We start from the raw sequence: 72,089 nt of genomic DNA, 5'->3' as shown, positions 1-72,089 counted from the left end.
CCCTAAAAAAAAAATCACCCAAAGTCTAATCTAATCTAAACATAGCCAAGCCTAGGCTTGAAGGGGTAAACTTATCTCCTTGGAGCACGAAAACAAAGCCAACTGCCTGACAAGTAAAGCCTGACTGAACAGGTTTGGAGAAGCTTGTATTGCATTACTAAGGAGACCCAGTGTTTAGTGTAGGCCCTGCGTTTCTGAAATGCTTGCATGAGCAGAGGCAGTGCGGTGTGGGAGTCACTCACCAGGGGGTTTGCACATGCGGATCTGACTCTGGCACTGCACCAGCGGATGAAGAGTCGGCGCAGGGCTGCTAGGGCTGCTGGCGGGCACAGAGGTAGCTTTGGCAGAGAGGCCAATGCCAGCAACCTGGGGCGAAGGAGGCGGCGAGGGGGACGGGGAGGTGGGTGAACCACACTGGGTCTGGTAGCGGAGCTGGGTGAGGGAGGGGGGCATGCCCTGGTAGTGGCGTGTGGCGCTCAAGAGGTCGTTGAGGATCTGCAGGATGGTACCGATATCTCGTCTGGGACGCCCAGTGCTGTCCTGGCAGTTAGGGTGCAAAGTGCCTGAGAGAGGGAGCGAGAAAGACGGAGAAAGTGTTACAAGAGAGGTCTACTGAGTTTTAATATAAAAAAGAAGAAAATACAAAACGTTTAAGGTTTAAGGTCACATGCCCACAACAGACCCTGAGGCCAGACAGTGGAGAATGTGTTGAATGTTCTGGGTATTTTTTGTGAAGCATGCAAGTTCTTATAAAAAGAGGCTTTCAGCTGGATCTCACGGTGTGCAGGGTTATTGCTTAGAGCAGCAATACATGTTAACGGCAGCTCAGTGTCCCCCTCACCTGAAAAGGTCCCTGAGAAGACTCCGGGAGCGTGGTTGACGAAGCTCTCGATGATGGCGCCAGGTTTGCGGGAGCGTGTTGAGGGACCGCTGCCACTGTTGGGGCTGTTGGGGCTGTTGGGGCTGTTGGGGCTGTTGGGGCTGTTGGGGCTGCAGTTAGCCTGGAGGAAAAATATTAAAATAGCATTTAGTGAGGCTTCAGGTAATGGAAAAGTGGTGTGACAAGAACACAACTGTACACGATCGCATCACATCCCATACTGTGTTAACGTGCATCAAATGACATGCATTCAGCAACAGCTGTGAACGTGACGTATACCCCTTATATATACACAGTATAGCTCTGTCCTGAGGTAGCTCTGTGACCTTTACTTCAGAGTGATGTAAATACTTTTTGCACTATGTAAGTAACCTATGCAGTGAAGGCAAAGGGTTATTAGAAACCCCAAAAAAGCAGGAAACCTGAGCTTCTGCGATGCCATAGCCCCAGAGCAGCCGGGATATCTTGTGACCTCAAACCTGAGAACTTAGCAACCCTGTTACTTCACCATAGTTTAACTTGGATAACTCTAATGACTTCTGAAAGTGAAATTGAAACCCAGGCAAAGGTCTCTTGTGTTTGTGTGCGACTCTGTGTGTGTTACGCATGTGAAAGCCTAATGAGGAATAGCCATTTCCGTTTTCTCACTGCTAAACTGGTCTTTTTAGTTTTTTCTTGCTGTGAACCATCTCTCTCACATCTGGTTGTTATTGGCTTTCCATAGGCTGGAGCGCGGGGAGGTAGAGAAAGTACAAATGCCAAGTTTGGTTGGCGCAGACAAGTGTGTGCAGCTGTTCTTAGAGTTATCCAAATACAAATGATCGGGTGTAAAGGTTAATGATGAATGGCTGACAACACCGAGGTTAATGATCAGTCCTCACTTGAAAAACCAACTTCAATATTCATTAAATCTGCCTCTCTTCAAATCTTGTTTACCCCCCCCCCCCCTTTACCCCCCATACGTCTCATTGAGCAGGATGAGGTTATATGGATGCTGTGCCCGTTTTAGCTTACGCGTGTGTTGGCCTGTTTGTATGTATTTGGGAAGCAGACTGCACTCAAGTGATGACTAAGTGCACTGTGGTTTGGACACACACACACTCGCACGCACACACGCGCAAACCTTCTCCAGACCTGAGTAAACCACTGGTTCTCCCTCATGCTTCTGGGATATCCCACTAATCTAATCAATTTAATGGAGTATGATTTAGCTGTGTGCAATGCACTCGGGTCAAACGGTCAAACAGTCATAACTGACGGTCATCCCCTCCCCTCTATTGTTCATTCATGAGAGGGCTAAGTGCCTATGATGACATCAGTTATGTAAAAGTTAAGCTATTTTACCACTTTACTTGTTGTCACACCCTCTATTACCATCAGATAACATTCCAGACATGTTGCATGCATGTCTCCTCACTAAGCGGAGGTTAATGACAAAGATGAAAAAAAGCATAGGCAAAATGCATTGCCAACAATATGTTTGAGACTTACTTCAGGGCAGAGGACCGGGGCTACAGGGCTGGCCTGGCCGATGTCGTGGCTGGGTTGGCTTGAGGAAGGCTGGTGGTAGTGGTGGTTGTGATGGTGGTGATGGGCTGGAGAGCGGAAAGGCCCTCCAGGGATGTGGGACGGGCGAGGGGAGTGGGGTGGAGGAGTAGGGGGGCTACAGTGAGCGGAGGAGGGCGACTGGTGGTACATGGGAGGGAGCGGCTGGTGGTGCGTGGTTGGCAGGGGGAAGGAAGGGGAGCCTGGGGGAGAGGGGGAGGAAGGGACCAGGTGAGGCTGGGACAAGTGGGGGCTGGGGTGACTGTGTGGATGATGGGGGTGGTGGTGGGAGTGCGGGTGAGGGTGAGGGTGAGGGTGGGGGACACGGGGCTGCCCCGTGGGCTGTCCCAATGGGGTCTCTGCGTTGCCCCGGGTGATGAGGTGCCTGTGCTGGAGCTGGGGACCGCCGGACTGCTGCGCCGCCAACTGCAGCTGGACGAACATCATGTGATCACCGACACGCAGCGCCAGGGTGAGGGGGGAGCGGCCGGACAGGAAGTCACTGACCTGCAGGTAGACAAAAGAGAATTTGAGTAATTAAGTTTGTATACTTTTACAGAAAGGCCACCAACACAGCTTCGCCAAATTACAAAATAAGCAATACAGACATGATTTACTGGTGCAGACAGAGGTATTTGCAAACTTAAGTCTGCATTCAGATTATGTACTGAAGGCCAAAGCCTTTCAAAAAGAGAAAAAAGCTCCCACACGCATATTGACTTCCTCCTTTGTAAATGAACAGTCTGCACCATGGTTGGCAGTTAAAAAAGAATCCACACAACAGTGCTTTGAGACAGACACACCACATTAGCACATCACGCAATCAATCACTATTCTGTAACACTGGCCTATTTACATCTGCTGGGGGAGCAGTGGATGAGGAGACCTATTGGAAAACACACACAAACAGAGCCCACTCTTGCTCGCCACCCACTGCCCCAAAGTCCGTTCTTAGTCAGCAGGGTCATTCAGCTCAGAGACAGAGGCCACCCTTCTGTCTGGCCCCGGGCCTGAAAAAATCAGCCCCACGTCCAGGAAATACACCCCGCCTGCCTCTCAAACACAGAATGGCCGATTGTCCACGGCGGATCTGGAAGGGCTGCCCATTTTTGGAGCTCTGGCAACGACTAACAGGAGCCAAGTGTGGAGGCCTTCACTGTCCCACTCGTGGCCCGGATGGACACACACACACACACACACACACACACACACACACACACACACACACACACACAGGATAGCGAAGTTGTCACGACGGCTGGAGGATTCACACTGAACAACAAAAGTTCTCTTGTCCCCCTCTTGCATGCCTGCGGCTCTGTTGCGGTGTATTGCCACTCACTGCTGAAGTCTCAGCATGTGTGTAGGTGCGCGCACGTGTGTTTATTTTCTAGTGAGAGTCATTTGGGGGTCAGAAAGCTTCTTTGGTTCTCAGACTCAGCAGTAATGACATCTCAGGTTGTACCCAAATAGAAGCAAACAGAAACAACTAGCACTGGCAAATACAAAGTGACGCCTCTGTCCAAAAAAAGGTTTCAACGACCCCTACTGCCTGTGTGTTTTGAGTCCCCAGAGTGGCACGGAGGGGGGGGGGTGGAGGGACAGAAGCAGCTCCGAAAAGCTACAAAAGGGAAGGAGAGACCACAAAGAGGACTGGAGATGGAGAGAAAGAATAATGACAAAGCAGAGAAAACAAGAAAAAAGAGACATATGTACAAAGACAGCAAAAGAGAGCAGAGAGCAGAGGCCTCCCCCCCCACCCCCCCACCCCAAGACCCTACGGCCTTTGGAGTGTGCTTGTGAGTTGGCCTGTATTTAACCCTGTGAATCACCAGGCTCTGCCCTCCATCACTTCTCTCCCTTTCCTTTTCTTCAGCTTTTTTTATTCATTTCTTTCTCTATCGACCGCTGCCTCTCTGTTGCCAGGGTGACCTTTGCACATTGGTATTGACATGGCGTGGAAAAAGAGGACGGAGGCAGAGGAGAGGCAGGTGAAAGGATAAGGGGGTTGGGATGATCTGATGGCTGCATTTCAACATGTCAATAATCAACCGCTAAAGCAGCAGAAATCAGCAGAAATGATGCTGCAGGATAAACAGAAACTCAGCCTTTTCAGAGAGTAAACTCAGCCAATAATGGCTTGTTGATAGTATAGTCCACACCCATGGTTACCCTGTCTTGGTAAGACAATAAACTCAGCAGGGCGGGGTGTGAAGTGAGGAGGAGAACAGGGCAGGGTGCTACCTGAGATGGCGGAAACTCCGTGTACAAAAGGTCACCTGCTAGAGTGGTTGTTTGTGTGTGTGTGTGTGTGTGTGTGTGTGTGTGTGTGTGTGTGTGTGTGTGTGTGTCTGTTTGAGACCTTGGGGGGAGGCGGAACCCCAAAAGTGGGTGGGGGGAGAAAGAAAGACAAAAGGAGGGGGAGGAGGACTGTGCTGACTGTGTCTGTGACTGACAGCTGTCAAAAGAATGAGTCGACAGTTTGCCAACCCACAACACACACACACAAACGAACATGCATAGTCAAAAGGCCCCGAGGGAGACCATCAACCCAGTGTTTAGTTAAAGGTGGGGGAGGAAGATGGGGGGAACAACACCCCCTGGGAAGCGAGTACTGTTCAGTAGAGACAGGTTAGTACCTGGCAGCAGAATCTGCCTCAAGGGACTGCTTGTGATCGGATTTCACTTCCCTGCTCACATTTGATTTTATCGGTGAAGAAACTGCAACTGCTGCTAAACAGAAGTATTTGTGCTCAGTCACACTGAGCTAGAAACGAAGACTGTGTTGGCTATCAGGCTACTTCTACACTTTGACAGAGTTATTTGAAGAGGCAAAACCCACCGGCAACTGTGGAACAATTGTCTTGCTAAATAATGTCAAGAAAACATTTGTGTTCACACCGTCGTACATATGTCAAAACTGAAGGAGAACGCATTTCTTTTCCCCCTGTGCAGAAATCATCCACGATGCCATTCAATGTCAAGTCTGAACAGGGCCTTTGCTTCACCACTCGGTTTCCGTGCGTGTGTGTGCGTGAGAGAAAAAGGCTGAAAGTGAGTGACAGCAGGAGAAACAGAGAGGAGGCTTGATTACCCTTAAAATGACTAGTGTGGATTATTCAAAACCACTGAGATGAAATCCATGTACTCCTACTGAGCCCCCGACACCACATGGCAGGCTACAAATTAGCCTGCGAGAGAAGCAAGCTTTCTTACGGCCGTCTGTGGTGGTTTGTTATGAGAGACAGGGAGAGTGGAGTGGAGGGGGCCCCACTTTTGTTGTGTTAAGGCAGGCAGAGAGAAACCAGCCATTCATTGTTCCCTTTCCGATGCAGCAGCAGTGGTATGCAAAGAGAAGAGGAGCTCATGCCTGAAGAACAAGGTGTGCGTGTGTGTTTGCTGAAAACAACACGCATAGGGTGATCATACTCAACAGAAATGTGATGGGTGGTGCCGTGACAGAGTCTACTCACTGACACACAGGTGTTGATAATAGAGCTGTTCAACTTAATTGCTCCTCTTTAACGAATGAGCCCAGAGCCAGCCCGCTATCAACCATTTTGTTTTAGTAGCCGGGGTGGTCCAGGAGGTGGCATTTTATTTTAGCAGGAGACATTGGTTGCTATGCAGTGATGGGGGAGAATATGATAAGGGGCAGGCAGGGGGAGGAGGGGTGGCGAAAAGATGGAGGAAAAGGGTGGTGGTGGTGGGGTGGGGGTTGGCATGACACGAGGAAGGGAGAAAGGATGGTGAGAGGGGGGGGAGATGGGGATGCGGGCGATGGGGGTAGGGTGTCAGAGTTGTGGTGGGTGATGAAATATTCAGTGAGAGTGTGCCTCTGGCTCCTTCCCTCTTTCTTTCTTTCGACATCTCTGGCTGACAGTTTTATTTATTGGGGTCCCTGTGGTTCAAGGAACTCATTTGCAGTCGTTCTTCCTTTTGCACACCAAGCGAACGAAGGGAGGGAGATAAGGAGTGAGGGAGGAAGAGAGAGGCTGAGAGGCTGAGGGAGGGTGAGAGGGAGAGGGAGGGAAAGATAGAGAGTGCTGGCAGCACTGAGCTGACATTCATGAACAACTGAGCAGCTTTGTGCCAAAGAAAAGAGGATAGAGGATTGGAGGGCGGGACAGGAGGGTGGAGAGTAGGGAAGCCTTGAGAGGATGAAGCCTTTCTGGTTCCAACGCAGCAGCTCACCTGTCAAAACCGCCAAGGTGAAGCGTACGGGTCCAAAAATTAGCTCGCTACCCCGCCCATCAACCAAGATGTTTTGATCGCACCAAGACACTATTGGTAGTCTCTGTGCAGACGCATATCGGCTTAAGATGCAATAACAGCCTCTCAAAAGAGAGAAGAAAAAAAATCAATCACTTGCATCATGCCCCAAAATCCTAAAAGCAGCCGAGGGGCTCTTCAAAAGGCCTTATTAGAAAGATAGCCGTCTGTAATACTGCCTGATACAACACAGAGGGTACTGGAAGGAGCAAGAGAGGACCAGCTGGCCATCACTAAATTTGATCAGCTGATTGCAAAAAAAAAAGAAAAAAAAAAGAGAGAGAGATCAGAATGGCAAAGATCAGGATGATCAGGTTCCAAGCTCCTCACACTCAACCTGTGCCAACAACTGATCAGCCACACTGAGCCGATTCACATATCACATACAAGCCTCTCAACACACAGCCCTCGTGCATTAGCTCCAATTCAAGGCAAGCGACTGCAAAGAAATCCTCATTTTGACCAGTTTGCCTTCGATGCTGTCTTTCTTTCAGGACACTTCCCTTTTCTTCAGTATGTTTTTGTATGACCTCCCCGTTTCCCCAGCATCATATGCCTAATTGACTTGGTGGTGGCTATCAGACGCGACATTCCTGGCCTTCATCCTCCCCCACAGTAGCCCCACTAGTCACGATGCCTGCTACTTGAATCACAAAAGCTCACTGTCGCCGGGGAATGGAAAGAAACGATGGTCACGACTCAAATATGGAGATATTGAGACTCCCCTGGCCACTGAACGAGGGAACGCACAAAGACAAGGACATCAAAAATGGATGTTGCCATACACATATGCGAGCAGATGCATATGCACAATAGGACAATGAAATCCCCTGCAAAATCCATCAATCCCGTGATTGCCCCACACAACACACCTTGATTCCCTCCACCCCCCTCCCACTGAGCGTTTAAGCACCACAAAGGGGATTACACAGGTGCAAAAATACTGCGTGATCAGCTTATTAATGCAATTTTCAAGGCCAGGATTTACATGAGCAGGGACAGAATAGGCCTTCAGATCAGCATTGTCTTGTATTCTATACACCATTTGATTTACACATCCAGCAACAAATTATTTTCTGTAGCTTTCATTTAGGTAACAACAAAAAACAAATTACACTTCTGAAGAGCAAAGACTCCCTCTGTTATACTGCACGCATATAAAAAGCCCGTATTTCAATGGCAGCGGGAAGGACAGCGAAAGCTGCATGCTATAAAAAGGGGAGGGTCCACTCGAGTCATTTTTCAATCCCTTGCACTCCTAAATTCTCAATACAATTACTCTCCAATGATTTCCAGTAGTGTTAATCCTGCTGATAAACTAGCATCTAGATAAGACGGTCTACAGGGTGCAGGACTGGGAAAAGAAACATATTGACCATCTGCATTGAGCTGTTTTACACACACAAACAGGCGTGTGCGGGCACAAAGACATGCACAGGTAGGTACACAGTTGAACACACACACACACACACACACACACTTCGTCAAAGTCTGTCGTTAGCCAAATGTCGTCTTGATTTCCTTCCTTGCATTAGATCCGTGTCTGTATTTTTTCATCCGTTAGTTACCCAATCATATAAGCTCATCCATTACTTCCGATCTACAGAACTTGCACATATACATCGACTTGAAATGTTACAGAATAACTCGTGCTAAGCTCTCCCATTCTTTTCTCCTCCACCGTGGCCTCAGGGAGGCAGAGTGGAGGAAATGAGGTGAGGGTGACCCAAGGGGTGACTCCCCACAGATTGTTAGAGCCTACTAGTTTGCATCCGCCCGCTTCTAGACACAATGACAAAACTGTGCCATATCGTTGCCTGTCGTTGCTCGAGGAAGAGGAGGAGGGGAGTGGAGGAGGACAGGAGGTGCTTGTCGGCGGGAGCAAGAAAAGTAGAGCAGATATGGAACAGCGTATTCCGTGGGGACATATGGAATGGCAACACACAGCCTCCTCCCAAAGCAATCTGTGTTAGTGTTCAAGGCAAAATTTGTCAATCTGCAGCCTGCTGAGCCTCGTTCCAGCTGGAGATTGATTTTGAAAACCAGTATGCAGCACTGTAGCTGCACTCCGTTGGCTATAGTTGGGTATAGCTGACGTCTATGGATGTATGGAGGATGAAAGGGGGATCGAGGGGGAGAGCCAAAGTTAAAGAGTGACCCTCAATCATTGTTGTGTGTTTGAGTGTTTGTCAGCTGGGCAGGTTTGGTGCTCATGCTTTAAGACAGGAACAAAGAGGTGGCTGCATGGGGGAAGGGCAAATGGGGGGATGGTAAGGGTGATGCCTGCCTGCCTGGTTGGCTTTTATTCTAACATCAATGAGCAAATAGTCCCTGTGTGCTGAGAGGGACACATAACCCTTCCCTTTATGTCAAATACCAAGATCAATAGATGGAGAGCTGATGCCACTGTCTACATATCCCCAGAAATCGTGAATATTGCTTTCATTTCCCTTTCACTGCTTGTCCTGCAAGTATACATTCATTTTTACTACTAGGATCAGACATTTTCGCATTCTCTGATCTCAATCCTCAATCCTCTTAAATATATCCTTTCAATTCTGGTGTGTGTGTGTCTGTGTGTGTGTGTGTGTGTGTGTGTGTGTGTGTGTGTGCACACCAGCACATGACTGCATAAGTAAGCTGAACACACAACCTCTATTTAACAGACAGAATGAGAAGAGAGTAGTGCAGGCAACTGTATTTTGATGGGCTGTCAGGAGGCAGTGGCTTAATACAGCTTAGATGTCATGCAAAAAGTATAGTGAGATGCCAGAGGAGGAATTAAGGCAGCCCAGGATTGTCCTTGCCAAAGAAGTCAGCCATCACGGTCAAAACCAAGGCAGCTAGCCGGACTTGCAAACCCCAGCACATTTAAATTATAGGGCCCTGGGAGAGCTGTTAAGCAGAAACAAGAGAGGGTGAAGGAGGAAAAGGGGGGAGACGGAGTGAAGGAGGAAAAAAAAAAAAAATCCCACTTTGATAATTGCCGGGGCTCCATTTCCATAAAACATTTTCTATCTCACTCGCTCCACAAAAGTCTGAAACAGCCCTGGAAGCTGTCATGTTCTGCTTGGTTGGTTAGCTGGCCGCTAGCTGTGAACTCCCCCAGAATCCGGATAAAGGAGAAGACATAAGGTGATCCGCTGAGCCCCATCTTCCATGAATACACACACTTCTTGGTAAAACACCCGATCTGGAAATGAGACCTCACATGACCAAAATGCAGATGGGTGGAGGGGTGAGGGGTTATAAGGAGGTCCAGCGGTTACTGCAGCTAACAACCACCCCACATCTCCTCGGGGCTATTTTTGGATGTATGAGCATATCAGCTATCATGTCAGACACTTTTAAGAGCTAAGTGCATTGATTGATTTTTGATAGCCCCATAGTTAGGGGTGGGGGTGGGGGAGGGAGAGGAAATGAGGGAAAGCTTCTGTGTTCCTGTTTTCTAATCTTACTCAGATCCTTAATCTATATCATTCCATTCCGCTTCATGAATTATAAAGAGGAATCAATTTCTCTGGATAAAAACACACTAAAGCACCCCGCGACCTGCCTTACGGTGCCCTTTATTCTCTCTATCCCCCACTGCAGGATTAAAATTAATATCACATAAATAAGAATGCAACAGTAATGTACCGTAAGCAAACAATTCTTAAGAAAAAAAAAGCGAGCATGTGACTCATAATGAAACAAAGAGTAATTGGGACACAGGAAGAAAGGCAAATTGAGAAATCTGCTCTTCTGGGTCGGCTGTTGAATTATCATCTCTGCCTCTGGTGAAAATGACGGTCGCTCATGGCTGCCCAGCAAAGGCGTAACGCATGATGGGCATGGCTTGCTTCCAGCCCACTAACACTCTGACACACACACACACATACACATCCAGTAACAGACGCGCACACGTTCACTTACACACACCTACACACATGCAGTCGTCTGCTGTCGGTGCTACGAGACGCATGCTGAGTTCACACACACACACACACACACACACACACACACACACACACACACACACACACACACACACACACACACACACACACACACACACACACAAACGAGGCCAGGATTCCCACCAGAAAATTATCAGCAGGGAACGAAGCCACACTGAACCACACTCCGACTGCTCCGATCTGCCCACATCCTCTGATAACATTTTTGGACTTAACGTACATTATTATTCTTTGGACAAATGCATCATTCATTTCACCATCTTGTACTGTTTTGACATCAGTCAGCAGCGCATCACCGATGCGCTTACGTACATCTCAGTGTTACCCAACGCTACAAAAGGAAGTAGGTCTGAGTCAGTCAGTCAGCTGCAGAGTGCTTCATACGTCACACTGTTGCCTGTGTGCATTCAGCCTTATCGCCTCTCTGCGGCCGGCGCTGAGAACTTTTTGTCTTTTTTTTCTCGCTTTACTCTCACTATTGATCATTCAGGTGAGTCATGACTCAAATGCATACTGTATTTCAGCAGGCCTACAGAGCCGTTTCACTGTAAATAAGGGGAGTAGGCCCCACTCGCTCTATGTGTGCACGCTATGCTTCCAGGAACCCTGTGCTAATACTCAGTGAAAAAGCTGTCATCTAATGAGCCAGCACTATGTGTATGCGTGAGTGAGAGTACACTTCACCTCCATGCAGCTACAGCACACTTCCTGGAAACTTGCCTGTGTGTGCATGTGTGCGAGTGTGTGTGTGTGTTAAGAGCATGAAATACAGGAGGAGTAGAGACATTTCACAGATAAAGCTATAAACAGAAAGGTGGAAGGGAGTGTTATGTGCTGGTCCTCTCAACAGCTCACAAATAAGCTTTTCTTGTGTGGTGTTCGCCCTGGCTTCCTGCAGCGGCGTGCACGCACATACACACGCATATGCTATCACAGATGTTACTAGGATACAAGGGGTGTTGCTTCTTATTATATCCTAGTAGCTCACACTGGTTGTCTAGCTTGGCTTGGCTGAGATTAGACAAGCAAAGAGGCTTGTGCAGCCTGCTCATCTCATCTCTTTCTCTCCGTCTCCGTCATATCTTGGTGTTGCTCTGCACTTAACCAAAGCTACAACCTCCAAATATCCAATATTTGTCACATTATTGCAGTGTCAACAAAAAAACAACAACAGTCTCTTACCTGAGTTTCAGTTAGACTCTCCAAGGCTTGCATTACTGACTGTTCGGGTCTTGATGCTTGAGACTGCAAAGAGAGGAAGAGTGTTAAAAATAATAATAATAATGGGCTAAAAAGGAGCTTTAATGATGTAAAGTACATGAAAGAAATGCCCATGTGCTGCATTTGTTATTGATATTGGGACTGCAAACTAAATAAATAACAGCCAAGTGAGCCTTACCATTAATCCTGCTTCAACTGTTGGTACAAGTGTTAACTTGCTCCCATCAGAGATGCCTAGATCCTGGAGTTTGCCTGAACTTAGTCGCCTGCAGGGTTACAGAGAACAAGATAATTAGACTGTGCTGACAATATCTTCTCTCTTCAGACACACAAACAGCCTTCAGCCAAAGGGGGGGGCAGACAGAATCCAAAACTAGTTTGAAAAAGAGCCGTGGGTGAAACGCTCCATGAAAGAGAAGTATTGATTGGGCTGTCATATTTCAATTTCGAGTATAGTGGAGCTTGACAACCGCTCGCAGTGGATTTCTGGCACTACTGCCACTTGACTAAGTGGAGGTAAGTATTTCCTTTTGCCATTTTGAGTTGCACAAATGAGGAGCTGAAACTCTGAAACCAAAACCGCAATCCTTTTAATAGTTACGAGAAAAGATAAACAGCGTGACACGCGGCTATTAATGACATTGCAAATCTAGAAGAAGACATCCCACCTAAAGATCTATTGTTTTGTATTATTCTTAAATCTATTGTTGAACTGTACTAAGATGGCTACCTCTGTGATTCTGAAGAAAGTTGATACATAATACATTTCCAGGGCTTTACTATTTAATGTTTGGTGCAGAGAAGGAGCGTCTGCTCCACGATGAGGAAATGCTCTTTTCTTGCAGGTCACGACGCACTACAACCACTCTAACTCTGTGCCTCCTTTAGTTCAGTGAAGGATGTTTAGGACAGCCTGCTGTACAGGCATGACCCAAATCTCACCTCATGCAGCTGAACAAAGGCCCTCGGAACTGACTTGCTTTAGGTCTACAGTTGGAGGAGCAGGAGGGGATTAAAAAGGGGGTTTCAGGTTTTAAAGGATGATGTGATTTATTGGGTGATTACAATGGGTGGGAGGGGACGGGGCCTAAAAAACAATGCTGACTGTTTGCATGTACTAAAGCCTCCCTTCTCTTCTTTTTTTTTTTTTTGCATAACACAACCTGCACTATGTTTAGCTCATTTAACCTGATTCCTTTTCGGAACCTAGGAGCTAGTTTTAAATAATAAAAGGTTTTAACTCCCTAGCAGTGCTGCCCCTGATGTGCTATTCTCTGAGTGCTGGCCAGCCCATACCTCTCACCAAGAAAATCCACTGAAACCATTAAGGATTTATTGTGCTTCCAAAAGCTACTGGTTATTACCATGTAATGCTCACATTTACATCCACACACACAGTTATACCCCCCAGCACCTTCCGTTATACAGATGGCCTGTGCAGCAGTCTGTGTGACTTCCATTAATGTTTAACATGTCTAATTCCCCCAGCATTAGTAATTCAGTCAGGCTTTAGTATTTATAACGAAGGAGACATGAATCAATGCAAGTCTGCAGATCGCCTCGTCAATACTGTTCCAGTGACCGGTGCGTCCCCTATGCGTAAATCCAATACCGTGCGTCCTTACGGCCACTGGTTTCCTTGAATGTATTGATGACCGAAGCAGCCAAGCGAAGCTCCCAAAAGCTCGACCACGCATAAATCCCAAGTATAGATTAAAACGTATTACAGCAGGCCCGGAGGGTGAACGCACCTAAACTCGGTTTTAATTCACTTTTTTTTTTTTTTAACTGCGGATTAGCCTAGACATTACGGCTCATGATGCCAGCGTTTAGTACAGATACGACCAAAAGGGTAAATGACTGTTTATACAATTATTTACCACACGTAGAAAAGGCTACAACACTTCTGCTAAACAAATTCCAATAATGGTTCCATCAGGTTTACTCACGTTTCTTTGTGCAGCAGAGCGAGTCTCTCTCTTGGTACTTTGAGTCTCTGCGACAGCCTCCTCTTCAGTCCGTCCACGGTCTCCTCCTGGGGCAGGGAGAGCTCGAAGCGTGTGCCGGTGGTGGAGTGGATGTACAGATTCATGGAGGGCTCAGTCGGGACGGCCTCGCAGGACGAAGCCCCGCGACTGGTGCAGCTCCGGGCGCTGGGGTGCTGGTCCATCCGATAACCTGTGGTCAGAGAAGTGGGGAGACAAGACGAGCAGAGCCGGGGATGAAGCGGGCGAGGAGGATGGTGAAGCAGGTCCGCCGCTTCGGCTACCGCTGCTTGTTCTGCTTGCAGATTAAAGGCAGCATTCAAAGAGCTTTATCTCCCTCTCTCTCTCTTTCTTTCTTTCTTTCTTTTACTCGCTCTCAGAGAGTCAGAATAAAACCCGCCAGTCCGTCTTCTCTCCAGTCGATATCATGAGAATATTCCCAGAGGAAAGTCCACTACATATGGCTCGCTTTTCTCTTTGTTTGATCTTTTTCTTTGTTGCCCTTTCCGACGTGCAGCAAAAGTCTTCCTATATGCTACATAGATGGGTAAATGCCAGGCAGAAACGCAAGTAGGCTGTGTTGTCAGCGAAACATGCCATGGACGCTCATTTACGCAGGCGGTTACCTTTAAAACAAAAACTGGAGGGGGTTAATAAAAAAAAAGAAAAAAAAAAGAATACAAATTCCACTCTTTGTTTTGTAAGCTTTAGATGAGAAAGCACACGCGGTCCGTAAGCTGCAAAGCCTCGTACGGTTAGCAGTGAGAGGCTCTGCGCGGCGCACTCAAACCCACGGCACCTCCAGTGAAATATCGACAATGAACACTGCCACAAAGTATCGCACTTCCACCATGGATAAAACAAAATACGCCCACAGCCAGCCCAGCCAATCACAGGAGAGCTCATTCTGACATCAGCCAATAGCAAGAAGAAATCCACACCCACGTGGAGGGCAGGCGAGTTTAGGCCATTCATTATAAATTCCAACATATAAAAAAATAAAATATGTGCCCATATCACAGTAGCATACAGCAGCTGTGCCTAAACTGAGGTCTGTGGAGCTTTAGAGGCCACTGGAGAGTTTGAGTTTGTTTATGCATTTTTTTATTTATTTTTGTTGCTATCACTAACTTAATGAGGCCTACTTATTTTTACGTAGTGTATCGATAAAAACTAACTACCCAGCTAGGCTATTTCTTCCATTTTAGCCAAGATTGGAATATCTCCACTCAAACGTTTTAATTTGTGCCAGGTCACAGCTTTTAAAATGCTATTCATTTGAGGGTCCTTTGCGTAGGGAACTATGCATTCATCCTTTAACATCTACACAACAGCAACAAAACAACAAAAAAGTAGGCTAATCAACAGTAGTGTAGGTGTGTGGAAAGACTTGATATATAGACCAGTGGTTACACCTTACACTGGTAGATCTAAGTTATCAGATGGGCTGTAACATGAATAGTGCTGACGCTATACTCTTTCCCCTTGACCTCAGCAACATGCAGAAACTAATAAAGTGATCGCTACTATGCAAATTAAACATGGACAGGGTATTCTCTTCAGGAAGAAGGATGCCGGTTATCTCGCAGTACACATGCCAGTAACAGATAAAGCCAGCGTGTAAAAGCAAATAGGCTACAGAACATGACTTGATATTTTCCTACGCAGTAGCCATAGTGGCGCTGCACAAGTCAACGTTTTCCAATTAATGCCTGGTCAGATAGCAAAACTAAGCAGAGCAACTCACGCACAATAGAGTGAGTTCACCTCTACAGATTATTCCAACACAAGTAGGGGCTTTAACATAATAAAGAAGATACTCGGTCGCCTCCCAGTGGCCAAGGAAGGAACTTTGACAATTAAAACTTCCAAGGGATTCATAAGTTTACTTGTGTCTCTAACAATGGTTGATAGTTCGGACTTTACAGCAGGCATTTACTTGTCAGAAATATGAATTCGCTTGATTTAGCTTCAGGCTCAATCATGCAATATGCTTATTATACTCTTAGCATGGTTGTCACTAGGCTACTACAGCATTTAATTCGTTGTTATTATGCTTCTAAACAGACAATAAAGCAACGACTTACTGTCAGACACTTAATTATAATTTAGAGTAACGGTGACATGCTCCTGTCGTCGATACCGGCCTTATTAACTTAATCATGTCCACAGTATTTAAACGGAAGGTGGCTCATCCAATCACTCGACAGCATGCTTTTATCGATCCGTGATTGACTGCTCGATCGTCTCCAATCAATCTCTTAACCCACCAACACAATTGCAGCCTACGCCACAAAAAAAAACTTGTCTAAAGACGGCAACATCACAGATAGCATGCCCCAAATGTTCAAATGACAGACCTGGACTTGATATTAAACTACTTACCAATTATTGTGGCGAAAACTTTCAAGCTTCGCTCAAAAGTGTGTTGTGTTCCAGTCTGTTCCCCCAGCTTTGGCATGTAAAATAAACCCAAACAGTGATAAATCTCCAAACAACTGAAATATCCACAAGGTTTTTCTCAGCGAATTCTTCGGCAGGCTCGTGTGTGTCCAGCGCGCGACGTTATGTTATAGGCTACGCACCAGACCGCGATCCTCCTGACCAATAAGGAGGAGCTGCAGCTGTGTCCTAAAAGATGCCTCGGCGTGTTGCTAGTACACCGGCGTCTTTCTTGGTAATGAGAGCACAGCCGGGAAGGTGAGAACCTCTTAACAGACTCTTCTCGGATATGGGTGGAGAGTAGTTCTTGTTATGTCAGCATGTGATTTAAGGTGGCCTCGCTTCGCTGTAACCGCCTCTAATGTCCGACGTGTTCCGTCGGTGGGAAAGAATGTGCCTACGCAAAAGCCGCAACAGATAAAAATATCCAACAGTGTCAGTGCCGCGGATCTCTCCCAGAACAGCAGCTATAAGGCTTTTAATGGTGCAAGATTACTTAAAAAGTAACACAACACCACCAGTCTGTCGTCTACTACCTTAATAATCAGTTCATGAATTAAATGCTTAAGCGACACGAGGGGTGTTGCCGGTCTATGACGACATAGAGAGAAATGTCACCGGGCAACAGAGCAGGTAAACAAGGCTCCATGGATACGACGGCACGTACGCCGATAAACAAAAAACGTTTCTGGCACGATTTGTTTCTGTGTTTCGGGAAATACACAAGTTGTTGGGGAATTGAATGGACATTTTGTCAATAAGATAAGTAAGGTCACTATTATTTTGCGTGCAAAGCCAGCCTTGCAACTTATATTTTCACACACAACTGCCTTTTTTTCATACAACATGAAGAAATAGGCCTACTTTATTACAAATCAAAGTATACATTCTAATTTTTTTACTAAGTAGGCTACTGTCATTTAAATGCTGGCTACTTAAAAGTAAATTAACGTTATGAACTCCCCCGTAGCCTATCATTGTTTATTCAGTACCGATACTCCTAACATGTAGCTAAGCAGCAATGAAATGTTGCAGCTGGTCGAGGAGCTAATTCTAACCCATTTTCTACACCTTCCCAGAGTTTATGCATCATATTGATTTTAATGAAGTTCATCATATTGTGTCATTGTAATCCACAAAGTATCAAGTAGGCTACCAACTGAATAGCTGTCAAATAAATGTAGCTTGGCGTTAAAAGTAGGCTGCAAAAGTTCCCTCCATAGTGGAGTAGAAGTGCAAAGTATAGTATCCTGAATAATTTATACTTAAGCACAGTACTTGAGTGAATGCACTTTCCACATACTGTAGGTTATAGGACAAGCTATTGTAAAATGCTTGTGCAGCGATTACATCCATGCAACTCAGCTATGTGATAATCTTCACAATACGGTTCACCCCAAGGACAAGAGAGATGTTGTGCAATGTGTTAAAGAGAGAAAAAAAAAACACCTGACTTTGCCTCAGAACATGCTAACATGCAGAAGGCAAAGAACTGTTCTTGCTTCCAGCCTCAGCACCAGGCTGCACAGACTGTCTGTCTGATTACAGAGACACACTCTCCTCCCCATTGTGCAGGGGACGCTGTGCCCCACCAGCATATTATCACACCGCATGAGAACTGAATCATCCCTGTGTTTGTGTGTGTGTGTGTGTGTGTGTGTGTGTGTGTGTGTGTGTGTGTGTGTGTGTGTGTGTGTGTGTGTAAATGCGTGTGAGATAGAGAAAGCAGAGTGTGTTCAAAAGAAACATCTCCCAGAGACTCCACGGGCAGACAAAGGTCCCTGTCTTTGCCCAGCACCAGCAGCTTTATCTATCTCCATCTCTTTCTTTCCCTCTGTGAGATGCTGACTCAGTGGAACAAAGTGAAAGGAGTGGGTTAAACGCCCTCCTGTACTTGAAACACGACCCCTTTGAGTCAAACTTTTGAATTAGCTTTTGAATTAGCTCGCTTCGTAGCTTGTTTTGGCGCTTGCCGTTGTGCTGGCAGGGTTCTAATTGCACATTACGGCCGGGCTAATGTGCATTGGCACACATTTGTCAATCTGACCGCTTGGCTTGAGAGTCAAGTTCTTCTTTCAGCCGTGGGACGGCTTGGCTGCGCTCGTCAGCAGGTCTGGCTGTCAACACAGCTCAGGTCATGCAAAACACTCTGACTTTGTTTGCCTGAACTTGACCTTGCAGTTGAGCTGACAATCCGATTTGTGTTACGACAAAGGTGCAACTCTCGCCACGTGTAATATTGATCATGAGACTTCCTTGTAAATTGGCAGCTTCTCGTTCTCCAGATAATGATTTTAGGTATTTTGGGTGGAGACCTTCTTTCAGTATGTCATTTGTTTTAATCCACCGTAGCCAGTACAGTATGTCCCCTCATTCTATCTGTGCTAATGTGACGAATCATGATGTGATTAAGGGAAAGGATGGCGTTAATGCACCGATTTGTCATCAGGAAGCCTAAAAGCCAAATGTTTCTCACTGTGCGCCGCATGGTGCAGTAAGATGCACATGGGTAAGCCTGTGATGGAGGGTGCAAGAGCAACCCCCATGTGCAGCTACATGATAATGCATCACACATACTTCTGGGAAGAGTTTATTGACAAGGGAGGAAGGCTGTGTGGGCGGGTCGTAAACATTTCACATTGGATATCAGATCTGGTGGGACAGAGCAGCCTGCGTGTGATTGTGTGCGTCCCCGAAGTTTGCGTGTGTGTACCGTGTGTTTCCATGTGCGAGCAACAGCGTGCAAGTTGTGTGCGAGAGACTGAGTGTGTGGGACATGTGTGGGCGTGTGTGTGTGTGTGGGTGAGCAGCATTCCTATCCATCAAAGTCACCAGTGGGCCGCCCTCTGCCTCGGGAGAAAAATGAACCATGCCCGACACACTCAGCCTGCTGCTGTTGTTCTCCTGCCACCATTTCCTCCCTGATTCACCCTGAGTGGCTGTGAGTGGGACAGACACACCTCATCGAGCCATCGCCAAGCTACGTTCACAACACCACTACAGGATGCTGACACATAGGCCTGCATACCTGGCATGCTGATACAAACAGTGTTAATTCATACTATTTTATCTGATCAGAAAAGGAGTGTCTCTCTTTATGAGAGACGCGAGAATTGGACACATACTCAAACACACAGGCACAAGTTTAGTCAACGCACCGCCTGTCTGATGTAAAATACATCATCATTTCATGTCTTATTTTGGACTAATCCGCTCCTTTCCCGGCCTTCATTCCTGGTTTTGACTAAATAAGGGCCCGATCTTTATGGGTCTCTAATTTGATTAACATGTTATCTTTGAGATGGTATTGACTAAAGCCTAAGTGCCTGTTACTGTTAGGGGATAAAGTTTCTGAATTATGTGGATGTTCCGACATTTGAATGGCCTGTACGGGCAGACTGGTGAATGAGATTGAACTGTGATTGTAGAGTCCATTTCAAACTAAGAGACATTAAACTAGAATTTAGGGAACATGTTACTGGTAGTGAGCGATAAGGGGATAAAAGGTTAGGTGGAAAGAGATATGACAGATTTGTGAGTGTGTGTGTGAGTATGTGTGTGTTAGGGAGGACATAGTAGTCAATATAACACAAGCTAAGAAAGTTCAAAGTAAGAATTTCAAGACTTTTCTTCAGACGATTATGTAGTAAAATTCTAGACTTGTACAATGGAATTTACATCTGGAGATGTTCAATATTAAAGAAATAAAAAAAAAGCATTAGTTACATTAGTTCTGTAAATAACTATGAATAAACACAGACAAAATATATAAGTATGAAATTGTGATCATAATCCAGTCGTCCAATCAGCAAATCAACAGGCCAGGGACAGTTATGTGATTGGCTGTTGCTTTGGCCTGAATGACGCAGAACCTCTTATATCAGGGGTCTTCAAAGTTTTTAAAGCCAAGGAACCCTTAAGTTAAAGAGAGATGGAGCAGGGACCCCCCCCCCTACTACGTACATTTAGCGTTGACCTCCATAGCATGAAGAAACCTGGTCACGGTAGTGGCAAATGTAGAGTGGGATCAGTATTACATTTTGGGATGGACTTCAAAAGGACCCAAGATTCAGCGTAGGGTGAGAAAAAAGCAAAGTGGTCAGGATTTGAGGGGGAGTGGGAAAGGGCTTCCGTGTGGACAGGGCCTCTGATCCCACACCTGCAGACTTAGCCCTGTTTGAAGTTTTGCTCGCTCACCCTCCCGGCTCACAGCACAGACGATTGATGACACATCTCGAGCTCCGCGGCTTTACACACCAAAGCCGACACCGTGCCAGAGAGAGTGTCGGAGCCCCGGCCTGAGAGAGAAAGAGAGAGAAAATGTGTAAAACGTGCAATGACAGGAGACAAGAAAAGAAAGTGTCACATGAGACTATGATTTAGTCACAGTCACAGCTTACAGTAACTTCTGAATGTCCAAGTCAGGGACATTTCAACCAGAACACCCCCACCCCCCCTATCCAGTATTGCGAGTCACAACATTCCCCTGACTTTTATCCTAAAAAAGTTTTTTTATGGAAACTTTTCGGGAAGCGAATCTTACAATTTCCATATGTAGTGGTCAATGACTGATAGATGAATCACAACATCAGCTAGGGTACGTTCTGTGAAGTTTATACATTTTCAGCTGCTGCCGAGTGAGCGATGACGAAACGCAACAACCTCTGTAGATTAAACCGCGCCCAGAGGCACACTGGATACTGTCCAAACATTTCACTCATCAAGTTCACTGTATTCATTCTCTGGCTGAGTTTGTGTGTGTGTGTGTGTGTGTGTGTGTGTGTGTGTTGTGTGTGCATAGTGACAATTAGTCATTTAGTTAGTCACTCCATCCCTAGTCAACACATTCCAAAGTAGCAAGTACAGTTGATGAGATGTACTGTACTTTGTGTACCAAGTGTGTAATCAGAATACCATTTGTCATATCTTGGCTTGTGAATGTTATGATATTAGTAGTGTGTTGATCGTTGACTTTATCATCAGTCATAGACAATGACTAAGTTATGTTATATTTGTCAGTCTTTTTACTCATGTCCATTCTCATAAAAAAAAAAAAAAAAAAAAAAAAAACTTTAACCTGCACTTTTGTTTCTTTGTAGCTTAGCTTATTTAAAGCTAATGTACTTGCACTTACTACTTGTTGTCTAGAGTTTGGACCTTCTCAGTTGAATGCACTTAATTGTAAGTCGCTTTGGATAAAAGCGTCAGCTAAATGACATGTAATGTAATGTAATGTAATGTGAAGTTATTGCCAGGAGACGGCTAGCTTAGCTTAGCATAAAGAGTGGAAGCAAAGGGAAACAGCTAGCCTGGCTCTGTCCAAAGTTCAAAAATATGCCTACCAATACCTCTAAAGCTCACTAATGAATACATTATAGCTTTTTTTTTTTTACATATACATACAAAAAAGTGTAAAAACAACAAGTTGGGATTTTATGGACTATTTCTTGGCTGGGTGCAGTTGTGTTAAGAAGCCTAAAGCCTACTACACACCTAGCCGACAATCGGCCATCGGACAGTCTGGCGAGGTCAGTGCTCCGTGCCGTCGTCCGTCCGAGGGGCCGTCGGCCTTCATTTTGGCCGATTTGACATGTATAATCGGCGGGGCGGGCACTGCCGGCAATCGGACTCAAATGACCCATCTTATTGGTAGAGTGCTAAACCGGAAACGGGGAGCGGAATGAGCGTAACTAGAGTCTCTCAAAATCTGACGAAAATCTTTTAAACTGACCTTTGTTGATCTGAAATGAAGACAGATTCATCAACTGCACGGCCTGTTTTTTCGCTTAAAATGTTACGTCTACGTCTCGTCGCTTCGGTGTGTTACGCACAGTGTGTTGGCACTTTTTTGACCAACTCGAGGAGACTGATCAGTCCAACTGCCTTTTCTGCCAAGGGTCGGCCGTCTGGTCGGTGTGTCTGGGCCTTAAAGCCGCCTAGACGTGATCCACAGTAAAATCGCTTTGCGCTGGCTGGCGGGAAGTGCTACCCTTGCCGCGGCGCAACGCTCGGAATTGTCGCCGAGGGCTGCATTCAAAGTTCTATTTATTTCAACTATAAACCTTGTTGCTGCTGACCACTCAAGGCATAACCAAAGGCAGAAGCAATGCCTCTGTGCCTGCAATATGCCCTGCTCCCAACTCGCGGTTTTACCTCTGATCATGCGTAGGCGGCTTGATGTGCTGGCAGTTGTTTTTTTTGGTATGTTTTGGACAGAGCCAGGTTAGCTGTTTCTCCCTGTTTCCAGTCTGTACGCTATGCTAATCTAACTGCTGTAGCTGTTACTTCATATTTAACGGCATGAGAATGATATTAATCCTCTCATCTAACCCTTGGCAAGAAAGCAAATAAGTGTATTCCCCCGAATGTCAAACTGTTATTTTAATGCAATATTTATAATCACAACCCTTGGCTTGTAGTAGCATAGCAATGTGAATCAGCGCTGTGAACTGAGCCTCCACATGGATCCTGTGAGAATACGATGTACTGTTATGGCTTAGCCTATCACGTTTGTAACAGGATACTTCACACTCCACTCCATATTCAGTTCATGTGCGGCGAACCATTTGTCTTGTTCACAGTCTCCCGTGTGTCGTGACGCTGCGCGACTCATAGTGGTGGTGCGCTGTACTCCCAAACCCCAGATCCAGGCCTGTCAAGCACTTACTGCACAGCCTAATCCAAATGGTGTAAATTCAACACCCCCTCAAAGTGGACCTGATAATTGCTGCCTTTTACTGAGCCGGTCTGCTCACACTAAAATGCCCACAATAGGACTCAGCCTGGAACTGGGCTGAATGTGCTAAATAAGCTAATGAAATCCGCCCACAGGACACAAGCCGGGCACGATAAGAACCTTTATAGCTGTGAAACTCAGCCAAGCTGGGAGAGTGTAAGCCCTATCTGTTTGTTTATTTGTCTGTTTGACAGCCCACGGCGTAGCGCCAGAGGGACTGGTGGTCCGACAAAGGTTAGGTGTCAGCGTGGAGTGTATAAAATAGAACAGAACGAGGGAGTGAGAGAGAGAGAGGCTGGAGAAAATAGGAGTGAGAGAGTGGAGGAGAGAGAGAGACTCAGGGCAGGAAGTGTGGGTGGCTGGGTAGGTGGATTTGGCAATGCAGAATGGACTTCTTGCGTATTACTTCTGGTAAAACAACGATATGGCTTTTTGCAATGGCTCTACCCATTCAACGAGTAGTATCAGTTGTGTATTAATAAAAAAAAAAAAGGCTCTTTGAGGTCAGCGTGTGTAGAGGGGAAACCAAATCAATGTAGCAACATGTTGTAGGAGATAATAGCAGTGAGTGTGTGTGTGTGTGTGTGTGTGTGTGTGTGCAGTACACAGTGATGAATACCAGATGCAGGCATTTCCTTTGTTGGTGCAAGCAAGTTCAGAACTTGCCAAGTCGCCCTGCTCTCCTCCCACACGGTTGAAAACTTCCACACACACCCACTCCAGAATCCCTGCCCACTAATCCTCCTCCATCCTAGGTTTAGGGGTAGCCGAAGCTGCTGCAGGCCAATTCAATATTGGCTGGTGCTCCTCTGTTTTAAATCTCTCCTGTTGTCCTCCTGTTCTCCACCCTTAGTCTTTGCACACACACACACACACACACTCTTGCTTAATTAGATTTTTTCTATCTCTCAATCTGCACCCCAGCCCCCCACACATCCATTTCTTTTCTTAAGAGATCCTTTATCCTCTATTTTTGCTTTCTTTTACTTTCTCCTTTCTCCTGCAGCAGTGTATGTGCTCCCTACTGCAGGTCTTTGCTCTGAAGTTGATATGCAGTAACCTAATCACTAATAGCGGAGGTCATTACGGGTCACACGTACGTGCAGAGAGTTGATCTCATCTGTGACGTCGGCCCAGAGGAGTGCGCAGCGGCCTCCCCCCCCCATCACTTTCTCAAAATAGCCCTACATCCCCACTGATGACGTCCTCCATTCCTGGCTCCCTCTGGCTCTGCCGCTCCCTTCCCTCTTTTTCTATCTCACTCTCCCCCCCCCCCTTTTCCTTTTTGCCATCTCACTGTTTGTTTTTCATAACAGCAGTAATTCCATAAAAGAGAGAGTCCATTGTACTTAATGCTGACTGCTCTCTAGCAGTAGGCTAGCAATAGGCTATCACTAACCGTAGGCCTGAAATTGAAAACATGTTCCATAACAGTTAAAGGACACCACCATTCAGGGTTTTTCTTCTGAATAACGATAACAATAACATGCAAATGTTTGCGGCCTTCCCTGGCTTGCCATTTGCGCAGCACAAAATATTACCATTGAAATGCCACTGCCATTTTGGAGAAGAGGTGCATTTGAATACCAAAAACAGAATAACACCAAATACATGTAGTAAAAATATTGACTGTGTATGGGCCGACTCACTGATATTGTGAAGCAAAATGAGTCACACACAGATCCTGTGTATCTATATAATTAACGATTTGAGGCGAAGCTTGAGTTTTAACCCTGTCCACAAGCAAAGCACCGTTTGTTCTGCCACGGCAGCTCCACGAATCACAAGCTGTCATTTTCATAAATGCATAAAACCAGTAAGTGATTCTAAAAGCTGTGGCAACCCATGGCTGTTTCATTCAGACATCTAAATTCATGTTTCAGCATTGTAAACAATGCCTTTTAACCACATGACTCTCATGATTAGATATTTTTGATGCTAATGCAAGCCAGTACAAAACACACGGTAAACAAGCAGTGAAATCTTTGGTATTCTAACACACATATTGCGAACACTCATATATTTTAACTTTGCCGCTTCCTATACTGTTCTTAAATTTGCAGCGTGGCTTATAAATGACATACGATGTCGGCCGGTAGGCCCACCACTTTGGCTCAGATGACAATATATCCATAACTATTGAGTGGATTGCCATGAAATGCTGTACAGACATTCATAGTCCCCCAGAGGATAAATCCATCCATACCCTTCCTGTCTATCATTATCAAGCTGGTCTTAACCTTCCTCAACATGCCTGAAGCTCTGAAGTATAACCCAGATGATAACTGACTTCAGTTTGCTGCTCACTCCACCAGGCTTTGGCCTTAGTCATATCTATTCTTTCTGTTTAATGTTACTTGATACAGCTAGTCGGCCAACTATGAGGTCACGCTTAATTAGTCAGTCGTGTCTATTTGCACTGTACCAGCTGATGTGTCAGGTGTTGACTGCTTGATAAAGATGTGTTTATCGAGAACTCGCTCGGATGCTCATTATTATAAAAAAATGTCATCAGCAGATCAGGTTCATTTATTCTTTGACCTTTGTTGATGGGAAATGTCTGTCATGTGTTACAGCTCAAACAGTATTGCAAGATTTTTCCACTTAAGCCGTTGAGTGTGCTAATCTAGGTGGTAATAATTATAAATCCCGTCTGTCTCAATCCAGATGATAAAGGTAATCAGTATTATAATGGGCTCTTTGAAAAGGACCTTTATGATCCTTTGTTTGATTAAATCATGACTAAGATCATTCACATTACCCAACAGTTTGACTCTTTGCCACTAACAATACGAACACATTGAGTGCTTCCTTCCAACTCCCTTACACTTTTATTGTTGACGTTCACCATGATGTCAACAAAAATCAATGTGATCCTTGACCCTTGAATTGACAGCATACTAATAATTGACTAGATGGTAAGTGTACAGTATATCAACATACTGAATGACACATTCAGTTATTTGTTTGTTGTTTAAATTCCTGGGCATTTGGTTGCAGTAAAATGTGTATTTTTATCACAATTCTGCCTAGATTTGCTCAGTTAGCAGTGTTTTTTTCTTTATTAAAATAATGCAGTTTCGTGGTGTTTGTGAATGCATGTAGCATAGTTTTGTTAAAGCTTTAAAATTCATAGTAAACTATGTATACCACTAATTTGAAATTCAAATATTTTGACATTTTCTTGCCAAGTTAGATGAGAAGATTGGTCCCATGGTTATGTGTGTCGAGTAAATATAAATGAGTTAGCTTAGTTTAGCATAAAGACTGGACACAGAGGGAAACAGCTAACCTGATGGTTATTTAACCTAATAGCACATCTAAAGCTCACCAATTGTCTAATTTGTTTAATTTGTACAAAAACAGAAGTGTAAATAAAACGACACACTGTGGTTTTATGGGAATTTGTGTTTCTTTGTGTGGAACCACAACTTGACATGTCCCACTTCAGTTTTCGTACAGATTAAATGTGTAACAGTGGCTGGACTTACATTTCTTTGCTTTGGACAGAGCCTAGCCGTTTCCCTGTTTCCAATCTTTTATGCTAAACTATGCTACTGGCACTAACTAGATATTTACTGTACAAACATTAGAGTGGAATCAATCTTCTCATCTACCTCTCAGCAAGAAAGCAAAATAGCATATTTCCCGAAATTTGTGGTGTCAAATGGAATCTTCTCATTCATTGCACTTTTCCTCAGGCAAGTGTTATTTTAGAGAATTTGCTGGATCTTTGAAAGCTGCGTTCTGATTGAACATACTGTATGTGGCCGGTTTAGCTCAGTTGGGAGAGCAGGTGCCCATATGTGGGGGTTTGCTCCTAGGCACAGCGGCCGCGGGTTCGGCTTTGGCCTGCGGCCCTTTGCTGCGTGTCATTCCCCCTCTCTCTCCCCTTTCATGTCTTCATCTGTCCTGTGAAAATAGAGGCCTAAAAATGCCGAAAAAATTATCTTAAAAAAAAAACATACATATGTACGTAAATGGTGTTGTACAACTGTACATAGAGTTGCTTCTATACTGGAATCCATCTATTTGACCTTTTCAGAGCCATTCAAAAAGTACTTTGGCTTTCTATTTGGAGTCATGGAACAACCCCACCTCCCAAGCCTCCATGTGTGGAAACAGTCAGGAGCTGCATTCAGAGGATGTCTGACCTGGGCTGAACTCACACAAAACACATACACATGCAGTAAGAGCTATTTGCTACTATGGACTGCATTTTACAATGCATGCAGTCAAAAGCAGGGTTGCGTGGGTTGGACTTCTGCAGTGTAAAGGACCCAGTGTGTAATGCTATGATGTGGACATTTGATTTGTGGTCAATGTCGCAGATGCTGTGAGACTGGAAAATCCAAAGTGGAAGAGATAGAGGGATCAAGGGGGGAGACGGGGCGCGGAAGATGGGGCAGAAAGAGGAATCCAGAAGGGGGTCACTGGGAATCTACGTGGGCATTTCCTCATTTGATAGAGAAGACAGCAACAGCATGCAGCGTATTATCTGTCAAACATGACATGTGTCCTGTTGCTCTTAGGGAAATTATAGTGCTTTTATAAGATAAAATAAGTCCTTGGTTGATAAATTGGATGATTATGACATATGACACTGTGACGACCCCATCATTAATGTTCTCAACAGGAGCCATGCAGGCTTAAAATGTATCACCTATATATTTTTTGTACTCCAAATTGACTCGATGACCATTGTAAGCTCTTTTGTTGAACCCTACCCCACCCATGGGTGCTGGCATCCAGGCCCTGTCTGTCAGAGCATGGTCAGTGCGTGCTAAGGGAGTTATTTCTGTCTGCTTTGGGTGTCCTTGTTGGAAACTAGCTTGTTGACATATTTTCCTATAGTGCCTCAGCAAAGAGGCTTGTGACTATGAAGCCACGATTAGGTGTCAGTCACTCTGGGGACAGAAGCGAGCGTCACCCAGCACAGAAGGATTAGCTAGACTGGTGAAGGTTTAAGGGGAGCACATTAAACACCAGTTATTTTGCAAAGTGTGGCACATGTAATTTCATTTCTGTTTTGGTTTCCTGTTGTTTCCCATCGTGAAGTTTACGGTGTCAAACCTTGACATGATCTGATCGCGATGTCCTGACATGAATAAAACTACATATAAGACAGTATACAGCGTGACATGACAACATGGTTTTCGAAGGTGTTATACTGTATTTTGCTTCCCAAATGTCTTCTTATAAGTGACAGTAAGTATAATATATACGATAACAAAGCACTTTGGTCACATATGATTTGAAAAAAAGTTGTGGGTTTAGCGTTTACTGTGATGGAGGAAATTGTTTTATATACTATATGGAAATGAGTGATGGTGAATTTCTCATTGAACAATCCATGATGGGGTGGCAGTAGCTCAGTCCGTAGGGAGTTGGACCGAACCGGAGGGTCGCTGGTTCAAGTCCCAGTACGGACCGAAGTACGGTGTGTGGACTGGTAGCTGGAGAGATGCCAGTTCACCTCCTGGGTGAGCAAGGCACTGAACCCCAAACTGCTCGGTGCGCTCCCCCAAGGAGCAGCCCTCTCACTCTTACATCTCTCCATTAGTGTGTTTAGAATGTATAGGTCCTGAGCATGTTTGTAATTCAGGCCTGTGTTCAATGTGTGTGCTGTACTGTACTGTACTCAGAGTGAAAATTGTGAATTTCCCCTCACGGGATGAATAAAGGCATTCTTCTTCTTCGTAAATATTCAACTACGCTCACTGTGTGCCACAAGACAAATTTGTATAGGCACAAACACAAGTAGAACAAACTCAAACTTATAAAAACCAAGGTATACCCATTCTGTGTGTCCTTTATAGTCTAACTTGTGTACGACTCAACAGAGCTTTTTCTTTACATAATGCCACTAGATGGGTACCATCAGACAGTTTTATCACTGTGCTGTACATGAAGGAAGTTTGTTACCAAATTCCCTTGTGCTGTAGTGACATCCTAATGGACGCAATTATGTTTACATTACATCTGCTTTCTGGAAATGTGACATCATCACTTGGATTTTAAGAAATTCTGTCAGTTGGGAAGTTTCAATAACAGCACAGGTAGCAGAACAGATACGATGACACAAATGTTGCAACAGTTCAGAGAACAAAAAGGCAACTCGTCTCGGTTCCTCTTTTGACATGTTGTGGTAAAGCATGTACACACACGCACACGCACACGCACACACACACACACACACAGTAACTCCCAACTACCTACCTCATGCCCCCTCTGGCATCACTCATGCTCTGTTGCTCTGTGAGCTGTCATCCACACACACTATAACAGGGCCCTCACCTGTGCTAACCATGCAATTTAAAGGGCAACAAATAACTGACTGCACTTTCATGATGGGAGTGTGTGTGTGTTCATGTGGGAATGTGTCCGTACGTGCCCAGGCAGATCCAGGAGATGTTTTGGAAACGGGGCAGAGCAGCTTAACCCAGCTAAAGGCAGTCTACAGGAAAATGTCTGTGAAAGAGTACCAGCTGGCAGAAAAGCAAGCCCTGGGCCTGGTGAACATATCACATAGGACTGAGTGATCTGAACAGAGGAGGAGACAGGAAAGAGTTAGCGATCTCTAGGACAGGAAAATTGCAATCATCCAAGAAATGACTAACCCCGCAAAAGGACATCGGAGCCAGAGATGGGGACTCTAGCTCAGAGACTTGTGAGCATCTCTGAGCAATCAGACGTCATCTGCAATGAGGGATCAGTGTTTGGTCCCATGTTTGGGAAGAGTCAAGTGTCTGCGCCAGGATTAGCGGCATTCAGCTGGTGCTACTGCTAGCTCCCCGCCTTGCAAGGGCTGTATCGCCACCCTAACATGAATTGTTACACGGGTGGCAGGTGTACCACCTGTCTTTCATGGTGGTGATCAATCATCATTAGGTTGTCAGATTATGTACAGCAGCTGTTTCACAACCTTTTTTGTCACATGTACCCTTGCAGCCCTGTCAACTTCTACCCTTTTATAGAGTGCTATAGGAATGATGCAACATTTGTTAGCATTTTTTGACCTCCTGTTCCTTTGTCTCAAAGTCAATGGGTTTTTGGTTAGATGCCTGAAATATCTGTGGCCCACAATTTCAACTGTTTCAGTTGCAAGTTGCAGTCACAAGACATAACAAGCCAGCCAATTACGTAATAGTCCAACAGCAAGATTAATCCTTTTACGTCCTTCGCCTCTGCCATGATGGCCATAGCAGCTGCCTAGCCCAGTTCCGTTGCCAGCTTGGCTGGCTCCGGTTCTGGCTACGGCCCTCCCAAACAGTAATCCCATACGCCCCGGGATTGAAAACCTTCTCCTCCCAGCAGTCCAAAGCTCCTGTGATAGCAGTGTAAGCACCAACACTTCCCAGGTGACAGCTCCCAGTCCTGACAACACGGCTAACTGAGCTAACGGCAGCTACAGTTAGCGGTCAGCTTTACTTTAGCAACAAGTAAATCTTAATGTCCATAAGCTGTAACTCGCAGAGCGAGAATGACAGAGGCATCATTCTCCCCATTACAAGTCAGCGTAGCATCACAATGATTTTGAAGCTGTTATTTTAAGGTAAATAATTATGCGATGTTGCTTTAAAGCATGCAGCTTAGCATCATGTGCTATTTTCCGATATGTTTTTTGAGAGAACTTCTTCTGAGAAACGAAGGAGAAAGGTAAAGCTAGACTGAAGTGAGCCTCCTCATCTGCCTCATGACTAAACATAGATCTATGTGCACTGTCAGCAGGGGCATGAAAGACCAAGCTGCTCTCATCACATTTCCTTGAAAAGCACCAGTATGCATGCTCCTTTTAATATCTCCAGTTTCTGTCTGCACCATCTTTGTCTCAAAAACATTGCTTTGCACCCTCACACAAACCAGCACCCTGCTGATGCACTCCTCCGAACCCTCTAGCATGTGACACCTCGAGTTGGAATGCCAAACAGTCCCATTGTGAGCAGCTTAGGGGAAAGAGATATTTTACACATCTGTCCCGGCCAAAGTCAGCCCCACGTCATATTTTCTCATTCACACACACACACACACACACACACACACACACACACACACACACACACACACACACACACACACACACACACACACACAAACAACAACAACCTTCACTCTTTAGTCAGTCTTTCTTTAAGGGAAGATTTTTTTTTTATTCTGCTAGCAGTGCTTTTTGTTGATAGCTATCGCTTCCTTTAGTTTTCATTGATCAAATCTGATAATTAGAGATTGAACTGACAATAAAAAGGAGGAGTGGATGTCTTTCTTTGGTAATGTGTAATTAAGTAAAGATCATCAAAGCATTGCAAAACTAGAAACAGACCGGGGATATAGAATAACTCAAAGCATGATTTAAGCAAATCTGCAGTTTTATTTTATTTTTTTATACTGCTTATGTAAATCTAGGACATGGAAGAAGAATGTGTCTTCAATATCTGTCAATTTCACAAACAAGAACAGCTTCATGGCTTTATGGCTGCATACATGTATATTTATATTATATAGTTGTTTTTTGGTATGATATTTTGGTGTAGAAACAATTTAGGTGGTAGATATGCAGTAATCGCACCATCCATATACACATGGTAATTAAGCCTATAGATCAGTATAGTGGTGTTTTTTTTTATATACCAGCATGTTTTTAAATGAACTGCTCATTTCTGTGTGAATATGCATGGGCACACACACACACACGAGGACGGAAAAGCACTCTCCCACAAAAACACTCGCTGCAATGATTACCTGCCTTGCCACTCAGGGGCCATTTGCTGTTACCACAAAGCTGATTATCTCACCTCTACAGCAGGCTGTGTTTGCGGCTTTGCGATTTTCTCCCAAATGCCCACACTGCTATTTGTAGAAATGTTACCTAGCTGGCACAAGCTGAAATATGTTTGTGTTTGTGTGGATGTTTGCGTCTGGGCGAGTATTTGCGGCGGTGCCTGGCTCTGTGTGTGTGTGTGTGTGTTGTGGCGGGTGGGTGGGTGGGTGTTTATGTGGAATGGAAGGCTGTAAGGATGGAGCGATGGATGACACAAACAGGGCAGAGTGGTGGGAGGCTGGTGTCAGGGCCCTACTCCTACTACCAGGCTGGATGCAGTATCTGACAGCTGACTGAGAGTCTGCAGGCCCCCTCTTTACACAGTCCCACCGAAAGGTCAGCACTTCAGTCAGCTCCGTTCTCTGGATGCCTCTCTTTCTCCCTTACCGCTGCAGAGCCTCAATTCGGCCCCCTTGATGCACACTTAGCCGTGCTTGACCATAGCGCGCAGGTGGAAATGTAGTTTTCACACACAGAGAAGCAGCCCCAAAATTATGTTGGTACTATGTGACGATCCACAGCACATTAAAGTTGCAAGGCAGATGATGATGATGCGCGCTGGATAATATATGTAATTTTGCTGCACTTTGGTGTGTGGAAAATTGCCATCCCCCAAAGTCATAGCTGGCTCATTGCTCTACGCATTTAAATGTTTCCAGGTCTTTAATTTCCTCTTAGTTCCGTCTTAGGTCTCTAATTTGCCTTCACAATTCATCAGTCACTACAGTATCACCTGCCACACGGAAATATTATTGAACATGACAAGACTAGGCAGGCATCAATACAGCAGCACAGACAATTAAAAAAAGCAGGACAAACAACATGTTCAGAGCATTGCAAGAGTTGTTTTTCCTGCCGTCTGATCGAATCATAACATGGCGTTACTTCCTGTAAATGAGTAATTCGACGTGTGATCTGATACCTTTTGTTTAAATCGAAAGTATCTCGATGTTTTTTGACGAGTCAGGCGCCCGTTAAATGTGTGCGTCAACTGTCACGCCCCCGTTTCATGCATAACTCCCTTATTATTCACCTTATTATTTTCTTTTTTCTTTTTTTGGATAATCATGCCTGATAAATGATCAGGTCGCTCAATGCTGTCAGCTGCATGAATTATCATTAACATGAGGAGTGAAATGTCAACGGGGGTTCACGTGAAGTGTCCCATGATTTTATGAGGCTAACAAGAGCGTTGATATAAAAGAGGTGAAGAGGATTTTGGTTTTGAGTATCTGCTGAGAGACTCTCACGGGTGTTTCAAGTCTGATGAGGTTAAAGTCACTCCATATCCCGATCCATACGGCCGGTGACTAAGCCTGTATCGAGATGCTCTGAAGGCAGGACGTGCATACAGGAAAATATCACGCTGTCTCGCAGCCAGTGTGTGTCATGTTTGAGCCTCTGCCAATACATAAAGAAAATGTTGTGCCTGGATTCTTTCCATTGGTTTTATGATTCATTTTATTGCCCACCGCTCGACTGTGAGCTCTTACTGTTACAGCGACAGACGCCTGGGCACAAGCCTGACTATCCCCTGCTGACTTTATGAAAGAAGAAGCTCAAATCTATTAGCAATACTTCATTTTTTAAAGATTATTTTTTGGACATTTGTAGGCCTTTATTGACAGGACAGCTGAAGATATGAAAGGGGAGAGGGAGGACATACAGCAAAGGGCCGAACCTGGGCCCGCTGCGTCAAAGAGTAAACCTCTATATATGGGCGCCCTTTTATTTTTATTTTTTTTAATAAATATTTAGTTGATAAAATGTCAGAAAATAGTGACAAAAAGCCTCACAGATTTCCCAGAGCTCAATGTGCACCTCCACATTGCTTATTTGACCAGTGCTGAAACGATAAGCCCATTAAACAATTAGTCAAATGTCGTGGATGAAGTCATTTATCAAGAAACTTAAAGGTCCCATGACATGGTGCTCGTTGGATGCTTTTATATAGACCTTAGTGGTCCCCTAATACTGTATCTGAAGTCTCTTTCCCGAAATTCAGCCTTGGTGCAGAATTACAGCCACTAGAGCCAGTCCCACAATGAGCTTTCCTTAGTATGTGCCATTTCTGTGTCTGTAGCTATTGAGGAGGAGAGAGGGGGGAGGGGGGGGGGCAAGGTGGAGGGTGAGGGTGTGGCCTTGACCAACTGCCACTTCGCTAGTTTGAAAGCCATGATGCCTCTCTCTCATGGGGGGGCCAAATTCTCTGGGCGGGCAAAGCAGAGAAAGGGGAGGTAACCTTGCTCCTTATGACCTCATAAGGAGCAAGATTCCAGATCGGCCCATCTGAGCTTTCATTTTCTCAAAGGCAGAGCAGGATACCCAGGGCTCGGTTTACACCTATCGCCATTTCTAGCCACTGGGGGACCATAGGCAGGCTGGGGGAACGCATATTAATGTTAAAAAAAAACTCATAAAGTGAAATTTTCATGCCATGGGACCTTTAAGAGTCTACAGATGCAACTATACGAGGCTGTACTTTGGCGCAGCGGTGCTAAATGCTAACATGCTCACAATGGCAATGTTATGGTGCTGATGTACAGCAAGTACGGTTTACCACATTAACCATCTGCAGCATGGGTGCCTGCTAACATTTGCTAATGAGCACTAAACACAAAGTACAGCTGAGGCTGTTGGCAACGCCATTATTTATTTATTTTTTTTGCATGCAGTTGCTCATAAAACACAATCTTTAAAATAGTTGAGAGATGAATTGACATCAATCGTGTTGCAACACTAGTTTTGTGTAACCGACCATCCAAGAGCCACAGATATTAGTTTACAGAGTCAGAGATGAAACAGTGAAAAGCAGCTCGATGAATGGCATGAATAGTAAATTAAATATCGTAATTGTTGAGGATTCTCTTTGATGTTGATCGATGAACCGTTTCCAACCGAAACCACTACATGTTTCAAACATGAAATAGTTCAGCTGCTGGTGACACCAAATGCATTTATTTTTGTGGCCTCTTTTAAAGACAAGAAGAATACACTGCCCCAAGGTCATTTCACAACTGACATCACCTTAAATGATGATGATTCACACACGGGCTGGTCTTTATTGCTGCTACGGTCGATTCCGTAAATATAGCCCAATGGAGCTCTCACAAAGCTGGGAGCCGCTTTGTGCTAAGAGTACCACTCAAAGATGACACCATGGATTGTCATAGCGCGCATCATGTTATTCACTCCCGGGTGCAATCTTTTAATTACAGTACATGGCCATCCATGGGAGATAGACAGGTGACTTATTATCGCGGGCCTCATCTGCCCCGATACACCCACGAGTGGCTCTTAAGTAAGGGCTCTCACTGAATACTCGCGGTCCTTTATCAATGTACAGCACTCCATCGCTTCTATATCGCTGTACAGCACTTCTGCACTCGGGTCAGACAGTTCGTTGGAGGCATTTACTTCATTAGGCAGCTTGATAGTTCCTGGTGGTAACAGCTGGGAGGAAATGCAAAACCCTGATGAATTCAGTGACTCATCTCCGACTCATTCCTTGTCACTAAAAATGCCTGCTATGACAGTTTTAAGTCTGCCAAAAAAACTAAATGTGGATGCGCCACAGGCCTAACAGACTTGTTCCTTATTGACAGTATCTTCTTTTTCCAGAAAGGTTGGAGCGTCCTGACCTTGCATTCTCTTGTTTTAGCTACATGACCGGGATACAGGTTGGGAGAACAGAGCGCAAGCGTGGAAAAGCAGGTTCATTTCTTTCTTTCTTTTTTTTGTCTCGCGTTAAAAGTGCGGGAGCAGAAAAAGAGAATGGGATAGAGCTAGGTTTCAACATCCCCTATCATAAATCTGGATTAAAGAAGTGGTGGTTTTGACAGGACCGTTTCATCTCGTCTGTCTGAAGCGTTACTCACAAGTCTTCAGGCCCCTCGAGGGCTGACTGATGAGTGAGTGTGTGTTGTTTGTGTGTGCGTGTGTGCGTGCAGCTGGGACAAGAAGGGTTAGATGAAAGAGATAGTTTGAAAAGGAGAACAGAGAGCAGGATGTGTGAGAGGTGTTGAGTAGTTTTTTTTGTATAAATATATTAATGGATGCTGGCCTAAGAAATCGCAGTCTGCAAGTCTACACAGCACATGCCTTAATCAGCGGAAAGATTTCAACACAGTCATAAAACACGCAGTTATTAGTCTTCACTGATTACATATGCTTTCTGTAGGAATGTGGGAATTGTACTCTATGAATTGTCCTGTTTTGAAGCGAGAAGTCCCCAATACTGCTTAAAAAAAACAAAAACAAGTAGCAGTCATGACAGCGTTTCCGTGTAAAGCCCGATACCTCCGCTGTACTCACATTTGTTTAAAAGGGCCCTCAAGAGTTTTGACATTCAAAATAAACCGGTTGCGGTTTCTGCTCTGAAAGCCTCGAGCCGGCACGTGAATGAGGTCACCGCCTCCTGGAGTGCGTCTCAGCTAAAAAAACCTGTGGTTATGAAACAAGAGAACGGCCCCGCTTTCCACAGTATGGCCAGCGAAGGACTTTTCCTGTCTTTGTCACTGCAGCCTGACATCATAACAAACGAGCGCTGCCAACACATTTAAAATCAAGGCATTGACTAAGGGTTCCAAATAACTCAAATTCACCAGTGGGCTTGCAACAGTAAAGGGTGACTAAGCTTCCACCTGATACAAAAGCTGATACACAGCAATGTAATGGCAATATAAAAAAATGTTTTGACAATTGCAATTCCCTTTTGAGGGAAATCGCATTCATCAGTGGTTATATGACAAACACCATGACAGTTCCTTCACTGAAACTGGGGGTTTGACGAGAAGTATAGAAATCTGATATCTAAAATGCTCTTGTACAAGATAGGCAAGGATATCTGCTGCCACCATGTGGCAGAAACATCCACTACACAGCAAACAAACTGGCACATTTGGGTTGACTTTTCCACCTGACATGGCAAGTCTGCTCAATGAGAAAAAAAAGCCTCCTGAAGAAAGTGCGTTGACATGCTGTAAGTCATGCTTAGTTAGCTTTACTTTTGTGCAACACATTTTTTCTCCCCACCCTCCGTTTACAGAAGGTGAATTATAAAACTCTGGGAGTTTATTAGACTTTGTCGTCTTTGTGCATCGAAAAAAGTATGATCGTCATCGAAGAGCAGAGAGAGGGAAAGATTGAAAGAAAACACCACAACCTCCAGCAAGCAGGTATTTCCTAATAAATTTATTTTGTAATTTTATCCACTGTACAAAGCAAGCATGGAATCTTCTGGACACTGACGTGACGGAGCTGGAAACACAGATTGACCGTTCATTTCCATCAAAGAAACACAAGAGATTACCTAGAGGAGAGGAAAGAAACACAGCAACTCAAGTTTCAGGAATACAATACATAACAATGAAAATGACTTATCTTGTCAATGCTGAACATTTTCTAATCCTATTAACTGTCAGACTGATCTCATGAATTGGCTTATGTAGGACACGCCAATTAACGTCTTGTTATCAAGACGCATACTCGCCTTAGCGTGTTTATCAACGCCGTTTGGCCTCCACTGACTTACATTACCTTGCGAATGCATTATGAATTGACGCTGTAGCGAGTCGTATGAAAGGACGAAAATCCGCCTAGGGAGGTTGGTCGGGGTGGAGGATGGGTAAAAACACAGGACTTTCACCCAGGACTGCGGGGGTCGTGTCCCGCGCGTGACGGTTCCTTTCCACGTTCTTTTGTTTTCCTAAACCCAACCGGTTCTTCTTTTCCTAAACCCTGTCTATGCGTGTGACGTTTACCTAACCCCAACCGTAGCCTCGCGATAACACGCCACGTGGCTTTAGAAAGTGCCACGTGGCGTGTACGTTTACGTGGCGACGTCGCAGACTGCCGTCTGCTGTATACTGCGTAGACATACACGCCGGATAGCTCAAAATGCGTACAGATAACACGCCACTTGGCTTTAGGAAAGTGGCGTGTACGTTTACGCCAGGGGTCACCAACACGGTGCCCGCGGGCACCAGGTAGCCCCCCAAGGACCACATCAGCAGCCCTCAGGCCTGTTCTAAAAATGAAAATTGAATATTGATATTATCGGTTTCCCACCTTGGTAGGTCATTGTTGATAATTATTGTGAGAAATCATTAACATGATCAGTGTCTTCACATAGAGGAGTATCATTTATCATTAATAACCATATATAACTAAAGGCAAACTGAGCACATTTGTTATTCCATAAGAGTGTATCAAACTGGTAGCCCTTCATATGACTCAATACCCATGAAGTAGCTCTCACTTTCGAAAAGGTTGGTGACCCCTGGTTTACGCGATGTCATGATATCACGTTGCAACTGTGAATACGTGCATACATTATCCTGTTGGATTACTCTAAATGACTTCTCTCTAAGGCCGGTTACACACTGCCTGCGTGGCATGGGCGTGGCGTTTCTGTTGCGTGGATTTTTCTGTCTTTACACACCAGAAATGTGCCTGACGCGGTGCTGCTGCTGCTGCTGCTAGCCTTGTCTGGACACGTTTCCCATTGATAAAATGAAATACCATGTTAAACATAAATATATATTGATTTGATTACAGCAAAGACAACGTCGGCAGTACTGACGGCAAAATAGGCTACAGAATATTTCGTTCTGTATTGACAGGTGCAATATTAGAAAATCGATTTTTTTTTATTACATTTATATCAAAACCTGTCACATGTCATAATTAATATGTATTCGTGTCTAAATGACATATAAACATCTTTGCCTATTCTATTTTGCCTGGAAACGCTTCGTCGTGTGAAAAATAGGCGTCGGTTCTATTTCAAGCTGGGAAAGCGTTTCCACCGCGGCTCCAGCCGCGCGTGTCACGCAGGCAGCGTGTAAGCTCTAACCGGTTAACATGGGAGCCGAAATATAAAACGGACACGCCACGCAGCTGACACGCTCGCGCGACGCATCCAGTGTGTAACCGGCCTAACAATCAGATCACGGTGCGGCAGCTGAGAGGTCGTACCACAGGTCTACTCCAGAGCCTTGACGATGGCCTCGTTGGCCTCTATGCTGATCTGAACTTCTGCCCTCGCCGCCTCGTCAGACGTGCCGGCCAAGTCAGACTGGGCCTTCTCCAGGTTGGCCTTGGCGGCCTAAAAACAGATGGAAAAGTGCAACAATGAGAAGCAGAACAGGAAAGTAAATGATAAAGCCTACAATTCAGGTTAGTTTTGTTGCAACATTACACCCCCATCCTCATCATGTTACAGTACGGCCTCAACCAGGCCGGTTATTCGGTTACTCCGCAAAATCATAGGCAGGAAAACAGCCTGCAAATTAGGGCTGGTCAATATATCAATACTATATTGATATTGTGATATGAGACTAGATATCGTCTGATATTTTGGATATCGTAATATCGTAAATAGCTTAAGTGTTTTCTTTTCTGGTTTTAAAGGCTGCATTACAGTAAAGTGATGTCATTTTCTGTGTTACCGAACTCTTATTTTTTACCTTTACCCACTTAGTCATATCTACATTACTGAAGATTATTTATCTAAAATGTCATTGTGAAGATATTTTGTTAAAGCACCAATTGTCAACCTGTGTATTGGCAAGAATCTGGCGATACGATACATGGCTCACGATTCAATATATTGCAATATATTTCAATACTGTGCGTAAGGCGATATATTGGGATTTTCTTCTTTTTTTTTTAAGTATAATTTTTGAAAAACTAATATTTAAAAAAAAAAAAAGACATGATGTTCATAAAAGTCAAAAAGTTTGCTTTAGGTACACAATTCAGTACACAGAAAATCAAACGGCCAGTTTGGGATTTAGTGGTGTCAACAATAATCGATTCGGCGATGCATCGCAATGCGGGGCATGCACGATTCAGCATCGATGCGGCAAAGTGCCATAATCGATTATGTCACTGTTAATTTTCTGGCCTTGAGTGGACAATAAAGTTGTGAAGCTTCAATTACTTGCGGGGGCATAACGACAACAATCAAGATGGCTGAGGCGGAGGGAGATGACCACGATAGACGGGTAATTAAAAACGCACCCAAAGCTTGGAAAGCGGACATCTGGGCACATTTCGGATTCTACGAAGTTAATGGGAAACTAGACAAGACTTACGCGGTGTGTAAAACCTGCCACACTAAAATCAAGCACGTTGGCAATATAACTAATTTCAGGAACCATGTTGATCGTTGGCATCCTGAGTTGGCTTCAACAACAACAACAACAACACAAAAAGTGGACACATTCCAGCCAAGAATTGACGAGTCGCTAGTGTCAACGTTGGCGCACAACTCCGAGAGAGCAAAGAGGATCACACGATCGGTGGCATGTTTCATAGCGAAGGATCTACAGTACAGGCCAAAAGTTTGGACACACCCTCTCATTCAATGTGTTTCTTTATTTTCATGACTATTTACGTTGTAGATTCTCAATGAAGGCATCAAAACTATGAATGAACACATATGGAATTATGTACTTAACAACAAGGTGTGAAATAACTGAAAACATGACTTATATTTTAGATTCCTCAAAGTAGCCACCCTTTGCTTTTTTTGATAACTCTGCAAACCCTTGGTGTTCTCTCAATGAGCTTCATGAGGTAGTCACCTGAAATGGTTTTCACTTCACAGGTGTGCTTTGTCAGGGTTAATTAGTGGCATTTTGTCCCTTATTAATAAAAAAAGCAAAGGGTGGCTACTTTGAGGAATCTAAAATATAAGACATGTTTTCAGTTATTTCACACTTTGTTGTTAAGTACATAATTCCATATGTGTTCATTCATAGTTTTGATACCTTCAGTGAGAATCTACAATGTAAATAGTCATGAAAATAAAAAGGAAACGCATTGAATGAGAAGGTGTGTCCAAACTTTTGGCCTGTACTGTACGACCCTATTCTGTGGTAGAAAATGCGGGGTTTCGCCACATGCTTAAAACAATTGAGCCCCGGTATAAGCTACCGACAAGAGCTACCTTCACTGATTCTGCGCTTCCCGCATTGTACAAAGAAACCAAAGCAAAAGGTAATGGAATCAATGCGTAAAGCCAGTTGTGTAGCCATTACAAGTGACGCCTGGACTTCAGTCGCAACAGAGTCCTATGTAACCATAACGGCACATTACATTAGCGAGGATTGGCAGATTGTATCACATGTGCTGCAGACGAGAGCAGTTTATGAGAGCCACACTGGTGCTCCTATGGCGAGGCTACTCTTGGATGTTGTTGAGGAATGGCAGCTAACAGATACAAGTGTTGTGCTGGTGACGGACAACGCCGCTAATATGAGAAGTGCTGCTGAAATTGGGAAGTTCCCTCATGTTAAATGCTCCGCGCATACGCTGAACCTCGCTGCGCAGCGGGCGCTTAAGCAAAGACAACCTATGTTTTTAATGGGAGAGTGATAATACACACATAGCAGCCAATAAGATCTGTTGTTCAATATCTGACTGCTTGTATTGCCTCATGACTGATGAAAAATGTGCCTTGTTGTGTGCAGTAGAATTTTGATGCATCGCAATGCATCGTAGAATCGAACCGAATCGAAACCTGGTGAATCGTAATCGAATTGTGAGGTCAGTGCCAATGCACACCCCTATTGGGATTGTGGTTCACAGGTTCTTAGTGAGCTAATGTTTATATGCTAAAGTAGGCCAGAGTTCAGCCATAGCTACGTTGTCAGACACTGCTAGGCACGATCAGGCAAGGACACTAGTGGTGCGTCTCAGCATAGCCATCTAGCGGTAGGGGGTTTAAACACAACATAAACCACTGTCTTACATTCATATTTTTGCACGTCAAAGAAAATTTAAAAAAATTAAATAAAATCGATACTGCCTCTTTGAAAATCGATACAGTATTGCACAATAAAATACTGTGATACTCAAGTGTATCGATTTTTCCTTACACCCCTAGGTAACACGTGTAGATACCTTCAAGTATAGTGTAACCTAATGTAAAAGGTCAGAAAAGCAAGGCGGAGCAACGACGAGTCAAAAGTGGGGAGTAAGACAAGGAGAGAAAATCCCCACTGCCTCTTTGCTCTGAAAGCTCCATTCGTCACAGTAGTGATTAGAAACGAGAAAATGCCAAACATAGCTGGAAGTTAAAGGTCTCCCAGTAGGGATTTGACACATCTGCTATAACTCAACAGTGACTGACCTTTCCGTCCTTATTAACGGCGTGGGCGCGCATGTGCATTTCCACTGCAGAGTGGAAGACGAGGGAAAAAAAAAATAACTCATCTACTGCTATGAAGTCAACTTGTGACAGTGACACAGCCCCAAGGTCTGAGACGGACACCTCGGTGGCGAGTGAGTCATGACGCAGCCTAGCATTAACAAGACATTATACGTACAGACAAAAACAATCTGTGAATGAGCATAAAGTAATAGAGAAGAAGAAACCGGAAGATAAGGAAAGCAGGCTGCCTGGCAACAGTAGTAAACACATCCATGTTAAAAAACGCTGGAAACGAACAACCATACACCTAGCTTAACCACGGTCACCGTCCAGCAATTACGCATGCCTCAAATAAAAAAAAAAATCGGATATGGACACACAAATCTCATTTCAACAACAGAAAGCGCCATAAACAACGGACTGACCCACACTAGACTGGCAATTATGAAGACGCCATTTGTCAACACTTTGTGGACCCTTCTAAATGTTGAGTGACAAGAACGAGAAGACCGCTTCAAATATTTCACATCTTCCAAATGGGACAAAGCAGAGGTCTCTTTTTAGAAACAACCCGCGCAAACAATCCGACTGTATGTGTGACAAAAACGTGTCCTCTCTACACAGTTTTGGGACAAAAATGTACTTCACATGTACTGTGAAGGAAAGATACTATCATTTGGAAGTGATACAGACACACACACCAGCTAACTGCAGAACAACAGAGCTGCTCAGGATCACCCACCCCCCCACCCCTCAGGATTAAAAACACTCAAGGACACCACAGGTACAAAGATAATTGCTGCTAGGTCTCCGCTGGTTTTGTGAAGCGAAGGTTGAGAGAGCAAAAGCAATTCAAAGCCTTTTTTTTTTTTTTTTTTTTTTTTTTTTTTTAAATGCGGGGGAAAAACACCAGCCTCGAAACATAATGTATCAAAAGGTCTCATCTAAAATGCAATGGACCAAGAGGAATTTAGTTTCACAAAAAGGGATTAAAACAAACTACATGTTGGTTTGACAATCTATATAAAAAGAGTTTTCTTCAATACTGCAATTCAGAAGGCTATGTTGCTACACATTAAATGCCACAGCTATTGATCGCAAGAATGTATGGCTACCTCATTAAAAAAAAAGTATTAGATCAGAGCTGCAAAGATTAATGGATTAGCTTTCAACTATTAAAATTAATAGCCAAATATTTTGATAATCGATTAAATCAGTTTGAGTCATTTATTTATGAAAACAAAATGTAAAAAGTCAGATTCCAGCGTCCTAAATGTGAATATTGTTCTAGTTTCTTCACTCCTCTGCGACAGTAAACAGAATATTTTTGAGTTGTGGACAAAACAAGACATTTGAGGACGTCATCTTGGGATTCGGAAAACACTGATCCATGTTTTTCTCCATTTTCTGACATTTTATGGAGCAAACAACTAAAAATCGATTAAGTTGAGAAAATAAATCGACAGATTCATCGAAAATGAAAATATTCATTGGTTGCAGCCCTAGATTAGATCATCATAACCCAAATTACACAGTTTATAATAAGATCAATACAAGTTTAAAAGTAAATACAGGGTTGCAAATAGCAGAGCCCCTGTACAATATCATCAAAATCAATAAGCCCCGCAATAAATACCATTTTTGTGAAACTAGTGTTCACTGTGTTGAGACCGTGTCAAGAAGTGGTTATTCTTTTTTTTATTATTATTAGATTCATTTTAACATTGTTCATGTTATAAAATTGCTACTTTTGAACAGGTTACTTATAGAGTCATGGGGAGGGAAGATATTTTCAGAAGAGTGAGGGGCTCCTTTTTGGATGCAATAGAAGAAATGTCTTTAAGAAAATGATTTTTATTACTGGCAACTGGTATAGTGGATTGGTAGGCTTGGTAACTGGTTCTATTCTTCAAGGCATGTTTATGGTTTAATTTTTAATACATTTTGTATTGTTTTTGTTTACTTTCTTTTTATTGGTTTGTATTCCTCGTATTGTTAGGTTCTTTTTGTGTTGTCTACAGCTGGGTCTGATTTTTAAATTGTATCCAATGGCTGACAGGTGCAGCCTGAGTTAATTTAATCAAAGAGGGGAAGTATTTGGGTAGTAGTCAGATTTCTATGATTTAACCCTCTGTTGGAGTCTAAGGGATGCTTCTGTTTTGTGTTGTATGAAGAAAAAATAAAATAAATAAATAAATCTTGACAAGGAACATAATTGTGAATTGAATGTTGTAAAGTTCTGGAACATCTGTCAAAATATCAATAAAAATAAATAAATAACTAAAAACACGGTTCATGTTATTGTGCCCTCTCCTACATTTTGTATTGGTTTTTCATTGTGATGTTTTTGTAATTGATGCAGCAAGTCATTACATTTAGCCGTTCCATTTTGGTGACTACACAGAAGTGTCTTATGTGTCCTATGTCTTAAGGCAGGTTCAAGAAGCGAGCTTGTGACCAGGAGGTCGCCGGTTCAATCCCCAGACCGACAGGATAAAATCTGGGTGGGGAAAGTGAGAAGAGCAGCGCTTGTTCCTCCCTCATTACCACCACTGAGGTGCCCTTGAGCAAGACCCTTAACCCCAATCGCTCCGGTGGAGCTGCTCAGAGGCCGGCAGATGTGACTGTACTGGGCAGCTTATGAATGCAGTATGAATGTGTAACTGTGTGAATGCGACAGGTCGTTGTTGCAAATGAGAATTTGTTATCAATAGACTTAAATAAAAAATAAAAGAATTATACATTATGATTTTTATAAATTGATTTCTTTCATGTAGTAAAAATCGAGAATCAAAATCGAGAAAGTGTTTGTAGATGAAATACGTATCGGTTAATGTAGCGAACAAAATACCTGACAACATTCATTCAACAATCGTGTGAATCAAATATTGGTAAAATATATGGTCATTCTGCCCAGTCTAGTATTTACGTGAGCAGAGTGATGTTGACATTATACTCACAGCAATGTCCAGCTGGTCCAAAGCAACAGCCTCCTCACATAGCAGTTGCACCGAAGAATCAGCGTTGACTGTTATTGACCCACTGCTCACTACACACACACACACACACACACACACACACACACACACACACACACACACACACACACACACACACACACACACAGTAACTACAAATGCCAACATACAGTCACCTTCAAAGTGTTTTTTTTTTAACAAAGATTTATTTTATTATGCTAGTATTACAGCTACAGTAGCTTCCATGAGTCTAAAACACAGACACACCGTCAAATCCAGGTAGGCTCCAGAGCTAGTTACTAGCAAAATCAGATGCAAATAATTAAAGCGTAGCATATGGAAAGACCACCACATGTATCAGCTTTTCAGAAAGATCAATAATAAACACGTATTTCAAAATGTGGGGGCTAGCCTGAAAGTGGGGGGAGAAATTTGGTGTACAAGATGTACACTAGCTTCTTTAGACTAAGATTGACATCACTAAGACCTTTAAGGACTAGTCGAAGCAGATATTGACATTTGAATACTGAAGAAAAAAAAAACCCCCATCAAATTAAGATGGTTCAAATTATAAACCAACTACTGTAAGAATATAATAGACAGATATATTTTGGTTTACTTTTTAAAAGTGTGTAACAAAGCAGTTTTGGCTATTATTTGCCTACACAAAACATGGCACTGTTAGGAGGCATCAAAACGTAGGAATTCATTATTCCTTTTACCAGCAGGACCATTTAGTCGAGAGTAGGCCTGACCTTAGTCATTTACGTTTGTTTTCATAATGCAAAATCTTACCAAAGTATTTGGCAGAGGAGCCGTCGTCACCGAAGACTGTGACGACACCGGGCCGGAGCACCTGCAGGGTGGGTACGTGGGCAGGAAGGATACCGAACGCACCAGTGAGCGTGGGCACGTCAACCTGTTTCACACTGGCCTCTTTGAAAAACACCTGGAGAGTAGAGACAGGGGATGGAGGGATACATTCACCGATTTATGGACGGTGAACTCCGCAACAATAACAATTGATGCCTGCTCAAAGATGCAGCTGCCAAACTGTAGAATTTGGAATAGAACAAAGCACCATCAATAGCCATTACAATATGGGTCGGAGAGAAACTAATATTCAACTGCTCTGTATGTCTGGCACATATTGCAGAATTGACAATAAAGTTGATACAACCACTGTCTGTAACCTTTCCATTGACCTTTTATGAAACATGGTGCATATTTTTTATATATATTTTTTGATTGGATTAAATGCATCGGGCCTGCAGCAGAATGGGAGGTAGACATGCAGCACTGTGTGAAACTGGACTTAAATCTGGAGGAACGGTTGACTGAATGAATCTCAAGGTTAGAGAGCTCTGCATTTAGCTAACACACTCTTGCAGAGGGACAGTTTCACAGTGGATCTCAAACTAACACACACATTTGAAAACAAATGTGCAAAAAGTCCCTATAGAGTTAGCGATCTGGAAAAGAGTGGTGCCGTTTCGCGAAGTATACTTTGCCACACTGCTGATTCAAAGACAGTGAATGACAGCTAGCTTGGCCATCGTTAGCAAACTAAGCTAACGGTAAATCCTTTACTGACAGTGCAAGCGTTGGCGTTGAGCCTGAACTGTCTGCATGCGTGCATTGAATACAATACTATTCGTATCAATGAATACAAACCCATGCATTGGTACAAAACTGCTAAATGACACGGAGGCAGACATTTCTGCAGTGTTGCATTTTACAGAGAAACTAAATTAGCCTGTTTAGCTAGCTAGCTAGCTAGCTGGGCCCGAAAAGCCTCGACAATAACGTTAACGCTAAAGTTAGCTAGCTAACGTCACCTGTGTCGGGGAGGCGAAAGTGAAGGACATCTGCGGGGAACCGGAGACGGCCTCGGCGTAGGAGCGAGTTTGCCTCAGCACGGGGAGAGCACGGCGGAGAAATCTTGCTGCCATCATGTTTGAAAATCTGATTTTATTTAAGTTCAAGTGAATGACAGAGATCCTCAAGCCCTTGCGTGAAGGCAGTCGGTGTGCGCTTGGTAGGACAAGGACGTTGGTAACCTACCCATAAGGCTTTACGGTGGGGCAAAGGATGCAGGGTAGTGTAGTTTGTTTAAAAAACAGGCGCGCAGTCATCGTTGAGGTTTGTGGATAAAGGGTTAGGGGTAAATATTAGTACTTGTGTGTGAGTTGTGTCGTTCATTTATTGTCAAGTGTAAGGAACGTTACTATTATTTTCAGTTAAACAAACTGGCCAAACTGTGTCTGTTACTGCTACTGAGTAGAAAATACCTGTCTGTTTTCATTCTCGCGTTACATAGGATGTGAGCTTTTTGGCGTTCCATAAAGTTAGGGAGCAACATTGGGGGAAGAGTAGTCCATTTAAAAAACGTTATCTCCCACATTTACTGTTGTTCGTCTATGAAGGTACTGAGCACACGTCACCAGTAGATGGCGCCAAAATGATATGTGACACACATAGGCTACACATAGGCAACAGATAGGGACCCAACAGTCTGGTCTGGACCAAGTTTTTGTTGCTCTTTTGTATGCCCCCCCCCCCAACACACACACACACACACACACACACACACACACACACACACACACACACACACACACACTACTCGGAACTGCTTCACCATTTTGCCCACACCTGCAAGCGAGTCACTCCATATTCTGTAAAATAAATCAATGAACGAAGTAAAGAGCAAAAATGTACATATTTAACGAGTGAAATATAGTTTGCATTCACTGAAACACTCAGGCTCCCCTGACACTGTCTGTGAGGACTGACTGAGCATTACCAGGCTAATTTGGAAAAACTCTTCTATCACTTAGCTTTACATCACTCCTTGCGTCACGTGGTGCGCCTCTGACTGGGTGGTGGGCGTGTCTTAAACAGTGGGGTTTCATTCATAAATACGTTTAGCTTTAAGATCCACATTGAAGTGTTCACAGAAGAGTTTGGTGTTATTGGCTTTGCCCTTCCACCCCTGCATGGACCCGGCCAGTTGAGTAGGTGAGTGCTACCTTTGCTGCATGCCTGCTCGTCTGTTTGTGCAGCCAATTCCAATCGGGAGCTACCTTCTCTGTCGGTGTCACCGGACTGATGAAAATCATGCGCCTGTGAAATATCAAGATGGCATATTTATTAACCTCGCTGCGCTGCTCGGAGTGTAGGCTACGTTAGCTGCTTTTCATCCATTTTTAAAGTTGACTATCGGCTTCATTTCATCACTTATGTGATGCGATTTAAAAAAAAATGTAAAAAAATGTGTGATTTTTGTCTCCTTGCAAACGATGTTATCACTGATAACTTATCAGCCATGCCTTAGGAAACAGCTGCCAAAGACGTGGTGGTGGTGGTGGGGGGGGGGGGCTGCTTTGCTGTAACGTTACTGAGCATTAAGAAACTGGGTGCTTTGATCTGTGCAACAATTTCTCATTTTTCTCAGTTTTATTACAAGGTCCCAAATCAACCATTAGCCTACAATTCTATGCTGTGCTATGGATGTATTGTAGCTAGTATTAATGGGACGAAATATAAGACTAGCCTACTCGAAGCGAAAACGATAACCAGTAATGCAGCTGGCATAGATAGACGGAAATTTGGTTAAGCATGGCGGGATAAGCCGTTGCTGGGACACCCGTGTCTTAGCATCTGCTCAGTAACCAGTCAATAGAGCAATCTTCAGGGTTTTCAACACCATGGAAGTAAGCAATTCTCAACAAAGTACTATAGCTACATTGTTTTTATAGCTTACTTTTTTTTTTTTTTACAAAGATATAGTTATTTCTCATTTTATCTATCTATATATATATATATATATATATATATATATATATATATATATATATATATATATATATAGATAGATAGATAGATAAATAGATAGATATATATATATATATATATATATATATATATATATATATATATATATATATATATATATATATTTCTTAAAGCCTGAGAGCAGAGGAAAGGTGTAGACTACCTGTCATTGTAATCAAACTGTAATGTTGCATTTAAGGAATATAGTGAAGCAGTTCCTTTCTTAATATTGTAAGATATCTTTTAAAGAACACGCTCTGATGTTTGGTGTCAGTCCTTTTCTATGATCATCACTACTGAACTACCGACTGTATATGGAAGCCTGTCAGTGATCTTTGAAGTTAGAGCATTTGTTTAATGCGGGCACTTGTGTAATATATACAGTATAGGCCTATATGCTTTATTGTCATTACATGTTAAATAAAACGGAATTTGGTCTGGCAGCAATCCCCTCATTTTAGCAGCATATGTATATGAATAAGTAACATAAATAGTAATATATGTATATATACACATATGCAATTTATATGTATGTATATATAAATATAAGGAGTCATATACTGTACATAGGCCTACACAGAACTACACTGAGTATATTTTAAATTGCAGTGACCAAATTAATATCAGACAGAACAAAACCACATGATACATGTAAAAGTAATGTCAAACTAATCTACACAAACTGAATAATTAACCAATCATTGTGCCGTATGTTTGTTATCAGCCATGCAGCACTGCCGTCCTGTTGCTCCGAGGCCAGTGGGCCAGCCCTGAGGGGGAACAGTGCTGCTGGGGCTCAGTCAGCTGGTTGGGCTGAGGTGGCCGAGAGGATGCAGCAAGGGAGCTGAGGAGGAGACTCCTGAGCCACAGCCTGACACACACATCCAGAGCTGCTGCTGCGCACTGCCCTCCATCAGGGTAAGACGCTGGGCTGATAGAAAGCAGGATGTGGTACAGTACTGCAAAAGGAAAGCATTCTGGTCACAGCCTGATGTGTTTCCCGTTAAGAGCTTTTCATGCTTGGACGGCAGTCTGCAGGGAAGTTAGGCAGGCTGGCAGCAAACAGCTCGGGCAATAGCTTACAGGTTGTGGTGCTGAAGTTGAGTGCTGCAGTGACTGCTCCTACCCTGCTGGGTGAGTAGATCTATCCAGGGTATGCGTGTGTGGGCGTTTGGTGCAGCAGTAGCTGTATTAATGGCTGATCTGTAAGAGCAAACGCATAGCAGCAGTCGTAGTGGAACTCAGCTGTGTGTGTGTGTGTGTGTGTGTGTGTGTGTGTGTGTGTGTGTGTGTGTGTGTGTGTGTGTGTGTGTGTGTGTGTGTGTGTGTGTGTGTGTGTGTGTGTGTGTGTGTGTGTGTGTGTGTGTGTGTGTGTGTGTGTGTGTGTGTGTGTGTGTGTGTGGGAGGTAGATAGATAGATAGATAGATAGATAGAGTGAGTCTTCAGGCTGATATGAAATTATGGGTGATGATTTACAGCCAAGATGCTAGCATTTGCGTCTTCTGTGGGATACAACACATGCACACACGGCGTACACACATACATTTGGTTTCTGCTGGGTCTTGCAGTCTTTAATGGCTGTTTAGATGCAACAAGATCTTTCTGCAGCAAGGGGCATCTTCTATCACATCCTACAGTGTGTCACTGGACTTCCGACATCAATAATGGACAGCGAAGCCATTCTTTATTCCATGAATTCAGAGAAGTTTTGTTTTGTGTTTACACGTGCAGTGTTTGCCGATTTATCAACACAGATATAATTCAGTATCTCTGGTGGCTGACTTTGTGTTTTGATGAACTGCTCCGGTAATAGTCACTTCCTCTGTGTGTTTGTGTGTGTGTGCATGTGTTATCTCTCAGGGGGACTCTCTAGTTGGCCTGGACCATGAGCAATGAGTCTACCGTCTGGAACATCCTACCAGAAAACTCTACAGTAAGTCTGCCTTTCGCCACCAGCTTATTCTCAAACTTCCTGTGTGTGTGTGTGTGTGTGTTTGTCTCAGTGTGTGTTACGTCCAGCTTCACCACCAGAACCCTACTTTCCCTCATATTCTCATCTGGCCGATTGACTGGCTAATAAAGAACATCCTGACCTGGACCTTACATAATTAAATCTCAGATCTAATCTCAGCTTTAATTTCCCCTCGCAGAGAAATAGAAATGTGACATCTGAGTCTAGCGCTCATTAACACTTGCTGTGCGTTCTCCCCCTCGTAGATTTCAACATAACACTCCGAAGATCTATCGACACCATAAGGGCGTCGTTCTGATATCGAAAGCCTGTTTTTCCTTACATAACATTATTTGTCACGTCACTCTGATACTCCATGAAAAGAACAAGGCCTGCTGTTGTTCTCTACTCTCCCACTCAAGTTGCTGTCTATCATTTTATTTAAGCCATTTTATTCCCTCTTCTGTAGCCTACATGTGGGGACATAGGAACTAGAGAGACACTTTTTTTGCTATTAAAATTGGATAAATAAGCCAAATTCAACTTAAAAAGAAATTCGGAAATAAATCTAGAAAATGCTACGTACGGAATAATATTGGCAGGAAATATGTATTTAGTGAGGTAGTAGATCATACTTATGCAGCAAAAGACATTTTGTCAGTTATTGTCAGTAATAGCTTTCCATCTGCTTTTTGTGTGAGCTTGAGTGGTGGATTGAATCAAGTTTTCCCAATGAATAAAGAGGGAGGGATTTCAAGATGTCCTCCTCTGTTGAAACATGTTCATCCTTACAAAACAATATTTGTGACTATACTATAGCGTCTACCGGTGCTCCTTGTGTGGTTAATTCCCTCAGCTGCAGTCCTTCCTGTGAGAGATTTACCATAGCTAAGGTACACTGCAGACAGGTTAATAGTCCTGGCATTTATTGATTCATTTCACTGTTGCATTTATAGATTCACTTTATGCAGGCCAGCTAGCCGGTGGTGATAAATCAATCTTTTAGGCTGCATGGTGTTACTGGGAAGGTAAAACAGCTGCACAGTAAGGTTGTCAAATCTAGGCTGCAGTTGATGCGTGAGGACGGCATTAGGGCTGTGCAATTAATCGAAATGTAATCGTGATTATGATTTCGGCTCCCAATGAGCACAAAAGCAGAATAATCGAGAAAAACAAGTATTTAGCTCATTACGTTTTGCAAGTAAACTCTTATTTTCTCTTGTGTTCTGAATGAAAAAAAAAAAAAGTTTAAATAGGAAAAGTATTAAGGCAAATTTCACAGTTGATTTTTTTTTTTACAGTTGATTTATTTAACTTTTTCCACCCTTTTTTTAAAGTTCAATAATTGCAACATCTTTCCAGAAGTCAACGAGTAATCGTGTTAAATTATCGTGATTTCAATATTGACCAAAATAATCGTGATTATATTTCTTTCCATAATCGAGCAGCCCTAGATGGCATTTCTCTGATTACATGAGTGGCACACCGATGGAATGTCCCTCTGTCTTATTACAAAAATGTGACCTGGATCTGACCTGAAATGCAGCTGCACATATTTCATAAATGGGCTAAGTAGCACAATGAAATTACTGTATTAGAATTTCAAATCTTAAGGCTCGAGTGGAGGGTAGATATGTTTCTACCTCTCTCCCTCAGCTCAGAGAGCTGCCGCATCAACCATCAGTCAAGAGTTTCAGTGCGTTGACACTTGTGATGAAAGTCATTGTCATTCATGTTCGGGGTGGCGGGGCTCAACACAGACAATCATCTGCCTGCTGTTATTAATAAATCTACTGAAGATAGCATCCAAGCTTTCCTGCATTCTTACAGATGCACCACAGTGGTCACATGTTCCCAACCAACTACAGCTACTGTACAGTCCGACTTATCAAGTCTTCACTACAATGCTTATGTGGGAAGCTTTTTGCTTTACTTGTGCTCTCCCTTTTGATCTAGCACACACAATGTCCAAATTCTGCACAGTTGTATCTACTTTACTTCCTTCACTGCCTACTCATGAATATAAGTGCTATTGAGGTCAAATTACCAGTTAATAGATCTGTCGGTAGAGTACAATAAAGTTACAGTGTAGACCTTTTTCACTGCAGACATTTGACTAGTCATAGTAGGAATCAAATCAAATCAAATTCATATTTTGCCTTCCTCTACTATCATGAGGTTTGTACTACGTGTGTACCATTTGTCTGGGAACCTTATTTATTTATTTTAAGATATTTATTATTATCTATCATTGTTCTTAACTTCTTAACTTGAATTGAACTGTGTGTGTACTCATTGCTGGGCCCCTCGTGTGTTGTCTCTGACATTCTCCTGTCTGCTGTTTATGTGTAAAGGGTTTTGGTCTGTAGACTGTTAAAAAACGGAATTGCCATTTTTGGGATGAATAAAGTTGTTTGAACTTGAAGTTGAACTCAAACTCTGTGTATCTTCAGGAGATCCCATTCGAGGCCACGGAGCAGCAAGATGGCTATGTGCTCCTCCTGGTGATCTTCTCCATCTTCCTGGTAGGAACGGTGACCTTCGTCTCTGTCTTCCTCGTCGCCTGCCGCCGCTGCTGTCGGGGAGGGCAATGCTGTGCCAGGTGCGACGCAAAAACGACGCTTTAGATTAAGCATTTCACTCTCATCCAGAGCGATTTAATGAAGAGTTTTGCAGCATAAGCTCAAACTCCAGAACACTGTAGGCAACCAACAATAAGGACCTGTATGAGGCGTGGGCTTAGTAAAAGTTTAATAACAAGAGCCCTGTAATGATAAGACCATGAAAAGGAGCCGGTGACGTTCCGTTTTTTGTTGACACTGTGCGACAGAAGTGTTCATTCAACTCTAAGGTGAGTTTGAGGCTATAGAATGTGGCGCTGCTGTATTGGTTTTCATTATACTATATATTTGTGTTGTTGGCTGGTGCCCCTGTTATTACTTTTATTATACTTTATTATACTCAAGACAGCTTATGATGCAATCCAGCACAATAACCCCTAACTTTACATCCCTGAAAATTCCCTCAAACTCAAATCAGTACCACTCCTGCGCAGGTTCAACACAAACTAAATATATTAGGGCTGCTCGATTATGGAAAGAAATATAATCACGATTATTTTGGTCAAAAAGTTAAATGAATCAACAGTAAAAAAAACACATCTGTGAAATTTGCCTTAATACTTTTCCTATTTAAACTTTATTTTTTCATTCAGAACACAAGAGAAAATAAGAGTTTACTTGCAAAACGTAATGAGCTAAATAATAATAACATTTTTCTCGTTTATTCAGTTTTTGTGATCATTGGGAGCCGAAATCATAATCCCGATTACATTTTGATTAATTGCACAGCCCTAAAATATATTTCATGCTTCACAGAGGTAGTTTGGAGTCTGCACGGGTGGTACTACGTGGCATGAAACGCACACGAGTACACAGAGTCGACTGACGGAGACTACTCTTCCATGAGCTCACGCATGCAACTACTATTTAGAGACAGGCTGGTACTTACATCGAATGTGTACACATGCATAATAGATGAGGCTCATTAGGTTGCAAATTAAGCTTACTACTGAACTTCCTGTGAAATCGTCCAGTTCGCTCCACCCAGTGAATCCCAAACCCATCTTCAGTATGATTCCATTAACACACAATGCAGTGATCCATTAAACAAGTTAAAGCATCTAAAGCTGTATTATAGGTGGTCAGAAGGAATGATGTTACCCTACAGAGACCGGTGTAAGCATGTTGAAGCCAGGGCAACCCGGTGCATTCACTCATGAAACATGTCAGCTGTGTGAGTGTCACAAGCCCCTGTGGGGCTGCTATGAAAACACCTAGCTGGAAACGCATTCAATATTCATGATCGTCTTTTTTGCCATTCATCTGTGTTTTCTACAGCAGCGCACATCATCAAGTACACTTGAATACATGAGAGCGCACAAGCTAGATGCAGATAAACAGAGAGCACAGAAGCTGAGCCGCGAAAAGGCAAAGCTTGCAGGGGTAGAGCAAGGGAGAATCGGGCAGACTGGTACAAATGATGAGTGTAATGAGATTTCATAGCAGCCATCGGCAGTGATTAATCTCGCATCTCAACCCCAACCGCGCACGCACACAGAGAATACACACACACACACACACACACACACACAGTATTAGGAAGCGTGAACCACAGAGGAAATGAAAGACAAGAATAAGCACAGATCTGGGTGGACAGAGAAATCCCTCAAGTCAACATATACATACACACACACACACACACACACACACACACACACACACACACACACACACACACACACACACACACACACACACACACACACACACACACACACACACACACACACACACACACACACACGCGCGCGCAACACATACTGTAGCTCTGCACAAAGAAATCAGATGGAGAGAAGTGTCTGAGAAGACCTTTCTGTTTCTTTTTTTTCTGCCTCATAATGTAAATTCTGGGTATGAGATTAAAGAAGCATGTTTGGAAATCAGCCGCAGTTAAAGAACTTTAAAAAGGACATGTTTAAAGAATATACTAAAAGAATGATACATGCTTCATCCCCTAAACAATGTGTCTTTTCTCTGTGCTCCTTAAAGATGAGTGGACACATGCAATCCAATAAAGCGCCATGCTTTATCAGTTCTAGAGGTCCCCTGGCCCTGAGGGTTATCAAGTTACTGGCAATGATTTAGGCCCTCATTGATTAGCCAGGCAGGCAGCCATTTAGACAAACAGCGTGGTGAACATTCGGTCCTATGGCAGTGTCTTTATACATTTTTAAACACCGAACAGAAAGATCAAATTGTAATGCCGCTGATCACAAAGCCTTGTACTGTGGTCACCCCGGTGGCCGCCCGCATCAGTGGGGTTTGACAGATGAAAGACAGACTTCAGGGCTAATCAAGTCACAGCATTGATCTGAATGTTTCTGTGCACCCCAGGGCCAGCGATGACCCTGAGAAAACCAACACCACCTACGTGGAGGACTCTCAGCCCACCCATGGTAAGAGAAGAATGGACAAAGAGGAAGAAATGTGGGGAGGGAGGGATAGGGGAACAGATAACTGAGAGAGGGAGGAGTAATGGAGATTGACGGAAGCAGGGATATTTTTATCGCCATCAGCACAAATGTGTAATGTCTATTCCATTAAAATACTGTGATCTCAGCCAAATTAGTTTAAGTAGCCGTGCCATTCCTGGAACGCATTTTGACATTTTTTGGATCATTTAATGCACTCCGTCTAAGATGAACATGATTTAATAAGAGGCAGCACCAGTTTGGAACCAAACTGCTTTTGTCAGGCTTTTTGTTTAGTTTTTCTGTCAGCTTGCCATATTACCATACTTATCCACCACAGAGGTGTCTGAACATCAGATGCTTCACTTCAGTTATAGTCAGTGTAAATATACAGTGTAGCAGACATGGGCTGACTTGGAACAGAATTTTAAAAAAATCTATGTTTGGGGTGTGTTTTGCCTTTAGTACCCAGTTGAAAGAGAAGGGGAATGACCTGCAACAAGTCTCCCCGCTAGACTGGAACTGTGGTTGTTGTGGTTCATGGTCGGTGAACTGGACCATGATATCTAATAATATGCATGATTGCTATAGGTCAAGTAAAATTCAACATGTTATGTAATATATGCAATCATGCATATATAGATAAAACATCACCTATTACTAGGTCCAAAGTGCACGTGTGAATGTAAGAAAACAAGAGTCTACAGCCATGCTAGCAGCTCGGTGAGGATTTAGGGACTGTTCGTTATTCATTTCAGGGGCCACCGGAGGAGTTTTGGGACCTTTAGTCAAAATAGACACGAACCTCCCCTCGCCAGTAATCGCTTTTCTATGACCCTCCGAAACGATTTGGAGAAAAGGTTTATCAATTTATAGATACCTTCTGCACTGGTTTGTGCTTGGCAAAGATGTACAGAGTCCCATTGTTTTTTTACAGCAATAACATACGTGAATTAAACCTCTGCATTCTCATCTGACACATCACACTCCTCTGTTATGGTGTGGTGGCCATTTCAGTAGATTTACTCACTAACGTTGTTGTGGAAACACAATACGCATGGAAACTAAATGCACACTTACTGCATTACTTCAAATACTCCTCTAGTAAACTAGTATTCACATGAAATAAAACAATAAAATATTGAGACCATTCAGCAAAGCACTCTGGGTAACACACAAACTGGTTGCTATGGACTCGTCACTAGGCTTCCTCCACTTCGCCGTTTAAACAAAGTGGAATAAACGTCCAAATCTACACAAAACCCGCAATCAATTAGTTACCTGACATCAAATGTGGCATTTAGGAAACCTTTATTGCACCTTGGCACGGTAAGATGTCCAGACTAGCAACATTCATTTTCGTTTTTTACGTCCTGCTGCTCGCATCGTCAGCCAGGAAATATTTTTTTTACTAAAGCAGTAGCCTATATGAAATCAGATGTATTACCTACCACCATTTAGCTGTTTTGTGTTATTTAGCTAAGATATTTATAAAATATCTGGTCATGCCAGACGTAATTATTCCACAAATTTTTTAAACAATGCAATTATCCGTTTCAGCCACCAGGGGGGCAGTGCTCCCCCTGCCCCACAGCCAAACTCATGGGTCAGACCCATCTGGTAGCGAAGGAGGGCCGAGACTGAGAGCTACATGGAACAATATGCACCAAACAAGCCACTTTGAAATTTTGCCGTTTCTATGAATACAAAAGTTGGGTAACCCCCCCACCCCCACCCAGACTAAATTTTTTTGGATGACCCTCCCCTCAACAAAGAATAAAAAGACATTACCCTCCCCTATTTTCCTCTGGTGGTCCATTCCATAAATACCGAACGGTCCCTTACATAGACACAGAGCTGCTTTAAGCTAAATGTTAACATCAGCAGGCTAACATGCTCACAGTGACAATGCTAACATGCTTATGTTTAGCAGGTATAATGTTGACCATGTTCACATTTTAATCGTTTGCTAATTGGCACTAAATACAAAGTACAATTTTGTAGGGTTGATTGAACGTCCTTTTAGATGTTGATATATTTCACTGAATGACAATAACCTCTCGCTCTTCCTTCGCCCATCTATCTGTCTGCCTCCTCTGTCTTTTTCCTCTTGTATCTCTGCTAGAAATCACCATCAGGGTGGATGAGTCAGAGTGCCTGTCAATGGCCAGCTCTCACGACCAGGAGACTGAGCGCTTCCTCTCTACGGGCACCACAGGCCGCCGCGTCTCCTTCAATGAGGCTGCGCTCTTCGATCATGGCAAGAAGGCCCAGGAGAAGGGCCGCAGGTTAGAAAGCGAACATACACACAAGCCCACATTTGCAAAATGCTTTTTAGTCAGTGTTTAACTCGCATTAATGTCCATGCACTCCAGCTTTAGTGCTTTCTGAGATCAAAGGATTTACACATTAAACTTTGTCCATCTCTCTTCTATGTTAGTTTAGGGTTAAGAATTAATTCAGAATGTGTTATGTATGCTGTGGACACAAAGAGCTCTCACCCTTTCTCATTATTTCACTGCCCTACTTTTCTCTGAAAGCCCTGAGCCTAATGTGCAAATTCTTCAAAAGGAATTATTCTGTGGGGCTAAAAGCAGAATTGAAGTGTTCGCTCTGATCGGTCTGAAGTCAGATATTCCCACTTGGCAGTTTGACTCTTGTGCAAGAATGAGCTCCGTGATATACATATTACTCATCGAGAGCGTAGGCGACTCATGTCCCATCTTTTAGGATTTCATATCTTTCTATTTAACTCTACGTTGTTCGCCGCAGGTACACTCTGACAGAGGGCGACTTCCACCACCTGAAGAACGCCCGGCTCACACACCTCCACATCCCTCCCCCGGGCCTCAAGATAGTCACTATCCATGAGTGCGACTCGGCCGAGAACAGCATCACCATGACGGCGCGCCCTGTCGCTAAGTCAGCACTTTCCATCTTCCAGGTGACAGCTTTCAACCTGCTATTAATCCTGATGCATCGTTAGTCTTCCAGACATCAATCACCTGAGTCAGGGCGAGATCGGGGATCTCTCTGCTTGCTCATTTCAACAGGCTGTGCACATTCATTTCCCAGATGTTCAATCACTGACGTCTGGGCATGATATTCCTTCATAAATGCACACTAAACATCAAAACAAACTTTGGAAGTGGAGCTACATTGCTTCTAATAACTGGATTAATCAATGGAGCTTTGCAGAAAACACGCACGTTCAACAATAGGTTCAAAAGTGTCATGTTTTGTGTGTGCTTCCCTTTCAGCCGATGCTGTGCCCCCTACCACAAACGGCGTTGACCAGCCTGAATGTCAATCCCAGCTGTGCCCTCCCCGGAGATGCTTTTAACTCTGTAGTGGACACCAGCTTCAGCAAGAACACTATTGCTCTCAGCGTTAAAGAGCCAAGCTCCAGCTCTGTAAGTCACGTCCAACTACTGTCAAAATGTATTACATCAGAATCAGTTTTATAAGTAAAGAAGTCATTTCTTACAAGGAATTTGCCTTGGTGTTTGTTTCATACATAAACCAACACACATGTTGAACATTAATATGAATATCAAGTGATAAGTAACTGTCAGTGTTGTAGTACTTGAGATCAAGTCAATTTTTGTCTCGGAATCGATCACATTTTTACTCGGTCTTGTCTCGGTCTTGGATAAAGAGGACTCTGGATTTTATTTCTAGATCACAACTGCAGGGATTTTGCTAAATTGCCTGTGCGTTGTCTAAATTCAGCCTATGTGTTAAAACTTGCAAATGCAACCAATAACTTATATCTTATATCTAATTTGAAATGTGTAACCCCCCCGCCCCCCCTCTCCCTGCCCCTTTTACACACACTCCCACGAAAGTGAATGTGGGAGGCAGGAGAAGAAGCTGTCTAACCCAAATCTGGTCTTGGTCTTGACTCGGTCTCGAACCCTCAAAGTCTCGGTCTTGTCTCGGTCTCGATACGCTCTGGTGTTGGTGATGACTTGGTCTCGGTTTAGGTGGCCTCGACTACAACACTGCTAACTATCACAATTACGGTCATTAATTATGATCCATTCCTAGGTTTGGTATGCTGGTGATTCTCTTGCTGAGAAGCATAAAAAAAAAAAAAAGTGTGTGCATACAAATGACCTGCAAGAGCTCATGTTGGGTCATGTGGAAAATGCAGCATATAGGTCAAAATGAAGTGTGTTGAGTTAATCATTTGGAGAGTGATGAATTTTCTTAAGATAGTCACTCAGTACACGAAACGGCTATTCAAGCAGCCAGTCAACCAGTGAGTCATCCATACGGACATTAGAGGGTCAGAGAGCCTGAGGGGAGGACTAACAAGAGTGATGGTTGATGGGTAAACAAGGAAGCCTGTGTGGAACATCCCTGTCAGAAGGGATTATATACACGGCGCTAGTCTTGGCGGGGTTTCTTTCTGACCGCGTTTCTTTCTCTCCCTCTCTTAGATCGAGATGATGGGAGCGGGGCCCCGGGGCAGATGCAGCAGCGCCAGTGTCGGAGAAGGGGCCGCGGTGAGGAGCGGTGGTGCCCCTCATGCTGGCGGCGGTGCAGGAAGCCAGGGGCCCGTGCTGCAGTTCTTCACTAAACTGCGGCGCCATGCTAGTCTGGAGGGGGCCAGTCCTTACTTCAAGATCAAGAAATGGAAGCTGGACAGCAGCCAGAGAGCCTCGAGTCTGGACACCAGAGGTAATGGATCCTTGATGGTGTAAAGGGTATCTTCAGAAACAATCTGTGCCAATGCAGCAGCGATAAGTGCAACAACTCTTTGCGGTTCTTTGAAAAAAAAAAAAAGAAAAAAAAAAAGAAAGTAAAGTTGTACTGTTGGCAGTTTCTTTCTTAGATGTATTTTCTCTATTTTATTGTGTGTTTAGTATTTTTGGCGATACTCTCTTGGGTAAACAGACAACATTTAAGCAGGGGGCTCCAGCAACCAACTGTGAGATGCCTTTTGGCTGCTAAGACTCGGAAATACACACAGATACACACATGGACAAGACAGATGGCTCGGTGACGTAAAGTTTGGTCGTTCCAAGTCAATTTGAGCCCCTGAGTAAATCCTCCCTGCCTTCATCCTATATACCCGCTGCTCCCCACGCTTCCCCAGGCTTAGTTCTTTCGATCATACCGATCACCAAGGGACCAAAAAAAAAGATCACAAAATCCCCTCAGAAACCTCAACAGTTGATGGAAGCTTTCTCCCGAATTAAGTGTCACTTTACTCCTGCCTGCTGTTACACGACTTGTACCACTCACTGCTCTTTCCCCCACCATTGTTGGGAGCCAGGCTCTCCAAAAAGGAGACAGTTCCAGCGTCAGCGAGCCGCCAGCGAGAGCATGGACCAGGACGACAACGACGCGCACCACATAGACCTCATCCAGTACATCGCCCGCACCCAGGACATCACCTACTGTCCCAGCCACCCCACTACACGCCTCCTCTCGCCTCCATCCACACCACCCCCCTCCCTCGGCAGGTATTTTTAATTTCCTTGCCATTCATCCTGTTCACTGCTTTGCTGCCTTGCACTCATTTCTTTATTGTAGCTAGAAAACGTGTAGTAATGATACACGGTAGAATGTCTCGAAAGTCCCAATTCTTCTCCACTTTGCCTCAACATAAAAGCGTGCTTTTTTTGCAAAAAAACCCTTGCAAAAAAAACAGACTCAAAGTGGTTGTTGACGTGAAATGTCAGAGTCAACGAAACTGAACTGTAAGACAGTGAAAAATATAGAAAATGATGTTGGAAAAGTGCCCTCTTGCCTCCAGACAAGTGGTTTTGCTGTCACATCTAATTAGATTAAAACACAACATGCTGTGCAACCGTAAATACAAGCACAGTCTGAGTTGTATCTAATCCCTGTAAACAAGAACATTATTCATTTTTTGGAGCCAGATGTAGGGGATTCCCAGAGTGCGCTTTTTTTTGGAGGAAAGTAGAGAATTGGGACGCATGGTTTATTCTGGCATAGTAAACCATTCCATCACTGACATGGTCCGATAAAGTCATTATGTCCCCGAAAGGGTCACTACTTCTTGATTTTGTTATTATAAGTTTGCAATTATAGCAATGCAGGTTTTGCCCAATACAAGGTTATACAACACAAATAACCAATCTCCCTTAGTATTTTCTTATCTAACCATTTATTTTCCTGCACTGAATATTAGATTAAACAAAATCCGTGTTTCCTGTCTATGTTTGCAGATGTTTGTTGTTTGAAAATAAATGCAATTTCCTGGGAGCCGCTGTGAGCTCAGAAATGTGATGATCCTCATGCTCATTTACAGTTTATTGCTACTGCTATCACTCAAGTTGCGTTTCATACAGTACGCATTCTTTAAACATGACCGCAGGGGGATTTCTGGGAATTTTCAGAGCGTGCATGGCATCAGTATTCAGCCAAGTTAAGTTTAAGGACATGCGACAGCAGCCATTGCAAGTCATGACAATCATTCTGTGCACTGTGAACATAGCCATGTTTCAGATGACTGTGTTATTTAGGTAAATGCTCTGACACTGACACCTGTCTTGCATGTCTGTGTGTTTCTCCTCCTCCTTCTCTCCTTACTATTTTCATTTTATCTCATCTCTCCACACCTGTGTGCACACTACAGGGTAGAGGTAGAGGTGATGGTGGAGCCCAGCTGCAGCCATGGAGGACCAGGGGTGATTGGCCTATCCCCTGATCCCCAAGACGAAGCACTGTCCCTGGCAAGAAGGGAAGGTGCGGACCCTTCGGAACCCCTAGAACCCCAGGACCCCCAGTCCCATTACAATGACATCTGGACCCTACGTGCGACACTGGAACAATACGCCGCCTCTGATCAGAGCAGCAACAATGACAGGAACTCTGTCTGCAGCGATGCTGAAAGTGTGTGTTCGCTGGGCGTGCGCACAGAGACCGAAAGAGGAAGGCTGCTCAGCTACCCGTCCCAGGATTTAGGGGATGAGGCAGAGGGCGGAGAGGATGACAAGGACGTTTCGATGTATATGGACGAGAGGTTGGGGGTGAAGGAGGGAAGAAAGAGGAAACAGGAAAGCACAGAGTCAGAGCGAGGGAGCAGCGACGGAGAAACAGGGACTCGTAAATTGCTGCAGATGGACAGCGGCTACGCGTCGATAGAGGCTCCTTCTCGTGGTCCTGAAGACCTGCGGCTGTTTGGGAGCTTCAGCAGCAGCCCAAAGGACAGAACCGCCCACGAGAAGAGGCACCACTTTACCAACGCAGGGCGGACGGGCACTGTCGGCGAGAGCTTTGAGTCTCATCTCTTCGAGGAGGAGCCCGAGGAAGAGTTGCTGTTGGGTGCCAGCGGAGGACTTTCCGTAGAAACAGGTGCTGGTTCACTGAGCTGGTTCCCGTATGGTCAGATGCTCACACCGCGAGAGGCTGCGCAGCCTTCACCTCAACCGCCGGCGTTGCACCGGCGAGACTACAGCATAGATGAGAAGACGGACGCCCTCTTCCACGAGTTCCTCCGCCACGACCCTCAGTTCGACCAGCAGGAGTCACCGCTAAGGAAGCACCGGTCCCGGATCCACCTCCGCAAGCAGTGGCAGCGCCACAAGCAGTGGAGCGACCCTGGTGTCAGACACTTCCAGTCCTCTTTTGAGAGACAGCGGACCCCGCTACGGAGGGGTGAGAGCGTGAACTACCCACTGGACACAAGCTACCACAGCACGCTGCCCCGCATCGTCAGCGGTCCAGACGAGGAGACCAGCGACGGGACCGGCAGCACTCCTGACACTCCGAAGGAGCCCACGAATGCTAAGAGTGGGGGCAAGGACAGGGAGCAGAGTGTCCCTGTCAGAGACACTGGGGACCATGCCTCCTCCTCCTCCTCTCCTCCACCACCTCATCATCCCTTCATCTCAGAGAAAGACGAAAGGCTGGGGGCGCCCCACGAGCCTCAGGAGGACAGCAAACAGTCTGGGCTCCCTCCCGAGCCCCCGGACGAGCGCTTGCCCCCTCAGCTGCCCAACTCCTCAGGCTACGGCCCGCAGACCATCACAGCAGAGCTCACAGACAAACTGGCCGCTAACCTCGACGAGAGGCTGTACACGGGCCTTCGCAGGGCCAAGGACACAGCCACCGAATGTGTGACGGTGGCGGCCGCACACGCTTCTCCGGACCACAGCCCAGTGTAGCAGGGCTTCAGTCGTCCTCCCCGTCAACCTCACTCCTGCTGAAACACACGTTTCTTCCCGTTACTGATGTGTCTCGCCTCCGTTTCAAACTTCTCTGTGTTACAGCTTGAACGGTGTGATCCAGGCCCATTAACACACTATGAAAAGTATGCTTTAAATCATCATCTTACGTACAGCCGATGCACTAGAAATGCAGCCAGTCTGTCTTCATGCCTGTTGACATTACAAAGCTCTTTTTTCATTGATGTAGAAAGATTCATTTCAAAAATAATAGACATAGCTAACGTATCAAAAACCATATGGTTTCAGTAATAATTGTTTCTGTGTCTATTTCCATCTCTACTGCTGCCTTCCTGTCTCTGCTCTCCAGTACGAATAAGCGAAGCTGAGGGCTAATATGGCCTCTGTACTTGTTGATCCACTGTGAAACCAGGTGCTATTAGAGGAAAGCTACAGATCTGGACGCAACAGCTAGTCACATGATCATGCATTAGTGGGAAAATAAGTCGCTTTTATCACTATTTATGGGCTACAAACTGATTTAAAACACCAACATGAATCAATTAAAGCTATATGAGGCATACTTAGGTTGTTGACACTGGAGGTTTAGATCAGTAGTTCCCAACCTGGGGGTCCCAAGAGAAGTCTGATTATATGTTTCTATTACTATTTGGTTTGGTTTTGTCTTAAGCAGTCAGTACTTAAGGACCACTCTCTCCCACTTACGCCATTTTCAGTCAACGTGGAAGCTATGATAGCGATTGCTAGGAGCAGTTATAGCTGAAATATGTCTATATAAAATATAATAGTTATTATATAAGTCGACTTACAACACCCTGTAGAGCTACGTCATCTCATCCATGCTTGTTGCCATGTTTCATGGATGTAGCTAGGTAACTAGCTATGTAGGAAGATAATGGCCCCATTCTTAATCCCGCCCACAAAGCTCTGATTGGTGCATTGTTTCTCCAATCGTGGTAAACATCACTCAAGTCATTAGGTCATTGGGTCACAAGTAGACATTATTTGATTTTAAGGGGCCGCAAGCCAAAAAGGTTGGGAACCACTGGTTTAGACAGACATAACATACAGTTAGCAAAGGCCAGAACAGTTCTCATAAAATGTTCTTTTGAAAAGGAAGATGTCCTTTGATCCTAACTGCGGGTCATGATGACTGGTCGTGACGTTTGTTGTTTTTGACTGAAAACGCTTCTCAGCTATGTGTCGACTTTGTGTCGTTTATTTTTTTAAATTTTATTTTATGAATTGTAATATATTTTTGAACGTCTAAATTGCTTAAATGACAATGAAAACTGAGAGTGTGGCAGGTTTGAAGAGGACAGGTTCAGAACTAACAAACACTCCGGTCACAGATATCACAGTAATCTCCGTAAACGATGACTCTCTTAGTACTAGTGACATGAGCTCTGTCCTAACAGGGAGAACAAACTCTTGTGTCTTGTCTTGTCTCTCCTGTCTTGTGCACAGGTTTTACAGCCAAGAGGTGGGCACTTAACATTTAAGCTATTAGACAAGATGGCTGCCCTCAAAGACGTTTGGTGTTTATTTAATTTATAAGAAAGGCATGCTTTCTTGTGCATGGGGCTCACAGAACAGGCTTTATTTGTCCGCTTCTGACATTCTTGTTTTCCCCTCTTCCTCTTCTTCTCCTGAGAAAGTTGACAGTGCAGTAGATGGCTCCCGCGGGTGGGTGAGGACTTCACATCCTGCCGGCTTATAAAACCAGACCGAACAAAGAGCCACTGCCATTCAAATGAAACCCCGGCAGCAGATTATGACCTGAAAATCCATTTTTGCTCACAGATCTCTGCTTTTACAGGACATCCTCAGCGGTAGCAGCAGGTTGATTGTGACCCAGTTACGCTCATAAAATCTCATTCTCAGAGGGGGCTTTTGGGCTTTCCGTCTCTCCCACGTGCAGTGAGGGGAACCACTGCAGAAGATGGTGTTGAATATAAATCCTAACGAGAGAAGGATTTCCGCCTTTCATCCCCCTGTCTCCCTTTCCTCGTTCTTTTTCGAGGCTGTTCCCGTGCAGTAAATTGAAATCACCGAATAGGAAATGGGGGAGAAAACAAATCATTATCTTTCTCTTTTTGTTTGGGTGTGATGGCGATGCTCCTTTCCAGCCTGCCCAGATTAGATCTCTCTCTCTCTCTCTCTCTCTGCTGCGTAACAGGAGTCTCCTCTTGTGGCTAAGTGCAGAAGCTGTGTTCCTCATTATGACTAACAACTGAGATAAAAGGAGGTGAATTTAAATAAGGAGCAGATGTGATTTAGATGTTTTTTTTAGTTTTTTGCTCTCCTTTCTTTTAAGATACCCTCCCCACATACTGTGCGTGTGTGAGGACACACGCACAGTATGTCACCGTGAAGAAACACAATGTGCTCTGGCTCTGGGCAATCAAACCGCGTTCTTTTCATGACAGCACTAATCAGCAGAAAGGAAATGAAATCCCCCACCCCCCCCCACCCCTCTCAGTTATAATGGAACTGATGCATCCCTGATGATAATAGTTAACTCATCAAATTCTGACTGGGCTTTTGAGAAGGGGAAGACAGCTGCTGCTTTTTTTCCAAAGAACGAAAGCTATAACGTCTTCGAGCTGAGTCAGTGTAAGAGATGAGGCCATTACAGCAACGGCAACTGTGTTGCAGTCGAGTCCGAGTCAAGTCTCGGGTCCCCAGTGTTCGAGTCCAAGTCCGAGTCGAGTCACCGTTACCTGAGTTTGAGGCTGAGTCGAGCCCAGAGAATAGCGACTCGAGGACTCCATCACTGCCTATTACACATACAAGAAGTCAGAAACTTCATCCGACTTCCGAGTCCAATTTCATAAATCCTCAAGCCCGAGTCATCATCGCGCAAGTCCACTGTCGAGTCCTGAGTCTTGAGAATAGCGACTTGAGTCAGACTCAAGTCCGAGTCCAGGACTCGAGCACCCCATTACTGCAACAATTGAAAGAAAATGGCCATAGGGGTTGATTTTTCCGTGTGTACAAGGATTAAACATTGCTGTGTATACAAGTACAAATGTCACAGGAGCTAGACTAAATGGGTGTCCTTTATTAGGTTTAGACAGATGCTGTATAACTGGGGACACTGTGGTCAATGGTGTTTGTCTACTAACCAGTAGCCTGTCAAATGCATTGATGCATAGCTGTGTGTAGGTCTGCATGAGAGTTAACATTTTAGTACATATCTTTGTTTTCTCAGACTTACGGTACAAAATGGTCCATAGTTATGGCTCATTTGTTAAAAGGTCAGTATGACTAGAGATTTTGTACTTTAAAGAGTCATGCTAGGATGCTGTATGGTGATGAGATTTTGTGAGATTTTTCTCTTTGAAAGTAGAAGTATTTCTGTATTCCTTGCTTGTTAGTAAACCGCTTTATTTCTGAAAGAGAGGAAAAAAAAAAGAAAAGCTTTTCTTAACAACTTTGCTTTTGTTGATCCAATCTATTGAGCCTTGAGGGACCAAATTATAAATACAAAAATAAGTGTTATTTTAGGGTTGTTTTCCAATCTGTGAATAAATGAATGAAGCAAAAGTGTTTCTAACTCGCTTTATTTCAAGGGAATGGTTGTTAATCAAGGCGTGGGAACGGATCACAGATAAGGTTCCCCCTCATGAATCTCATTTCATTTTTCTCCGTTGCTTATAGGCTCATATTGATTTCTTGCCTCTCCTTATCGCCTCCTTCAAATAAATTGGAGAGAAAAGCCAAATCCAGCCTGTGATCTGCAAAAGCAAACATCTCAAATGTCTGCCTTTTTCTTCTTCTTCTTCTTCTCCTTCTTCTTAACGTATGGTCTATCCCACTGGCCTATAGGCCTTGAACTGCGGGGCCAAAGTTTTGAAGAGAGCTAACAAGAATAACAGCCGTACGCTGACGATATATCAAAGTCAAGGTAAAGCGAACCGCAGCGTGTTGGGGGATGAGATGGAGACTGCTGCTCCTGATGCAGAAACGAAAGTCACGAATTACACAGTATGCATGCATGTCAGATATGTCCTGTCATTGTCCCGGCATCCAAAACATTGTAGTGTCATTAATGACAATTGTCTTTTGTTCATACAAACACAAACACGCCTCCAACAGACTGAGTTGGAGTCTGTTTTTCTCTCCGCCTCAAGCTACCTATCATTTGATGTCATTTATTCACATGGAAAAATCTAATTTTTCATAACAGCGAATGTATTGTCCTCTATGAAATCGCTGTCAGTCTACTGATTTAATACACCTCGCTTTGCAGTCTAAACGAGCTACATTCATTCAGCGAAGGGTGGGGGACAGCTACGGCCTCAGGGTGCCTCTCCTCTGTGTTTGTTTCATTCTTTTGCATCATCCTCTGCCTTTCCTCCACCACTCTTTAATGTCTGTCAGCCAATCGCTGAGCTAGACACCTTGACAGTCAGCCAATGCTGAGTTTGCAGAGGGGGGTGGGGGGGGGGGGCGCAGTGTGGAAAATCCAATGTAACATCCTTTAAGGCTATTCACATATCCAATGTAGAGGCGAATGAAAGCCTCTGTGCTATTGTAGCCTACTCGATGGGAACTTGGAAGCAACAGGGGCCCAAAAGCCAAATTTGGCTCATAAACAGCTACATACAAAGATTCAGCTACATTCAAAATCCCACTGTTCAGGGTTCTTTATTTATTTAAAACAATAACAGAAGTTGTTGCTGTTGGCAATGAAAATCTTAGGGCTCAGGCACGTCCAACAATGTTCATTAAATAATGAATTAAAAAAACACAAGTAAAAGAATAATATTGACATTTGTAATAACGCTAATAACAAAAAATCCAGCCTCAGAACATCGCTTTATTCAACAATATGTCACATGGTACAAATAAGGATGGCAATTTAAAAAAAAAACAATCTAATATAATTATTATTTTCTATTGCTAGCGACCTTTAATGAATACCATTTCCAGCAGCATGTGAAGGCCACCGAGACAAAAACCTATGGTTGTGCGTGATGATAAAAAATAAAAAAAACTGCCAAGCCTCATCATCTGCCTTTGCCCTAAGTGTGTGTGAAGTGACAATAAATTGTCCCTCCTTACATTCTCTTACCGATGTACTATGGTGATGCTCAAACTCCTGTGAACCAATCCTAGAGATAGATTCCCCACTTCCCCTCCACTTCCTATTCTGCATTCCCACTTTGTAACTGCATCGCTCGTTTTTCTGCTGCTGATCTTTAGCCACTGGAGGAGTCCTGCCGACAGTTGAATGAATACAGACGTTTTGAGTTGTTCCAGTTGTCATGGTTTGTTCCAGGTTCCAGCTTGGTGCAGTTACATCGCTCCACTTAAGTAAACACAGTAACTTATTTACCTCATTCACAACTTACTAAAAAAAAAAAAAAAAAAAGGTGCTGCTCACACCGTCTCGAACCACAGATGGTGATTTCGATGGTGTTCCCTTTTTTGGGCCCTTGCTTCACACACCTGCCCACACATTGCACATTTAAGGTGAATGAACACATATTTGCAATCTCCTCCACCTCCCTGCCTAACATAAGACGTCTGTATTCTGAAAAGGAAAACCCTCTCCCTCCCTCTCCTTCACCACTACCACCCCCCACCACCCGCTCCTCTCTGTTCCCCCTCCACCCACGCATTCCCCACCTCCCCGCCTCTCCCTCAACACATTTCCTTTTAAGCAGCTCCAGGCAACGTTCGAATGTGCAAGAGACGTTGATGACTCACCGGGTTCCTCTTTGCTCACGACCAGGCGACCATGCAATTTCTCACTTATTACGTGCGGCTAAATAAATGTGGTGCCAAAAGCTGATAAGTGTGAAATAATGTTGACTGAGCAGACCTCAGCTGTGTGTTAGGCAGCCATGAAGCTAAGGGGTTTTCTACTACAGTGTTGTTTTGTGAACTGCACAGGGAAATAGTGCACGGCTAAATCATTGTAATTTGTTCTACTCATGATGCTCATAATAGGAGCAAAAGGCAATTCAAGTTAATTTGAAGAAGACAGGCAATAATGCCGATAGATCTGTTAGTGTCTGTGCCTGCAGATACACGCGTGGCTGTTGAGAGAAGGGATGTTTCCCTTATTTTTACAAACAAATTGAAAACTAAGAGACTAAATGAGTCGTTGAGACATGCAGACACAGCTCGGGCTGGCAAAAGTGAATGGGCCGGTACCACTCAGAAGAAAAAAACAAACAGCGAAGAAAGTGAAAGAGAAAAAGAGAGCAGGAGAAAAACCCTAGAAAGCTGATTATGCAGCATCTCCTTCCCACGCAGTCGGCCCACGCTGCCTCTCTCCACCACCTCCTCATCCTCTTCCTCCTCTCCTTGTTCAGGATTCTGCTCCATCCATTCCTCCCTCCCTTTCCCTTCTCAGCTGCGTCATACAGCTCTTGATTGTGTGTGCGCCCCCACCCTTCTCCTCCCACCTCTCAGGGGACGGAGCAGAACTCTCCGCTGCTTAGCTTTGTTATTACACGCAGGCTGAAGCATTCGGGGCTATTTGTTACAGCAGCTACGTTTCGTGATGGGGTTGAAGGACAAAAACACACCCACCCACACACATGCAGACTTTTTTTCCACACGCTAGAGAGTTATTATTTATCAAGCAGCCTGTAAAATGCCTTTAACTGTAGTCATGTGCTTCACTAGAGCTTGGGGAGAGATCCTGCCCAGGCTTTTTGTGCTACATGTCTTTTTGATGACAGAAATAACGAAATAGTATAAATGTGTTGGGGATTTCCTCACTGATCTTGTGCTGTCGTTACTGGGATTGCAGCTGAAGGAAGGAACTTTTTTCGGACCTTTGTATGATCCTGCAGATAGTGAGATTCTCTTGTTAACCTGTCACACACAGACTTCCAAGTGCCCGGCCTGCATTTAGACAAACTTGATCTCGCAGGTCCTCCTTAAGACAACCCGGGGATAGACGCGGGTCAGCGTTGAGGTAAAAATAAAGACGAGAGTGACTCACTGCATCTTGGGATACGCGATCCAAAACATCAACACCGATGTCATCACTACCACGGGGATGTGACTGGAGGATTATGACTCAAATTATCCCCCTCATCAAAATATCAATGTTTGTCCAGGTCACACAGGGCCTGAGGAACTGAGTGGGATGAATACTGTTGCTGAAGAGGCTGACCAATAAGTAATGACCATAGGGGGTATGTGGGGTGAGGTAACATAGGACCTAATTTTGATGAGGAGGGTAATTAATAAAAATGAGGAAACGTAGGGCAGAGGGAACATAGGGATGACCCCTTGGTGAACATAGTGGAGCATTTCGCAACTAAAGAGCCAGATATTTCCCTCAGGAGTTGGTAGAGACCAAAAACAGAGCTAAAAGAGAGTGAATATTGGACTTCACTGATTCTTGGGAATTTGGATAAAACAGGTTTTAATTTTGAAAATAAAAAATTTGTTAAATTACAAAATCTGAAGGTATATCATTGTACACCAAAGTCTTGGCTGTTCAGCAATGTACTGGTGCAACATCCTCATTTTGTATTTGTTTCATAAAATAGACGTTTTTCCAGTTATTAGTTTGTTTTTGTCAACACCGTCAGACACAATAAAAAGCACATTAATATGTATTTATTTGGTCTAATATGTATTTAGAGTTTTTAAATCATTGTGTGGCATTCGTAGTACACATATATGCTGTTAAATGTTGAATAATCACTTTTGTTCATTTTTTATACTGTTTCACGTGTACTCCAAACATTTATTTGTATTAAAAGAGACTATTACTTTAATAACTCAACAGCACTGAAGAAACATATTGTAAGCATATTCATTTAAAACAAATAAAACTCCCCCTGATGGTGGTGACTTTAGAACTGAGGGTAGTGACACTAGGCTGGTGACAGTGGCCTCATAACAACATCCAATTCCAAAATGTATACCACACAAGATGGCTTCTTGCTTAACAACTTCATTTAACTATTGGGTCCAAAAAAATAACAATCCTGAGCATGCATATCATGTGAAAGAGTAGGTTCTTGTCACCCACGCAGTGACAAAAATATGAACAAGTTTAAGAGAAAATAGCTAACTTAAGGGAACTTGAGTGATCTTAAAGCATGCAGTAGAGCTGAAGGTTTGAA

General features: G+C 43.9%; 3 protein-coding genes across 7 annotated transcripts in view; 1 reads left to right on the top strand and 2 right to left on the bottom strand.

Moving 5' to 3' along the window:
* Positions 1–16,591, bottom strand: part of midn (midnolin) — a 26,459-nt gene extending 9,868 nt beyond the window's left edge. Inside the window, exons 1-7 of one of the 2 annotated variants that reach the window (XM_039811509.1) lie at positions 16,248–16,591; positions 13,827–14,055; positions 12,056–12,143; positions 11,839–11,901; positions 2,372–2,932; positions 842–1,001; positions 243–563 (exon numbers count right to left, since the gene is read on the bottom strand). In XM_039811509.1, coding sequence (XP_039667443.1) covers positions 243–563; positions 842–1,001; positions 2,372–2,932; positions 11,839–11,901; positions 12,056–12,143; positions 13,827–14,055; positions 16,248–16,323 — 1,498 coding nt within the window. In that variant the 5' untranslated portion in view covers positions 16,324–16,591. Of the gene's footprint in view, positions 1–242; positions 564–841; positions 1,002–2,371; positions 2,933–11,838; positions 11,902–12,055; positions 12,144–13,826; positions 14,503–16,247 lie in introns of both variants that reach the window. The other variant, XM_039811510.1, reaches the window with a different exon arrangement.
* A 20,441-nt stretch (positions 16,592–37,032) lies between these two features.
* atp5f1d (ATP synthase F1 subunit delta) lies at positions 37,033–47,066 on the bottom strand. Its single transcript, XM_039811282.1, has 5 exons — positions 46,837–47,066; positions 45,794–45,947; positions 44,981–45,069; positions 38,837–38,966; positions 37,033–37,169 (listed from the first exon to the last, which is right to left on the bottom strand). Exons 1-4 carry the CDS (start codon positions 46,951–46,953, stop codon positions 38,844–38,846), a joined length of 483 nt encoding a protein of 160 aa, XP_039667216.1. The 5' UTR covers positions 46,954–47,066; the 3' UTR covers positions 37,033–37,169; positions 38,837–38,843.
* A 596-nt stretch (positions 47,067–47,662) lies between these two features.
* cbarpb (CACN subunit beta associated regulatory protein b) lies at positions 47,663–65,674 on the top strand. Of its 4 annotated transcripts, none has more exons than XM_039811279.1 (11): positions 47,663–48,015; positions 49,560–49,753; positions 50,697–50,769; positions 53,241–53,389; positions 55,743–55,804; positions 57,945–58,107; positions 58,592–58,763; positions 59,080–59,232; positions 60,265–60,505; positions 61,104–61,293; positions 62,433–65,674. In XM_039811279.1, exons 3-11 carry the CDS (start codon positions 50,722–50,724, stop codon positions 63,961–63,963), a joined length of 2,709 nt encoding a protein of 902 aa, XP_039667213.1. In that variant the 5' UTR covers positions 47,663–48,015; positions 49,560–49,753; positions 50,697–50,721; the 3' UTR covers positions 63,964–65,674. The 4 variants fall into 4 exon arrangements, with proteins under 4 accessions (XP_039667213.1, XP_039667212.1, XP_039667214.1 ...); XM_039811278.1 differs by having other exon boundaries at positions 47,663–48,019; XM_039811280.1 differs by lacking the exon at positions 49,560–49,753 and having other exon boundaries at positions 47,663–48,019.
* Positions 65,675–72,089: the final 6,415 nt, after the last annotated feature.

The sequence above is a fragment of the Perca fluviatilis genome, chromosome 9 (genome assembly GCF_010015445.1).
Source record: "Perca fluviatilis chromosome 9, GENO_Pfluv_1.0, whole genome shotgun sequence".
Taxonomy (NCBI): domain Eukaryota; kingdom Metazoa; phylum Chordata; class Actinopteri; order Perciformes; family Percidae; genus Perca; species Perca fluviatilis.
This window is presented reverse-complemented; position numbering and strand designations above follow the sequence as displayed.

Coding starts and splice junctions, on each gene's coding strand:
- atp5f1d (XM_039811282.1), bottom strand. CDS start 46,953: ATGATGGCAGCAAGATTTCTCCGCCGTGCTCTCCCCGTGCTGAGGCAA. Junction 45,070..45,793: donor CTCCTCTGCCAAATACTTTG/GTAAGATTTTGC, acceptor GTGTGTGTGTAG/TGAGCAGTGGGTCAATAACA. Junction 38,967..44,980: donor TGGACCAGCTGGACATTGCT/GTGAGTATAATG, acceptor ATCTGTTTTTAG/GCCGCCAAGGCCAACCTGGA.
- cbarpb (XM_039811279.1), top strand. CDS start 50,722: ATGAGCAATGAGTCTACCGTCTGGAACATCCTACCAGAAAACTCTACA. Junction 50,770..53,240: donor TCCTACCAGAAAACTCTACA/GTAAGTCTGCCT, acceptor GTGTATCTTCAG/GAGATCCCATTCGAGGCCAC. Junction 59,233..60,264: donor AAGAGCCAAGCTCCAGCTCT/GTAAGTCACGTC, acceptor TCCCTCTCTTAG/ATCGAGATGATGGGAGCGGG.